Here is a 51,696-nt window from a genome sequence, read left to right as displayed (position 1 = left end):
ACGACGAAGGGATGAAGACGAAGCGTGAGACGGGTGGGGAATAGGAGGGGCTTAGTTTTCTTATGCGTCCGTATACACGAGGCGAGAATAAATGAAGGCGAACGAAAGCGGACAAAAAAGAAACTAAAATACTATAACAGAACGGGAGGAAAACTGAAAGGGAGGGTTGGGGGTGGTCGTCTATAGTGGGTCGATTCGGAATGCTATATGCTATACGGAGTATTATTTTGTTGGGAGGGAGACAAGAGAGCGCGGGGAACTCACGCTTCTATACAATATATATATATATGTGTGTGTGTGTGTGTGTGTGTGTTTGTGTGTGTGTGTGTGTGTGTGTGTATTGCGTGAGTGTTTGTGTTGGGGCTGTGCCGGGCAAGTGTGTGCTGTGTAGCCTATATGTGTGTGCTGTGTGTGTGTGTGTATACGCGTGCGTGTGTGTGATATATAGACACGGGACTGTCGCTGGTGAACTGGTCTTATTGCGCCCGCCACCTCTGAGAGGAGCGCACCTTGTTTTCCCGCGTGCGCTTCGCCCGTTTCGCGGTTTCGCTTCTTCTCCCCTCCGCCAAATCGCTTACATGATTGCTCACAGCAGTTATTCGCAATTATTCACACCGGACCGACCATCCAGCGGCGGATTCATGGCTTATTGCAGTTATTGGGCATTATTTTAATATCGCGCCGACATTCGTCATCGTCTTTTATTGCCATTCTCAGCCACTACAGCCGAGCAAACGCAACTGCTAAACGTGTAATAGACTAAAAGTAAAAAAGAATTGAACACAAGACAAACAACGACAAAGTGCTGCTAAAAACAACTATTTAACTGCCTCTCATTGGCCACCATTATTTTGTGTTAATCGCTCTGTGATCTTTGTGCGATTGTGCTGTCGTCGGATTTCAACCCCCAATTCAAACTCGTGTGCACATGCTAATTGGACCGTTTCCGTGTCAATCTTCCCCCGGCAAAATAAATCTATACAGCCTCCGCTTATCGCGGAACACCAAGGCCTCACGCTGGACAAGTTTCATCCGTTCATGACCGTAAGTTTCCTCTATCTGTGTTCGACATTATCTGCTGTTCCTTGTATAGTATAGCTTAGGCTAAATACGTATGGAGGACAGCAATGTCAGAGAGAGCGAACGGTAAACGGATGAGGGGGAGATTTCGAAATTCTGACTGCGTGGAGGGAATAAACAAGGTACGTGGATTAGGCAGGTGAGTTCGGATATAAGGAGAAACAATATATCCGAATATATCTGTTTGATTACAGTCCGACTACATAAATTGCTGTGTGCTGGTGATACCGCGGATCAAGAAGGGAAAACGATTTACAAAACTCGATCAGATATGTTAGATTTAAAATCGTTTCTTTTGTTTCACATCAGTTATCATCAGTTACGTTTATAGGACTTGATGGCAAAAAAAGGTAAAAGAAAATACAGAAAAAATCCAAATCTATGGTATATTTGAGGGTTCTGAGCATCTCAGAATAAAATCGTCAAAAATTGTGACTAAAAAGTGAGTTGCGGAGCTTACGGTTTTCGAAGCTATAATATAGGAAGGTCGCGGAAACTAAACGATGCAATCAAAAAGTTGTTATTACTTCCCTCTTTGAGATCTACGTGATTTTTTATATTTTGCATAGATTGTTTGGCCCTGATGTTTATATAATTGTTTGGCCATTGCCATTATACGTACCATGTACGTAGAATATATATACTATATAGTCTGTATTTATTTGTCAAATGTTTTCGAGTCTACGAACCAGACGGCTCCTCCTTCTTCCAACACCCGCCTTTGTCCCTCCCCCCTCCAATTTCCACCCAGGTTTCTTCTTCTTCTTCTCCTCTTCCTCCTCCTCCCTCCTCCTCCTCCTCCTTCCTCTCCCTCCTCCTTTTTTTCTTCTCTTTTTCTCCTTTCTCATTCCGTGTATATTTTTGCCTTACTCTTTATTACACACAATAGGGACGTGGCCAACTCTCCACCATAGTCCTTCCCTCCCAGCCCCCTCATTGAAACAAAGAAAAGATTACGTAAGCTACTACAGTACAAAAGCTTGCATGTATAAAATAGTCTCGGGTCGTCTCATCGACTCTTACATAAAACAAAAAAGAAAGAAAAAAAAGGTATTATATACGATTGAAAAAGAATTGGAAAACTCTACATGTGTATACAAATAGTCTAGCTCTAGCTCAATCAGCGATATAGAGTTGCTCGACATATTCGTCGAAATGGGTTACCTTTTGAATAGATTAGCGAAGCTAATAGGCTAAAGCGTCTCCATTAGCCTCTCTCTATATAGAAAAAAGGAAACGGCACATATAGCAGCATATAGCATTCTAGCAGTCTAATATGTATTAGAAAGAGGGTGTATGCTGCTGCTGCCGAAGAACGGGGCAGCAGGCAGCACACAGCAGAACAGCCCAGCAGAGCCAGGGTGCGCGAGGAAGGCCCGCCTCTCTCGGACGGAACAGTTGACGCATCGGTTATTCAGTTGCCTTGGCTCAGTGTTACGTCAGAGGTCCAACGAGTCGGCCACCCGCGCGTACCACAACATCAGATACGTGCGTATCGCCCGCTGTATAGATACCCACATAACCCTTGCGTAGTGTGGTGTGGCCCGTCAGATCGCCACCGAAACTTTGACAGAAAACAACCACGGGCGCGTATATAGGTGCGCTTTCGGTCGGAATCATCGTAATCCACTGGAACAACCGCCATCTATATAACCCGTGCGCTGCCGCGATTTCTTTTGAGGGGTTTTTCTTTCTCCCGTTTCTTGTGCGCAAGACTTTTTCCTTCGCGTACCCAGTACCCTCTTGATGGTGATTGACGTCCCGTCTTCGGCGTGCATCGTCTGACTTATTTGATTCGCCGCTTCAGTGACTTTCGTCGGTGTGTTTTTTTTATTCGATTCCCCATGAACATTTGAGGAAACTATAAAGCAGCAGACAAGCCAATCGTTTCTTATTTCGAGCCGAATCGTTATTTTTCTTGGCCGCTTGTTCTGCTACGCCCTGTGTCCAACTCTGTGTACAAGGACGGACCGCAAAGCTTTGATTTCTCGCAAGCTTCCCAACGGAACAAGGTAGGCAGACAGAACAAATCGCAAACCACTCTTCTGTGTTTAGATGTACAGTACATAAATATCTGCAAATCAGGTGTAGTTTGATTTCCTGCCAAGTACTTAATTCTTGAAGCCCAGTATACTATATCCTACAGCCTACTAGAAAAATGTTTTTTTGCTGAAAAGTGCTATTACATAAAATAGGACTAGTCTTTTATAAAGTATATATATATATAGTCGTTTAGTCTCGGCTTCTCTGAAACATTTCTGCTGTGCGATCTATTATAGGCTCATATGATGCGCTAGTAGTATACACGTTGGCCTTGTTTTAATATTTTGTACGTAGCAGTTATGTGCATATCTCTGTCTCTGTTACGCGATGCCATTGTTGTGTCAAGCCTTGGCGTCTCCCACCATATGATTACGTGATCGGTTAGAGAGAGTCAAAGAAATCATCAAGAATTGTCTAGTTATCTCTGCTGTGTGCTGTTACTGCTGTACCCATTAAATAGACTCGAATGTGTTTCGTCATCCATCGCCGCTGCTGTGCGCTAATCTGGGAAAGAGCGAGCGAGAGAAAGGAAGGATGTGTGAAGGCGAATCGTGAATTGCGATTGAAGAAGGAGAGCAATAGAAGTAGGCAATAGAGAACGAATCAGAGAGAAAGAGAGAAACGAATAATACATGTCGAAAAAGACGACCAAGAGAACGGTCAGATCGAACCCGTTTGCTTTCCATCAGCTTCATAATATACCGTCAAATACCCGCAGCTCTTGCGCTGGATTTTGAAATTGAGCAACTCATGGCGTCACGTCGCCAGTTATTATCACAGATATTGCGTCATGCTCGTCTTTGGTGTGTGTGTGTGTGTGTGTGTGTGTGAGTGTGTGTGTGTGTGTGTGTGTGCTTGCGTGTGCGAGAGCGGGAGTGAGCGGGAACTGACTGCCAAGGAATAAGAGAGTAGGCGGAGAGAAAAGCAAAGGGGAGAGAAGAAGGAGAAAAGAGAGAGAAAGAGAGAGAGAGAGACGAGAAAAAAAGAATAAAAAGGAAAAAGGGAAAAAAGAAAAAAGAAACAAGAAAGAAGAAAAAAAAAGGAGAATTCCACGGTGCCGAGTGCCCCCGCCGGTCGATGAGTAAAAAAGACGAGAGAGCGGGCGACACGTGCAGAGGTCGAATGAAGGGTGACTGCCTGCCTGCCTGCCTGCCTGCCTGTCTGCCTGCCTTTTTCTTTTTCCCATCTCTTCACATTTTATTTATTTATTTTTTTCCCCGTTTTCCCTCTTCCACTTTTTTCATCATCATCTTTGATTTGTTGATTTCATTGCGCGTGGGGTGGTTCGTTGTAGTAGCCCCCTGTTTTGCACATAGTATACTACCATACAATCGTTAATTATTTGAGACGTGTAATTCAGATCTTCCAATCGGATCGCTCGCGATCGCTCGAAATTGCGGCTCAGCAGATCGAATCCTCGAAATAAAATCAAGCGTCATTTGGCATTTGCATAGAATCCTCGCAGAGGAGAGCCATGCTTCATCAGGACTTTCAGGAAGCGATCAAAATGTAGCCTACATGTTAGTTTACAAAAAGAATTTTCAGATGAAGCCGAGTTGAGACAAACCAAACAAACAGACGAAGAGCCAGACGTGCGGAAGCAGATTCGGTTGTTTTGTCTCGTCGTCATATCCAACAAAACCCAAAAGCAGAATGAAGTATGCTGCAATAATAGTATTCATTTCTCGCCGTTTTCATCCCCACTCTCTCGTTTTTTTTTCCTCGGTTGACGTCAAAGTCTTATAGTCGCATGGAGAGGGTCGCGTATGTGCTGCGTGATACGATCGGATACGATCAAGAGAATTGAGAAAACCCCCAAAAAGCCAAAAATGAGAAGAAAGCTAGAGAAAAGCAAAACAAACAGAAAAACCCAAAAGAAGGAAAAACAAGCAAAACAAGTCTCGTCAAGTTACACAGTTCACAAGTTACAGGTTACAAGTTTTGGGACAAAATTCCAAACGAACAAAAGACAATACACCCTCGTTTAGTCCTCTCCCTAAAAGGGCTGTGCAGTGTGCTGGCTGTACTGATGGCTGGGCTATGTGCTGTGCGTGGTGCATCAGTGTCTATTCGGACTTTGGGAAAAGGGACAGCACGGCAAGCATTCAAGGAGAGCATAGCGACCGCAAAAGTACCCTCAAACTCAATAGTTCCTATTATATAGCTCCCATAGCTCAATAGATGTACACTACAGTCTGCACAGAGCACAGCACAGAGTCGAGTCTATATCAGTCGACGATGGGACGCTTACATAAGGATGCGGAATGTCTCCCCACCCCCGTACCGTACACAGTCTATACACGCGTAATAAAGGGGAAAACCAGGGGAGAAACAGGCTGTCTTCTGCTTGTCATACATTTGGATAATATCGAGTGTAGAAATCAGACATTTCCTCAGGATGTCGGAAACTCAGCATACTATACATGTATAGCTACAGACGAATCGTAAAAGAAATAGACCGCGTATATATATATACGCCAACCAAACTTTTCTTTTTTTTTTCTTACGTACAGAGTTGATAACAGACACACAAAATTGAAAATAACCTTTGGAAATGCATGTCTCAAAAATAAACAAGGAACAGAGTCTCAGCAGAGGGAAAGGAAAAGAAAAAAGAAAGAAACGAAACAATTCATAACAATTCCACCCACCCCCCTTCCTCTTTCGGCGGCCGATGAGGTAATCGGGACGGCGTAACCAATGGGAGCAGACCTTGCCGTATGACTTTGCCTCGTGTGCTGACTTTTTCGGGACGAGAGAGCAGTGGCAGCAGAGAGCAATTCTCAATTCCCTTATTCTCTCGTCGTCCTTCAAAACCCCCAACAAAAAAAACGCCCGTCTCTTTTTATTTCTATTTTTTTTCTATTTTTCTTCTCTTTTGAGTTTGAAGCGCCACGTCAAGTTACCAAATAATATAGAGACAGCACAGCAGAGAGAAACATTGAAGAAATATATAAAAGAGAACGAGAACAAGAGACGAACTGTAACGAAGTCGTTGTATAGGCGGAACGAGTCATCTAGCAATCCCGGTCTCGTTTTTTCTTCTTCTTCTTCTTCTTCTTTTTTTCGGGATTGGCGTCCTCTTTTCTCCCCCCCCCCCCCCCCCCCCATCAATGGCAGCCGAACAGATAGTATACAAGAAATAGCCCTCCTTTATAAAATCAAACGTCATTTTTGGAAAACACGTTTGATATTTATAGAAACGGACGCGTATAAAATAACGCGTCTATTTTAATAAACCGAATGTCTAACCATAAAATAGAATGAAAATAAGGGGGGGTGGAGGGAATTGCTAATATAAGCTGTAAGGAGAGGGCGAAATTCGGCTGAAATGATTTGATAGGAGAGAGAGAGAATGATGTAGCGAAAAAGAGTTGCAGCATTTAAGCGCGCGGGACGGCAAGAGTCATCGTGCGGCAATGACGGCACGAGTTTGGACCTTGGCGCTGCTATCGGTTCTAGTGTGGTGGTTGGGTTGTTGGGTTGTTGGGTTGGTTGGCGTGGCCTTCACAGCAGAGCTAGAGAGCCCGTGAGCCGAAAGCCGGGAGCCGAGAACGGAGCGCGCGTGTAGATCGTGTGTGTGTGTGTGTGTGTTTGTCTATACGGTTGAAGCAGGTCGTAGCCCTCCTTTCCTTCTCTGGCACGGAGTTTGTGTGTGTGTGTGTGTGTGTGTGTGTGGATGTGTGTTGCGTCGTATATTGCGTGATAGTAGGTTACACGTGGAGTGGGCGCGGGGTGGGACGGTTCGTCGGCGGGGTGGTGGGAGATCAACTCCGGGAACGGACGGCCCTTTTTCATTCTTTCTTTTTCTTTCCTTCCCTTTTCCTTCCTTCTCTCGCTATTCTCTCTCTATTCTCTCTCTATTCTCTCCCTTCTCATTCCCTTTTCCCGCCCCGGTCCGTGTGCACTGGATCACGTCTGCCATGTAAATAAAAGGGAGGCTGGGAATAAGAGAGAGAGAGAGAGAGAGACACGAGGACGAAAACTCTTGCTACTTAAAAGAGAGAGAGGAGAGAGAACGCGGTGGCTGCTGCTGTGCTAGCGGCATCATGCATCAGCAGCATAGTCTATATGATGTACACGGCACCGACGACGACGACGACGACGACCAACGACGCGCGCGGGTGCATGCATCAAACAACCTGTTTATTGCATCCAGCTATACATGGGAGCTATAGTATAGCAGCTATATACGTTGGTCTCTTTTAATACAGAATAACACTTGATATACAGCACATATAGGCATAGGAAATAATACATGGCTTGTATATAGACGCCTCGACCTGCGTCCGTATAGGCTTATAGACATAGGCCCTACAGTTAGATATTTGTTACAGATTTAGTTCAAGTCCGCTTTTGTGCGCTGTGCAAGTGTGCAGCCAATATAAATATTTGAGTTTAGATAGAGCCCTTTGACCTATAGAGCACGCTCGCCTATAAATCCCTCTATTATAGGTTACAAGGCCTACAGACGGATTAATCTTAATTATTATACCTATATTATGCGAGACTAAATCTATTTTTACTTGTTGACTCCAAGCTATTGAAGTTTCATTGAATTGCTTTGCTGTATTGATTATTTTGAACATTCACCGCGCTGCGACCAGGGACAAGTTAAAAGTAGCAGTTACTACGACAGAACAGCAACATGTATCTAGTATATAACCTTGCGAAATATTAACCTTACTTCCATGACGTCAATTTTTATCTCAATCGATATTAGGCTATATAGCTGCTGCTCGTTCTATTGAATTTCAATTGCATTCGAAAGTATTATGGTCTACGCCTACGTATATTATATGCGTGATTACGTAATAGCCTACTGTTGATGCTTTACAATAAACCAGACTTTTCGGTTCGACTCGACATATATATATAGCAAAAAGGAGTCTGGAGAATTAAAACGGATATATAATATACAAATGTGTTTCGAACGCGATTTTCCTAATGCAAGTTGCTCCCCAAAAAGTGCTTCCTTGTGACTCTAATAAATTCTCAGCCGGACCTTTGTCCTTTCATGGCTGCCCACAAATAAGTTCGAAATACACGTAAATATATGAATATCCTACGGACTCCATCAACAGCTATTTTAGTAACACAACACAGAGTACACACACACACAAGGCTAGACTTTTTCTCATTGTCTATACTCGAATATAGCGAGATGGTTTTTGGAATTATGTATACCTGCTGTAATAGCCTAACACTGATGGAAAGGCCGACATGCTTCCATAGGCCTACCAGCCGATCCCAGCAAAGCATCTATACCTACACTTGCTCACTAGTTTCATCTGTTGAAACGATTGAGACCTTGAGTTGAGGTGTCGTCATTTCGAGTGGTAGGTCTGGAGAATATGCGACTATATTACATAGTGACGTAATTAGGGCCATTATAATCTGATTACAGCAGCAACAGTGAAATGATATTTTAAAAAATCAATAAACCGCGTTCAATAACAAGACAACGAGCATTGGGCGAGCACGCATAATATTGATGGCTTTTATATCATGCACAGCAGCAGCACAATGTTGGACTTTTGGACGAACCCGCTGTTTGGTGTCGTCTCTCCAGCAACAGCGAAAAGCTCAGGCTTGTGGCGATTCTTCGTCGTCCAATGTCCCTATCCTTTGGATTTTATCTGGCGATTTCTTTTATTGGTTGATGATTCGCGTGACTCGCTGCTTGGAGGGGCGACAAAGACACGCGCGTGAGAGCCAGATGAGAGATGAGTTCATGAGGTGCTGGCGGAACCAGCAGGTAAATGTATAAGGAGTTGTGTCCAAAGAATAAAAACGCAAATGACTGTACGGTTGGCCCTTTTGCATCGCTCGTGGCCCGCTAAGGAGGGATTTGACCAGCTAGACGCTGACCAACATTATATAATCAGGACATACAGAAGAGCCACGTCACCTGATGTTGACGTTATCTATGTATTGATTAGACCCTTATCCGAATGAGTCCTCCTTTCGACGTGTTGCTTTTTATGGGTTTTATAGACGTAGGCCTTCACTTCGAATCGATTAGACTAGAGACAATAATATAAGTATGTAGCCTATATCAAGGTCTTGTCCATCATTGTAGACATGTGAAATGAATTACACGTGTTGTACCTTCTTATACGTATACGTATACGTCTGTACGACACTGATAAAAAGAAATTCATTATTATTTATTACATTTGTGAACAAAGTTATAATAGCTGCGATGATAAAGGCGATAGCTATCCGATTTATGCACGATAAGTTGTTGTTGTTTCAAAATCAATATTATGCGGATATTATTTGTTACGTAACATTATGAGCAGTTATAGTTGCTTATGATGTGTGTTCAGAAATTATGGTCTCGTATAGCGATTTCAATGAAAACACTCCCAGGGCTCAATGATGATTCCCGGTAATAGGTTACAACTTCAACATTTTTACTCATCTTTTTCATATTTGCATATAGAAGATTTTTCCACGTGTTTTTTTTTTTGTTTTTTTTTGTTTTTTTTTTTTGTTTTTTGTCTTTTTTTTATTATTATTTGACATTATAATAATCGGACATTCCATTCAACAATTAGGTCCGTTGTACCTAAATTGTCCGGACTCTTCTTTTTTCCTAGAATTTTTTTTGAAGGAAAGAAAGGAGGAGAAAAGAGAGAAAAGTCAAACATGAGACAACAGTCCGTGACCGTTACGCATATACGGTCGTTGTATAAGGTTTTTTTTTCGTTCAGTGATGGGAAAAAAAGAACTAAAATTACCGTTGTCTGCCATTCTATTCTATATGCTGTATATGACCACTCATGATTTTATATACGATTATATATTGCCTTGGTTTCGGTGTAGCCTATCATCTACCATTTTCGTTACACGACGGGTTTTTAGACTCAGCACTCTTGCAACCACTATCTATTTAACAACTGTTTTCTGGAGAATTACCAAAGACAATTCAAATTGCGAGGGAATGGAATGCCGCATAATGATGCGTGTGAAACTAAAACTTGAATCTGAACATCCAAAACACTATTCACTGTTTATTTAATATTAAATCTCTTAGACGGAATAGAGATAAAATGGTGAACATATAGGTTATAATAGCTTATAAGATTATTACAATCAAGTTGGGAAAAGATTGTGATTATAAAAAAAAAGAGTGAGAGATTGGCAACTTTAGATCAATTTTGGCTTAAGATTCAAATATACATATCATTCTTGAGCGATCAATTCAAATTCATCAATGATCATGCAGAAGCTAAAGCGGCCGATTGTATTTAGATTCCTTTCACGACACGTTTTTTTTTGCGATGCCTGGTTTCGTTTGTTTTTCTTTTCTTTGCTGGTAATTAGAAATCGTTGTGTGCTGGTTGCGTCATTCACTCTCAACTAACGACGGGCTACCATGACGATTACCGAAGTTGTAGCGCCTACAGTGTTAGTCTCCATAGAGGGAAAAACCCGTTGAATGCCTGGACTCTTTTGAACGCGGTTCTAATAGGTAGCGAGAATAAGGAGAGAAGACCATACGCCCGTGTTTGGGACGCTAGCCAAAGGGGGTGGCGCGTGTATTTCTGCAGCCATATTATACACAGCACGCTACTTATATACACACACGTAGCCGTAGCCTATAACGTGCTGCTGCTGCTGCTGCTGCCGTACTCTGCAGCAGTCGTCGCCAATGTTGGCCATACGCCATACCATCGCTATGGCATGATGAGAAATATTGAGGCTATTCGGTGCCTTGAGCCTAGCCAGCGAAAAAGGGTTGGTGTTTGGGGGTTGGGTGGGGTGGGGGGTTGGGTGGAGGCGGCAGCATGCAAGGAGGGCGATGTGACGGGCGAATTGAGTAGGTGGTGGTTGGCTATAGGCTACACACAGCAGCGGGCGGGGGTTGTGCGTGGGGCAGACACGAGGCAAGGGAGGGACGACGGGGAGGAAGCTGAAGTGACGAAAGAGTCCACACAATTCGACATCAGCTAGTGGATAGGCGCGCGTATACTACAGGGTATAGTAGATACCATTGCCCCCGTGAGAAGAAGGAGGCGAAAGAGGAAGAGATGGAGAAGAAGACAAAAAGGGGGGAGTCAATAGCAGCATATAGAGGAGGAGAGCGCATAAGGGAGGGTGGGTGGGCGGAGGAGGAGGAAGATAGGCGAAGGGATAGAAAATAAAACTCAAGGCTACTACCAAGTACTAACCAAGACCTTGCAGGCTTGCACGAACGCGCGTTCAGATATCTACACGTGGAGGACTCGTCTGGCCGGGTTTCGGTTATTAATGGCCTCTCTTGCTTTCCCTCTCTCTCTCTCTCTCTCTCTCTCTCTCTCTTTCTCTCCCCGCCTCTTTTCTCTTTTTGCTCTCCTTCTCTCCTTTCTCACACTTGGGCTTGTGTGCTGTGTGTTGCGGCCGTTGCTTTGCAGCCTGTTGGCATCTTCCAGTTCGGCTATCTTGCGGGATGGCAGCCGTCCAAACAGACAAAGAAAATACGCACAAAGTCACATAGGCACGTGCGCATCACATCTTCCGTTCTATTTATTATTGATTCCCATTCTTTAGCCCCTTCTCCCCCCCCCCTTGTCACTCTTTGCTCTTTCTAAAGCTATATACACATTTGCAGTTGAGCGAGTATATTATATTAGTACCTACATTATATCTGCCATTTATATATTTCTGCGCATCATTGCTGGCCGTTTCCTATTTTGGACTTGGAATACTTGACTTTAAATTTCTCGTCAGATTTTTTTTTTTTCGATTCATTCCGCCAGCATCATTCCAAGAGCACCGAGTATCCATATCGTATGGGGCAAGGTATGGGGGACGAACAAGGGGTCCGCAACTCAAATTTACTACAATAAAAAAGCAAAAAAAGCAAAAAAAAGTGAAAAAAGGAAAAAAAAAGGAAATTTACTTTACGTGCTAAAAGAAGGGCGCGCGCGAACGAACCCCCCCCTCCTCCCCATCCCCTCCCTACCCTTTTATTTTCGCTTGAAGGAAAGCCTATCTCAAAAGTAAAAAAGGAAAAATAAAGCAAGGAAAAAGTAAAAAAAATAAAAAGTAAATTTGAGTTGCGGACCCCTTGGGGACGAAATATTTTCAAACGCTAAAAAAATTAATGTTAAGGGACACGCGGAAAAGCGAATTGGTGGACTGGTGGGTTTGCGATGGCAAAGCCAGCATGCACGCGCTGCTGTTATTACTTATGAGCTACTGCACGCGCGCACCAATTTCACCGCGTCGTCAGGGGTTCTTTCCGGTCTGAAAGACAAAGTTCTCATAAAACTGTAGACGAGGTAAATAGCCGAGAGAGGGAACGAAGTACGGGATCTCAGTAGTATAGTCACCGATAGTCACTCACGGAAAGTGTTTGAAATCCACAAGGACGATCCGGATCTGCGTTGCGTCCGAATGGGAAGTAGTATTTAGCAAAGTGCGAAAAATTCAAAACATATTAACAATTTTACCAAAATAAATGAAACGCACAAAGAGTGCTGTTTTAATAGTCATCTCTTGGAACCAGTTATATAACAATGTCGTTTGGGTGACTTTGAGACGATTGAATGCCGCGTATACTTATGGAGATCGATATAGTAGAGGCAGTGCTACGTCAAGCGGTGCGGACTGCGGAGTTGACATGCGATAAAGTCCCGTTGTCTATACATGCAGTTGCTGTGTGATGCTAGTCCATGCACAAATACGAAATTGTATAGTCCCGCCGCGCTGACAGAAAAATAGTAAAGCAAAGGGATGGATTCGTCCGACAGATGGCCCATCAAAACGATAAGGAAGGCGGCCCTTGACGAATGACGTCACCGTTACGCAATCCCATCATCCTCTCCCCCCTTTCTGGTCGGACCCAAGTCAACGATCCAACCTTCTTGTCTCTGCACGCTATTAGACGTCTATAGATGGCGCACTCTGTCCTCGTGTGTAGAAGGTTTAGCGTGTTTTTGTAATTCAATTAGCCTCCTGCGTGATTTCGTAAGAACGAAAAAGAACTTCTCTCTCCCCGGCCCTCTCCTTCTATATATCCTTATCTACTTATTCTTCATCTCTTTCTTTCGCTTAAGGCAATATAAACTACACAAGTATGCTGTGTAATAACTCTACCTCGCCCGTTCACAATCTGATTACGCAACTTTTCAATCATAATCATTTTGCACCTCGTTTTTTTGTTTTGTTTTGTTCGAGCTCTCGGGACGATAATTTCTTTCATTCCATTCTTTTTTCGGCTTTTATTCATTTTTTTTTATTTCTTTGTTTTATATTCCTTGTTTAATTTTCAAATAATTATTGTTTGCATTTTCGCTTATTTGCTGTGCTATTTATCAAAAGATCGCACTTGATATTTGTTCGAGCGATTCCTTTATCACTTCACGGTAACTCTCTATCCGCCCATCTTTCCGGGACTAAAGATATTTCCAGTTATGACACAACTTGTAAAAATTACCGGCTGTCGGTTGTGTAAGCAATTTTTTTCTTTTTCTTTTCCTCGCGACTTTGTTCTTTGGCTTTCATTTGAACCGACATGCGTTGCGTCACTAGCCGACCGAATTTCGTGGCGGTGGAACAGCACGCACGCACAATGCCAAAACCGGAAGCGTTGATTACGCAAGTTCTCCTTGGGCTCTGGTTTCTCCCGCAGGATCTAAAGTGACGTGTTATTTTTCGGAAATGCTAAGGAGAACAGGTCATCGAAAATTTAAGATCCGGATTCTCTCATTTTTTTCACTAGTACCTAACACGTTTTATGACTGAAAAAGTGAAAAGGTAATCGAACGTTGCTCAATCATACTATACGAGGCACTCACCTACCAATCCACAATAGTCAAAACGCGTTTCTGAGCTTCTGGCTGATATAATATAGTTGCGAATCCGATGACGAGGTTTTCATTCAATTCTTTGAAGCAGACGGACGTGGTTTATTGCGTTTGCGATCGGTTCTAACCCAATTGTGTTTTTTCTCGTCGTTTTTTCACGCAGAGTCGCAATATGGTGACTGAGAGCCATTCGCACCATCATTCTCAGCACATTCAACAGCAGCAGCAACTGCAGCAGCAGCGCAGCAGCCGATACCTCCAGCATCAGACGTCGTCTCACCACCAAGGCGCCAACGAGGAGCGCGCCATGGTGATCCAACAGCACAGCATGTCCGGCGAACCGCAACGCACCAGCCCCTCTGGAAATTCTCAGCAGCACGTCAACAGCCTCTCGCATCACAACGCTGCCATGGAGGAGAGAGCCGCCGCCCTTCAGGCCGCCGCCGCCGTTGCAGCCGCCGTCTCCGGTTTCAGCTCGGCCAATCTGTCGGTCGGCATGGACCTCTCCGGACTGGTGCCCGTCGGCCTCATGAACCACTTGCAGCACAACAATGAGCAGCAGCAACAGCAGAACAACAACAACAGCAACAACAACAGCAACCAGCAAAGGAAGCAGCGCGAATTCATTCCGGACAACAAGAAAGACGACAGCTACTGGGACCGGCGAAGACGCAACAACGAGGCAGCTAAACGCTCCAGGGAGAAACGCCGCCTCAACGACATGGTACTGGAGAGTCGAGTGCTGGAGTTGACCAAGGAGAATCACATCCTTCGCGCCCAGCTGTCGGCCGTCCGCGAGAAATACGGAATCAACCCGGACGGTCTGGTTTCCATCGATCAGGTGCTGGCCACCTTGCCGTCGCCCGACCAGGTCCTCAGCCTGCCACGTCCCCGCTCTCGCCTCCTGTCCGGCATGAGCCCTTCGATGGGCTCCGGCCGCGGTGGCGGCTCTGTCTCGCCGGCCCCGAGCAATCGCAGCCTGTCGCCACCCATGTCGCAGCAGTCGCAACTGCTCTCGCACCAACCGCATCACCAGCAGCCGCACCAGCAACAGAGGCAGTCGGTTCTCATGTCGATGAACCGATCGCACAGATCTCCTAGTCCGCCCAACGTTGGATCTGGGCAAGGATCTGGCTCGCTGTCGATGCAGCAGCAGCAACACGCTTACGCCAGCAACGGACACCATCACCAGCAGCAGCAGCAGCAGCAGCACGGCTACCGTTACCAGTCGGTCGGCGAATCGGCCGCGGCCGGCGCCAACGTGTTCCAGCATCACCAGCATCATCAGCATCATCAGCACGCTCAGCCAATGAAAGCACAGCAGCGGGTAATGGAGAGGTCATTGCCGCCACTGCCTGCTCTGACTCCTGTCCCAGGGATTTCCCCCAATCATCACTTGGAAGCCGGAGCCTCGCCGGCCGAAGGCGCTCACCCACAGCACGGCCTGGCGGTCGTCGACAGGACGGGCTCTAGCGGAAATGTCGGGCCCGTCGCTGCTTTCTTCGACCTGTGCTCGTCGTCGAGCAGCAGCAGTTCAAGCAGTTCGAGTAGTCATCCAGGATCGAGTAGTGGCGAAGACGGAAGTCACTCGCCCATCGACCCGGCCGTGGCCGCCGGCCGCCTCTTGCCGCTCAAATTGCGACACAAAACCCACCTGGGCGATAGGGACGTCACGGCCGCAACGGCTTCTGCCGCCGCTGTTCTCCTGACGCTGAATGAGATCAAACACGAGCCGGAAGGCATCGATGACAGTCCCTCGGCGGTGGAGTCGACGGTGGAGAACGTGACGTCCGAGATGAACAACAACGTCAGCGATCATCACAGCCAAGTCCATCACCATGGCCTTCATCACCACCCAGAGCACCACCACCACCACCACCACCCGCAACCTCACCTACAATCACACCCGAACCCCCACCCGCACCAACAGCTTCACCAGCACCAAAGTGGCCGGCGTTCGACCGAGTCGAGCGACGACCGCGATTCGGGAATCTCATCCGGCGGCGATTGGTCGTTGCCGCGCAGCTCGTCGCGATTCAGCAGCAGCAGCAGTGGGAGCACAGCCAGCGTCACTGGCAACCACGGCAACAACCCCGCTCATTCGTACCAGCCACTGCAACAACAACAGCAGCAGCAACAACAACCTGCTTCGAAGCGGATGCGAATGAGCTCCAATTCACCCCCCATCCAGCACCACGCGCAACAGCAGCATCAGCAAGCTGTGCAGCGGCGCTTCGTGGGTTCACGAGTCAACCAACAGCAGCAGCAGCAGCAGCAGCAGCAGCTGATGGGCAACCAAGAGACGGAGGAGGAAGAAAACGATGCAGCTTCTGGAATCAATCACGAACGGTTGGTGATCGTTGGCGGCAACGAGTCGTCGGACGAGAACAACGATGAACTTCGTTCGCACATCGCCCGGCTCGCCTCCGAACTGGAGTCGCTCAAAACAATGATGCTCGGCACTGGATCGGCCTCCACCATGAGTTCGTCGTCGGCCATGAGGACCAACAAAACCAACAGCACCAGCAACTTTCGGCTCCATTGAACGCAAAATCCACCATCTCCTTGCAAATATATATGAGGGGGCAAAAGGACATGTCGACCTAGTCGGTTATACCTAAACAGTAAACAAGTTCTGTCCACCAAATGACGACACAAAAACGCAAACACGAAACACACACAAAAAATATGGAAACTGACATCATTGTCATTTTGCCATTGGGGGCCATACAAAATTACACTTAAAAAATTGGGCTCGCGTCAGGCAAGACTTAACGACTTTGGGCGTACCAGAAAAAAAAAATGGTTCGCTCAATAGGAGTGTTATCCCATTCGATCAGATTTCCATTACGTTAATACGTTATTTCTTATTTGCGTTACATATAGTTATACACTTCCCTCAAACTCTCAATCGACAAAAAAATAAAAATGATTGTACTATACGAAATGTATTATGAAAAAGCTCTCGGATTCAATCCGCCAAATTAAGATTTCATTTCGAAAAATAACAAAGAAACCAAAAACATTTCAAGACAAGAAAAAAAGCAAAAAATTTGGGAAATTGTTGCGAGAAATGAAAGAAAAAAAAACTAACAAACAAAACGAGCGATTTAAACTTCCCTGCCTGTCTATATAAAATAAACATTTGTTTAGCATTCGACCCTATATTATTCCCTCGGTTCAATCAATTTATCGTGATCGAATTCGTCGAATTGTTTTTTTTTGTTTCTTTTTTTTAAATTTAATTATTAAATCTCTATTCTTTTATACAAATTTCAAAATACCTTCTTCACATACACTTATTATGTATTCAGCGTGTACGTATAAATTGCCTCAATGTCACTGCTACAGTAGTCATTGCATTTTTTTGCGAATTGCTCAAATCGTTCGCTATATCATGGCAAGAAAACGACAATAGCAGAACCCGTGTTGGGGAAAGCTATACAAAAAATAAAGAGACAGAAAAAAAAAACATCATTTCTCCTTTCGAAATTCCCTGCTCCAAGATGAACCCGGGAAATTTTTTGAACGAATCGCTCTTGTTTGTATTATTAAAAACATCTTGCATGACGAACGCTTGCATTTTTTGCGCTTCGTATTGTACATGTATAGTTTCGGTTAGCAGATTTCTAAAGGTTTGTTTTGATGTCCCTCACCTCTTCATTTCCCTCCCTTAATCATCATTAGCCGCGGTTCAGTTTGCGTTTGTTTTGTTGCTGGAACTTTCATTGTTATTACTACACATACTACGTGATCTTCTTTATATTACCCCATCGACTGTTGGGCCATCGGTTGGCCGGGCGCAAACAGCCCCTTTTTTTGGTCTTGAGTTGATATAATTGATACATAGTATATATATATTATGTCACCATTTCGATGATGTTATTATTGCCCGTTTCGCCTTCAGTCTCCGGTCGTGCTGGACCAGCATGAAGTGTCATGTGCGTTACGTCTATCGTCCATCGTATCATTCGCCGTGAGGTAATGGTAACGGTGATGCTGACAAAGCAGACGATATATGATGTCGTGGATGTGCGTTAAATTGGTTGTCTTTCTTGTTTCGATTCCAATCCCTCCTCTCCTACCAGAAAATTTCTAAATGAAATCAATGCCGAGACTTGAGATATGTATAACTAATATACTTGTACTACACTGTGCACTCTGCATATCAGTGATGATGGCGGTGTGCACTTCGATGCTATTTACAACACTTTTGAATGTGACACACTATTCTTTTATTAGACGTTAATCCCTACATGTGTAACACACAGACTCAAAATCAGGCAAAATCGCGCTGAACCCACACCCATGCGTATGTTGTATGTAGGCCTATGATGGTCTCGATAATATGAAGAAAAAAACTTGTGTGATGACACTTAATGTGACTGAAAGTGATTTTTGTGCAAAATTGTGGTAATTTCATATGAGACAAAGAAAAAACAAACATATGATAATATGATAATGATAATAACAGATGGTTTGGCTTTATTGTAAACTATTAAGTCTAAATGTACAATAAACCGTATTACTTGGTTATCAACAAATGAAACTTTTTCAATTCATTACATTTAATTAACATTAGCAACATGATTTGGTTTTGGCGGTCAAGTAGGGCCTATATTTAAAAAAATTATAGCTGTAAAGTGTACACAAATTGTCACTTTGGTGGGTTTGAGCAGCACGAAAGTTTTAAGGTTTACTGAGTCTTTACTCTTTATAGTATATACTGTTGTATAATAAGTAGCACCTCAAATTCAACCCTCATGTCTCACTCACATTTGAAGTTTTAAATTTTTTCCTTTTCGCCATTTTCCAGCGCTATTTCTTAAAGCTATTGTGTCGTCGCCTGGCGGAGAATAATATCCAATATTTAGGTAAGTTTAACTTGGCTAGAGACAGCGCTATACGTGCTAAATGTATCATTAGTGCAACAACTTGTTAACGGCTAGAGATAGATTTTTTACCTATCAGATGAAAAGACGATCTTGAAATCATACGATCATAGATAATTATAAAATTTACCCTTAGGTTCCTGCAAAGGGTCCGCAACTCAAATTTACTTTTTATTTTTATTTTATTTTTTTTTTACTTTTTCCTTGCTTTATTTTTCCTTTTTTCCTTTTGAGATAGGCTTTCCTTCAAGCGAAAATAAAAGGGTAGGGAGGGGATGGGGAGGAGGGGGGGGGGGGTTCGTTCGCGCGCGCCCTTCTTTTAGCATGTAAAGCAAATTTCCTTTTTTTTCCCTTTTTTCACTTTTTTTTGCTTTTTTACCTTTTTTATTGTAGTAAATTTGAGTTGCGGACCCCTTTAAATAAAAAAAATCACAACTAAAATCACCTAAACTTTATAAAAAAAAAATAAAATTATTAAAATAAACAAAAGTTATTACACCATATAAAACAGTTGTTGAAGCATTTTTACAATTTGCACATCTTTCATGGTCGAAGTAATTTCGCATACAAAATCGATCACGTCACATTCACATAGCTGGACTATTTTGGTTTTTAAATTTTTGCTACAGTTTTAGTGTATGGGAATAAAAAATAGTATATTTATTTTTGCCTTTAAGTTGTGTCATCCATTCCGTCAGATTTTTGCTTTGGTTAACTTCCCTAAGATAGTACAGTCACTTTAGCATTTATACCTAGTACAAAATGTAATTAGGAAATGTAATTAGAAATTTTCTAAATGAACACTGTTTCTACTTACTTTTTAAGTAATTCCTAATAAAAGAGGACAAAATTAGCCCGTAGGATTCTATAGCAATTTGTAATTGAAAATATGTAAATGGGAAATGGGGATCTTATTATAAAGATTTAGTTATTTTAAATATTAATAATCATACTTTATGTATTAATAAACGTGTTTCAAATTTGAATTACTTTGATGAACATTTTCTATTTTTTAAGGAATTTAGTAGTTATACCATGGTGGAAGAGATGAATGGCGGAGCCACGGGATAGGGATTTGGCCTGTCAAACTGAAGCGTATGCTGAGGCAGGCCACTACGGCGCCACCGTCGTTTCTCCCGGTTTCAAGAGCTCATATAGAGTTGGCTAACGTCCGAAGTTGCCAGTTTGATGAAATTGTGAAAAAACGATTGGACACGAACCAGTATAACAGCGAGTATAACAGTTCTTGCATGGCGGCTTACGGAGTTTCGCCGGTGTCATTCTTAGTTTAATGTTTCCTATTTCAGTCGTCTTTAGTTTCCATTCATAATTGAATAACTACATTCCTTAGTTATTTTTATTTCCCCTCGATAGTCATTGTAGTTTATTTATTATTGGATGAAATTAGAAATGCATACAACTTCTCCGCTGACTAACAAAACACAATTGTTCGGATCTTTACGTGAAAGCACCCAAGATGAATTTAAAGCGTTTTTTTATTGATTACTAGCTGGAAGGAATAGTAGACACGATCGGACCACCACTGTGTGGTTTTTTAATAGATATCGAAACATTTTGTTTTGGAATCATTCGACTATTATGATGTCATATGCCATATCAGCAATACGTTTGGGGTCATTCCATCCAAAAACAAACAATTTAGTTGAGACTAACTGGGAAAAATCTGAATTTTTTACATGTTGTTTTGTTTTTCAAGACATAAGAAAAGGTTTGGAAAATTTTCAACTTTGTCCTTGAAGCCGGAAGCGAAATATAATGGTGCAAACTTCCCACTTGGTTTAATTTACGGAAGACCGTTTTTTTACTAAAACGCTTATAACTCATCACCCGTTTGAGTGTTAAAACGAATTCAAGGAATTTTTTATCATCTTCAAAACTGTTCAAGTGCGATCTTCATTTGACAAAACAAAGTCAGTTATTGAAATTTAAAGATTTTTTAAAAACTTACATCGCGGCTAAATACGACCAAAGCCGAGAATATAGATTACTCCACACATAGATCATTATTCGCTAAATAAGTGTGAAAAAGTCCCATTGTGTTACCATGCCTCGTTATTTTATTATGATTTTTCAAAGTTTAGATTTTTCGCCCATCGAGTCTGTGCGCGTTGATGCGCCAAGGTTGCGATTTCCCCTCACTAGTGTTGCCATATTCCAAAATCTTTTTCTTCCCTTGGACGGAAGAGGGAGAAAGAGAAAATGTAAAGATTTTGGGATATGGCAACACTGGTGACGGGGAATCGAGGGGAAATAAACGGAAAACTTATAATTCGTGTTTTCATATTCAATATCATTACTACAAATGAAACTGAAAAAATGTGATCTTATGACCACACATAGAGCTAATGCTGCTCTTTTTTTAAGAACTTTCCCACCCTATAATATTTCTTAGTTACCGAATAGCGTAGGCCTCCAAAGTAAGCCCATTGCCTACTAGGCGTCTCGGCCGTACAGATACTTACGCAACGAGATAAAAACCACATATCGCGTTGTTGAAAAATTCAAAAAAATCACATGAAACCTGTTATGTTCGATGAGAATGTGTAGGAAGAACAAATGTATTCTAAGTCTCAGGAACTGCATGTGCCTTGTACAAAGCGTAAACTAAAACTGAAGGGCTTCGATGAGCCGTCTCTCCTCGCTCTCACAGCCGGAAGCCGCTTGCGCGCTCCCATCTAGCGGGGAGATACATAACAACCCTTTTCCAAGCGGCGACATACCATAAATAACAAACGAACGGCGCCGCTTAACACACAAAATGGAATTAAAGGAAAAAAAACTGATTGCATAATACGAGAACGTAAGTTTAAAGTGAACAAAAGACTGATTACACACTACGATAGGCGTAAGATAGGGATAGACGTAAGATAGGCCTGTTGAGGCGGGGACTCTTCTATACGTCTACCATCAGCCGAGGCCGTCGAATCCTCCCGCTCCGTCGCGGTTGGGTCGGTATCGAAGCGGGTTCCGGTCTTGTCTGGCTAGCTGCTGTTTCCGGTACTCCGTCGTCGTTGCTGTTGGCTGGTGGCGTCGTTGCGTCTCCTTCGATGCCGGGAATCTTTTGCGCGTCCTTGTCGTCGGATAATAAAGGGCGGAGGTGGCGTCGGTTTCGCCACAATACACTTCCGCTTGCAAATTTTATTCGATACGACCGGTACTTCCCGATACTGACAATCTGTCCGGTTCTTTCCCATAGCAAAGAATGGGGATCTTGGATTTGGACGTGAGATCCGATGGGCAGTGGTGAAAGCGGACTTGCCCGTTCGTCGTAGCGTTTTTTTACCTCGTCATCCAAGGTATGTTGGCGGTCTCGTGCGTTCATGGTGTCCTTCCAGCGTGTAGCAAAAGAAGTGCGATGGGCTGGCAATATCGAACGAAGCTGGCTGCCGAACACCATCTCCGCCGGGGACATTCCGTTTTCACGTTGCGTATTACGGAATTCAAGAAGACCTTGCATGAATGCGTCGGATGTGAGGTCTCCTGCGGGTGCGATTTTCAAAACGAGCCGCTTCATAGCGTTTACTTCCGCCTCTGCATGACCGTTGCTCTGCGCGTAGTATGGAGATGAATTTTCCCACACTACCCCCCATTTCTGTAGCGCTTGCTGGAATGCTCCGGCTCCAAACTGAGGGCCGCCATCAGTGCGTATACGGATGGGCACCCCGAGGACGACCAAATTTTCTGTGATCGCCTGAATCAATTCTCTGGCTGAAGAGGCATGATACCATCGGTGGATCACCGGCCATCCGGATAGGCGGTCTGTATACACGAGAACATGCAGTCGCCGGGACTCGAACAAATCCACCGATACTTCCTCGAAGACGCACTCTGGTAAAGCGTCGCGTAGTAGGGGCTCTTGTTGCTGGGACGGCTGAAGTTCTTGACATACCTGGAAACTGTCTACAAACGCGACGATGTCGTTGCTCAATCCTGGCCAGTATATGGTTTGGCGGGCCCGCCACTTCATGCGGACGATTCCTTGGTGAGCCGCGTGTAAATTTTGAAGGATTTCACGTCGGGAACTTTGCCGGCAGCCCGTAGAGTGACAGACAGAGTGACAGAAGCCAGTGACTTCTTTATACTGGCTTCTTGGGAAGGCGGCTTCTTGACTTTACCCTCCTTTCGTACACCACGAAGCGCTAAATCTTACTCCATACGACATCTCTTCCTCGAGTGGGTCACACATTCCACCTCAATTAAACCACCGCTCAATTGTTGAAATATTCGGTAGCAAGGACAGGGGCATTCTGGTAGGATGCCCTACTTCACAGCCAACGTATGAACACGTTGAGGTTTCTTATATCGACACCGGTGGTCTGATCTTCATTTCAGACGAGTATACCATACGGTAACTTGAGACAGAACCTGCTGATCATAAGCATATATATATGCATATATAGGCATAGGGCACTCTCAGAGGGGCCGGTCCACTCCTATGACTCGATGATGATAGGCTTCGTTAACGGCGGTGGTACTCGATTCAGATCAGTCCAACTGAGTTTGGCGAATGCTGGCGATGTGTGAGTGTGACTTCTAGGTGGCTGTGGAATGGATCTGCTACTCACCCTGTTTGTCAGATCATACTTGAGGCAAGGTAGAAGAGGCGTCCCCGAGACCCGCGCATTGCTCGTTAGCCTGGATGGAACTGCTAAAGGCAACGAAGGCACTCCAGAAACAGGCGTAGTTTTTGTTGGTGCTGATAAACTTGCTAAAGTATGGGTAGGTTGATGGGTGGGTAGGGTTACTCAATGGATTGGAGTGAGCTCGTAATAATAATGGATGAAGAACATATCATACTGGGACGTATCATACTGGGGGAATAAGAAAAGCACAAATGACTACAGAATAGGGACAAAATTAGACGCAGCGATTCAATACCTCAATGACTAAATACAACACTTGGCTTCTGAGCGAGTGAAAGTCACACACATGTTAGGGCGCACCTTTCAATCAGCCCATCTTCTCCCTTCTCCCCTTGATTAAATACACCAAGTTGGGTTTCGACACTCTGTATTACAATTACACACGTCACTTGACTTCGATATCGTCCGTGTTCAGCTTCAAGTCCTGGAATGACGTCCCTTTCCCAAACTCGTCACCTTCAGCCCTTTTGACGACACACCCCTTTTACACAATCAAGACACAAGGGAAACTGCCAGGGGAGATAGATGGCTCTACGTACACACCGTACGCAAGGGGGCAGGTACTACCGTACCGTAACATTCGGCCTTTCCTGACTCGATCGGCCATACATGGACATCGAAACACCGGAGAAACATAAACCGAAAACAACAAAAACAAAAAAAAAATCAAAACAAATAATGCGGAATTGTTGCAAAAGGGAATGCGCACACAAAGGCCGGGATAATGTACGGACCGATTTTTCTTCTATTCAAATAACCGGTAGAGAAAATTGGTTTTAAATGGGAAAATTAACTTGACTGATTGGGCAAAACAAAAATGGAAACAAAGAAAGAAATAGGTTTTTACGGTTGGTTTTGGAGGGATAAAAAAAAATGTTCCAGTTACTATTATGAAGGAGAGGACGCAAAATAGAGATAGCTTCGTTTTTTTTTCTTCTTTTACGGGAGGAATGATACTATGAAGACGGACGATAGTGAAAAATGAAATGAAATAATTATACTCCTACCAGACCGACCCGTTATTCCGTCACGTAATCTTTAAGATAATCTGGACGCTTCCTCTGACGACCTCTCGATGATAGGCGTAACGGTGGTGGTTGCGGCTCCTCCGGAACGGAATCCGCTCGCGTATGCGTCGTCAATTTCCGTCGTCCTTTTCGTTGCGGAATTACGGTCTCGGGCTGTTGTTCTACCTCCGTATTCTCTTCATCATCTTCACTCTCGTCGAAGACAACTTCTCGTGGCCGAAATTTCCTGATTTGTGACACATGCGCATTAAATCGCCGGAACTTCCTCGCTGTTCTTCTTCCAAGGGGGGGGGGGTCTTCAACTAGATATGTTGTTTCACAGATGTTGTCACCTGATTTCACTTGTTTCACTACTTGAAAAGGCCCAGTAAATTTCCTGGTCTTTCCCTTCTTTTTCGCCTTTCGACGCACCAGAACAAACTCTCCGGGTTGAAGTGGCTGCATGAAACTCGTCGACGTAAATCCACGAGCGCTTTGGTCTTCGATTGTTTACTGATGAAACGCATATACACTTCTTTGCGCAATTCTTCCACGAGCGACTGGAACTCGACGAACGACTGTGGCCGGTCTGCTGGCCCTGATAAAGAATTTTCCAACGGCATTCTCGGCACTCGATCAAACAGAAGTTCGAATGGCATCTTCTCAGTAGTGCTTTGTTTAGCAGTATTGATTGCGTAGGCTGCTTCTCTTAGATGTTTGTCCCAGTCGTTGTGTTCCGTGTTTACATACGCCGCCAAAACTAAGGCAAGCGTCCGGTTGGCGCGTTCAACTAATCCTGATGTCTGCGGATGTTCTCCGGTTGCAAAAACATGCTTTATTCCCCAATCCTCCAGTGCGTCAGCTACTTCTTTTGCCGTATATGCCGTTCCTTGATCTGACACTTTACGGACGGGTGTACCAAATCGATGAACAATGTTGTTCTTCAGGAATCTCACAACATTTGCTGCCGTAGTGTCCGGCACTGCCTCGAGCTCAACATACTTGCTCAGAGCATTGATCGCGACAATGATGTGCTGATTACCGTCTTCTGTTAGCTTGAAAGGTGCCAGATGGCCTATTACGATGGATTCGAAGCAACTTGTAGGTGGCGCTATCGGTTGAAGAATGCCGAATGGGGTACCGGTCTGGTGCTTATGTAATTGACAGAAGAGACAGGAAAGAACATATTTACGTACATCGACAGTTACACGGGGCCACCAATATCTTTGCAACACTCTCAAAGACTTTTTCAGGATTGGGCCGTATACCTTCGGCGTCGATGACGTGGCCGAGATGAAAAACACTGTCCGTCGCGAACACACATTTCTTGGGATTGATAGTGAGACCGGCGTCACCAATGGCTGTTAGAACGAGATTAAGTCGCTCCAAAAATTCGTCGAAGTTGGAACCGAAAACAAGACAATCATCTAAATATACAAGACACATGGACCACTTAAGATGTCGCAAAACTCTATCCATTAAGCGCTGGAAGAATGCTGGACTATTATGAACTCCTTGCGGCATTCGTGTAAACTCATACAGACCGTCCGGTGTGATGAACGCGGTCTTCTCTCTTTTTTTCTGCCACCGGGATCTGGTAGTATCCGCTGAGGAGGTCGATACTGGCAAACCATTTCGCTCCAGCAATCGGTCGAGGACGTCATCAATACGTGGAAGTGGGTAAACGTCTCTTTTACTCACGTTATTGATTCTTCAGTAATCCACACAGAAGCGGAAATCTTGATCCTTTTTCTTCACAAGGACGACGCTAACAGCCCAAGGGCTTGTAGATGGTCGTGCCAGACCTTTAGGCACAAACTCTTCTACTTTTTGAGCGATGACCTTCCGTTCACTGTATGACGTTCGAATTGGGTTTGAGCGTTTCGGCTTCGCGTCTCCGGTGTCGATCGTATATCAACTAGTGATGTAAAGCCCAGCTTACCGTCAGAGGGGAAACATTTTAAATGTTTGGACACGACGTTCAATACTCTACGGCGCTGTTCTTCGTTGAGTCCGCTTCCTAATTGAATTTCTTCTTTTATCGCGTCCCACCGCTCCTTCCAATGTACAGCTGTACACATTATCGAACTCATTCGATGTTGTTTTTTCTTTCTCTTCATCTTTCAACGACTCCTGGTCTTCCACTAATTGAACTTGAGCATCATAGGCGCACTCAATCTTGGTCAGCCAGTCTCGTGCTTTAAGATGAAGTGTTCCGGTACTAAGATTGAGGACGGGTACACTTACTATTCCCTTCTCAATGCTGACTAGACAGGAGGGCACACAAAATTCTTTCCCAGGGAGGGAACAACGAATCGGACGCACTAACACAGTTTCCGTTTGTTTTGAGCCTACTTAACATGCTACGAACTTCAGTGAATCTACTGGGATTGTCGTGCGACGCAAAATTTTTGCCGGCTGTCCACTCCTTTTCTTGCACCTTCCTTCCTCTTGAAAGGAGGCTATTAGCTCGTCCGTGATGTCCCAAGGTTCCTCTTCATCCCCACACTGATAGATGTGTTCACTGACTTTCGATTCTACGACGGCCGGCTCTTCCCTACCAAGACAGGTTTTCTGATATCGAAAAACGATTAACACAGGGTTGTAGATCTTTTTACGCTGATCATTTTTAATATAGGGTTTAGGGTGTGCAAATGAGCGTAAGTGCCCGTAAAACGCGTTCAAAGTTTCGAGTTTTACGGAGATGACGCGCAGCCCAAGCCGGCCAGAAAAGGGGGTCGAGCGGTGGGTGGCGCGTACCCATGGGAGAGGGGACAGTGTAGGGGGGTATACTAGGGCCATACTATACGAGCCCATGTTTTCCCATCTGCTCCCATGTCACTGTGTCTAATGGTGGTCTAATGGTCAGCATTGTGGGCTAACATGTCGAAGGACCGAGGTTCGAATCTCGGCCAAGTCAAAGAAAAATTTGATAAAAAGTCGAAAAGAGAAAAATAAAAAAAATTAAATTTTGAAATTTTAAAATGGGAATAGCATCAGTCACTGCTATATCATGCAGTCACATGTTGCATTACATAAAGCTATGTTTGTGGGGAGCTACCATACGGCTCATGCTTTCCCTCATCTTAAACATGTCAATGGTAGCCTTATGGTCAGCGAACCGTGCTGCCATGCGAAAGGTCCGATGTTCAAAACTCGGTCGAACTAATTCGATTTTTGATAAATTAAATTTGAAACGCTTCCGGAGTTGATGGAAGTGGAAGATCGGTGGTAAACTGGTAACTGACGACGACGCCACGCCTCCCGCTCTTGTCGCGGTCGTAAGTTACCAGTTTACCACCGATCTTCCACTTCCATCAACTCTAGAAGCTTTTAAATTTAATTTATCAAAATCCGAATTAGTAAAAGCGACTTCGACTGACGACCGAGTTTTGATCCTCGGTCCTTTGGCATGGCAGCACGGGTCGTTAACCATAAGGCTACCGTTGACATGAATGTGTGAAGGGAAAGCACGAACTGTATGGTAGCTACCATATGGTACAAACATTAATTTATGTTTGTAACATGTGACCGCATGATATTTCAGTGACTGATGCTATTAAAATTTAAAATTTTCAAATCGAAATTTTTATTTTTGACTTGGCTGAGATTCGAACCTCGGTCCTTCGACATATTAGCTCGGGATGCTGACCATTAGACCACCAGTGATATGGAAGCCAAGGAGAAACATGGAATGGTATAGTATGGCCCAGGTATACCCCCCTTCACTGTCCCCTCTCCCATGGGTACGCGCCATCCCCCGCTCGACCCCCCTTTCTGGCCGGCTTGGGCTGCGCGTCAGCTCCATAAAACTAAAAACTTTGAACGCGTTTTACGGGCAGTTCCGCTCATTTGCACACCCTAAACCCTATATTAAAAATGATCAGCGTAAAAAGATCTACAACCCTGTATTAATCGTTTTTCGATATCAGAAAACCTGTCTTGGTAGGGAAGAGCCGTGTTGTCCCTGTGGTGAACGCTTCAGCTGTTTTCGGCTGTGAAACTGGCACCAATTTTTCTTCTTGTACAATTAGATCCGTCTTGCTGGCTATTATCCAGTCTACACCCAGTATGACAGAAAACGGAGGATGTTTTACTGTTGCTACTCGTTCAACCATGGTTTTTCTACCTTCCCACGTCACACACATATTCACAAATGAATCGATTTCAACGGTTCTGTTGTCCCAACCGCGAAAATTTACACTAGGTCCAACACACTTGTCCAACTTTTTTGCAAGGCTGCGCCGGATGGCGCAGCCCTCCACCGCCGTGTCCTCGTCCAGCTGTCTCACCCATACGAGGTCGGCCACTGACTCCTTCACTCTTGCCAATGACAATTTCTTCCAATCGGGAGGCCAAGTCATTCACCAACCGGTTTGCAACAGCTTCTAGTGCAGCTGATGGGTCGACTGGATCGGCCGATTTTTAGGGCGTCTCCCCTGCTGGTGCTGCCAAGCTAGTAGGCAGATTATTGCACGCCGTGTAGAATGCTGCGACGTTGGCTGGATTTGTACTCATAACGGCCGCCTGATGTTGCCATGAGCGTAGGCCTTCAGTGAGCGCTTGCACTTTTTGCTGGTCGGTCAACGCGACAGGAGCCATAGCCAACAGCTTTTCTTTGGCCATTGCGTATTGCATAACAGATTCACCTGGCTGTTGTACTCTGGCCACCATCGTGCTCGTCCAGTCGGTGAAAGAGATCTTTGTTGCGAACGCCGTCCTGAATGCTGCTGACCAGTTGTTCCATGCTGCGTGTGTATTGCCAACACGAACGGGCCAATCTGCTACGGTTGGGCCTAATCGTCGAACAGCGACCTGAATCCTCTGGCCATCGTCCCATCCTTCCGTCGTCGCCAATGCAACCACTCTGGCAACGAATTCATCTGGCGTTTCGTCTGGACCACCTGTAAATTTTGGAATAGACTCAATAATACAATTATCAATTTTTACACGAACTGCATCACCACCGCCTCCACCACCACCACCACCACATATTTACCCTTCCTACACACGCAACAAAGTGGGGTGAAACATCAATTAATAAGAGCACACAAAACATGTCAATAATGCATTACCTCTAATAAAGAGAGAAAGAGAGAGAAAGACGAGGAACAAGCACGACGGCTTGAAGTAGTTCATCTCAGGCCACACTTTCCTAGACATTTTTCTGTTAAATAATATGTTGGAAATTACAGATGTGTGAGAATTTGTTTTGGTTTGATTGTTTTGATCCCTGTATGTCTGTCGTGTCCCTCTTCAAGCGTGTAACGACCGAACCGATAGAGAGAGAAAGCAGATGGCCAAGCGAGTTAAGAAGGAGCATGGGCCAAAATAATTATAACCATAGTCATTAACATCGCTCTAGTGAACCAGTATTTTTATAATCTAGTATAAACCACTCCCCGCTTTGATACAAGAAGCAACGGTGACTGGTTTGCCGACTCACACGCCACCCAACATATGGCAGACAAGAGGGAATGGCTGACCAATTTCGTCAATGTGCCCGATGGATCTTTGGCCGTTTAGGGAATAGGTTACTCAAGCTATGCAGTAAAAGGCTCCGGAGACGTCCAAATACGAATCACCACAACTCACGGAGCAAAGAAATCAGACACAATCAAAGGAGTTCTCTACGTTCTTGGTCTCGGAAAAATCCTATTTTCGATCACCCCCGCTATGGATCTAGGATCGATTGTAACCTTAACAGGAACAAACGTTCACTTCTCATCTTCAAGTGGCAACTGTCAAATGTTTGGAGAGCGTGTTATGACGACCCTTTACCTCATTGCTATGGTTCCACGCAATGATATAGAAGCTAAACAGAGTGTAGCTCTCCCTTCATCCATAATATCCATCTCGCCGGGTCTTTCAACTTGGCATTGACGTCTAGTCCATCTCAGTTACAACACAAAATTAAGATGGCTTCCAGTGGAGCAGCCGAAGGACTAGCTGGATCTTTCCAACACTGTCGTTCCAACTTAACCGTGCACTTGATGTGGGTATGAAAAGCACCAACCCAGTAGGTTGCATTTGAGAGGCATACACAGGTTAGCTGATTCATCTTTTTTTAATTTACTTTCTTTTAATAAGTTTGGAAGAAAAGTTTATAAAATAAATTAAGGTTACAACGACCTCTGCGGCCCGATGGAGAGGACTTCGCCAAATTTCGTTCGATTTATAAACAATTATAGTGGACGGAGATTCATATATTTTATCAAATACCAGTCAGAGGCAGCTTCTAAGTTCATGAAGCTCATCAAGGTCATAAGGAATAAACCGGCATTCTTGTCCGCACATTGAGGACAGATGGAGGCGGAGAGGGGGAAGTTTTGGCAACGTTTTCGCGGAATAGTTAATACGAAAGGGGATCCGTGACAAATCCAGGCGTTTTCGGAAAGATGAATTAGGACTGTTACCGAAGGTACTCGCAGCTGCCTTCATGACAGCCCAGTCCAGTCTGAGTCGTGGGGGGAGGGGGAAGGAATTTGACACTGGAACCACTGACCTCATTAAGGACTGTAGACTTCTACTCTATGTATGGGCTGAGGTGGCCAACTTTAAAGTCTAATCTTTGAATCGGAACATCTGCAAGGCCTCTTTTCCGGTCACCTCCTTCGAGGCTTATCACAACAAACGGCCCAACCTTTCTGATTTGTGCGTGTTTGGGTTATTGCCTTCGGCCATATTCCTATGCAGCCTACGCTGCATCTGTGTTGGCTAGAGTGCAACACAGAAGACCTATCGTTTCTTGAGGCAGCTGTCGCGAGTTATCAAAATCATTAAAGACGGAACGTCCGATGAACATCATCGTCTTGTTGATGTGCACAAAGACACCATTTATAGCATCAACGGATCTAAATCACAACACTTCATCTTTGATCGAGCCGGCTTCTCTGAATCTAATGAAAGAAGTTGTTAACTCTCCAACAACAGACGAAGATCCAGGAACTCTTTTTGCAGAAGATGGCGTTGTTGCTGAAAAGCCTGCAAAGCCGGGTGCTTTAGATCAGAGAGAGAGCAAGTGTAGAATTATCCCGAGCCGGACGTAGATCAGCTTCAAAATTTTAAAATGGCAAATATCTAACGAAGCTCTTTATTTTTCACTTTTTGCGTCTCTGTAGGGTTATTTGTTCCCTATTTAGAGAGCGGCAAAGTAGCCAATTTTTGATAAGCCTCCTCAGCGTGTTCCCAAATTAAAGCAAGTTCTCCGTCGAAAATTCAATTTTTGGGAACTCGATGAAAATCGGCTTTTTACATAACCCCTTTTTAGACCGTGGTGACAAATATTTCTGATGTCTTTTCAGTAGGGTCTGGCGGTCGCAGGCCCGCAGACATAAGAGAAAAAAAATCAGCCAAAGTCCCCAGACTTAACCGATTTTCTAAAAATCCTACCTACAGAATTGAATCACTTTTCACAAAATGTCAATTGTCTCTTCTTTTATCGAGGGTTTATGTTGTCAAAGCTATGCATCAAAGCATCAAAGTCTACACGAGAACCTTTGATCGCGAACTGTCGGGACTCCTAAGTCTCACCAGTCCCCCCCAGGTGGAAGCAAATCATCAAATCCCCTGGATGCCGACGAGACAGAAAAGTCACCGGTCAGAGCTGACCAGCCAGGCAGTTGCGTGTTCAAAATAAATGGAATAAATAATAAAGCGTTAGTAGTTTTATTCCTCGTGGCCAGAGGTCCTTTCCGACACGCCGCTTAAAATTAATTCAGTTTCAATTCCGTTTGAGCGCTTCTCGATCTTGAGGGTCGACCCCTGATTGAGCCGGACCAGAAACGCCCTGGTTAGAGATGTCTGAAATTCAAAGATAAGAGATGTCAGAAATTCAAAGATCGGAGATGTCAGAAATTTAATGGGCTAAAGAGTGCCAAACGGATGAAAGAAAATCGTAGTGGTGGGTGGCATGAATTCCCATGGAATAAGTTTTCCCCATAAACAAATTATGTTTTGCTGAGAGAAGATTTACAAAAAAACCTTTTTTCCTTATGTAGAAGATTACATGTAGAAAATTATATTATTGTTTCGGAGTATTTTCAATTACTGTGCAGAATGAAATGTAACCATATGTAGCAATTTATTTCCATGGCAGTTTACAAATTAGATGATTTTAATCTTACGTGATCCAAGGAAGGATAATTTAAAAGGTTCAGTAAAATAAAGACATATGGCAGAAATGCCAAAGTTGGTAGACAGACGTTGTTGAAGTAAGATGACGTGATCAACAGTATCAAAAGCAGCAGTTTGATCAAGGAGAACAAGAATTACCGCGTCTTCATCATCGATAGAGGGGAAAATGTCATAATGAACTTCATAGAGAACTCACTAGAGCAGTTTCAGCGGAGTGAATGATAGGTGGATTTTACAGATGCAAAGAGTTACTTTCAAGATTTTTTTTTAAGTTGAAGAGTAGCTGCACGTTCAAAAAACTTAAAGAGGAAAGAAAGGAGAGAAATAGGATGGCAATTTTTGTCAGCCTGAGGATTGAAAACTCGATTTTTAAGTTGTGTAATAAAAGCAAGCTTTATATATTCTGGATACATGTCATGGGAGACAGAGCGAAAATGGTGTAAATTTCTTTGTGCAAGTGCGTAGGCATTGAATGGAAGGTGAAGTGTTGGACAAAAGGCAATGAAAGACATGATCTCTTACGGAGCGTACTCATTGAAAGCCGAAGTGGTAGACGGTGGCTCAGGAGACCACGGAGGAGCGTAAGCATCAAGACTGGATTGGAATATTTCAATCTTCTCTGTAATTTTTTTCACGAATCGGTCGACGAGTTTTGGAAGAAAATCACAACCAGCACAAAGCACGACTAGCTGAGGTAAATAAAAAACCCGCATGGGTTGTTTCAAGTGATTGAATTAGAACAGTGATCGCATGCTACTCATATTCTATTTTTTGAGACCGTAACATAGTATGCTTGGAGTGAACACACTCAAGCTTCTTTTTTTGAATGCATAAGGCCTTTACATAGTTTGCTAGTTGTCAACACACTCAAACTCACAGCATGAAGAAGAATGACAGGAGAAACAACGGAATAGGCTAACAGACCAAAATCTGATATCATGCTGAAGCCTGGCTGGAACTAAACCGCTTGGCGGCGCTGTGCGGTGGTAGGGCAGTTTTGCAAAGCAGTGGGAACTGGGAAGGGAAATAAAGATTCAAATATGCATTTCGAGAACATAAATTCACTTCTTCATAAAATAAATTCACTGAAGCTATGTTGAAAATTCAATAAAACTTTGCTACAGTAGCTAACTTCTACTAATGTTGTAAACACAAAAAGTAAAACTGCCCTACCACCGCTCAGCGCTGCCAAGCGGTTTAGTTCCAGCCGGCTTCAGCATGATATCAAACTCTTAGTACGTCGTTGTTTCTCCTGTCTTTCACTTCACGCTCACAGTCAAGATTATATATCCTGCATTTTTATACACTCTTAGCCTTGCTCTGCTTTTCTCAATAATTTTTTTCTTTCCCCTTTCTTCTCAGACTCAATTGACCGATGGAAGAAAAGAGATGAAAGAAAAGAGACGTAACAAGTAGAAACTATAACGAACCCAGTCAAAAGAAAAACATTTATGGTTTAGCAACTGGAAGAGAAATTAGGCTGGATTTTGACCCAGTATGCATCCTCTGCGGCTGATCTCACAGCCAACTGTCTGACAAGCTTATATACCTTCAAACATGATCCTGGAAAAAACTTGTGTCACATCAATGGAGTCCTGGCTTTTACCAACAAGCTACACAAAATTGGCAGCCCATTGCAGAACTGCACATCATCAACATCATTACATCTTCCCATCCTGAGCCTTAAGCCAGAGTACGGTCAAACACAGATAAATCGAAACCATCGTTTTATCCCGTTGACAACCGTTCAGATGGAGGAAAGTACCTCCATCAAGTAAAGAGAGCCAGGATCAACAAATTTCATGGAGGAAGAGGAAGTTTCAAAGAATCTTCTGGTCCTCCCAAACTCAGAGAAGATGGACAAGAATAAGAATGCTTGTTGTGTGAAATTGACACACTTAAAATAAGAGACTGCAGAAACATGACCAGAGCGAAAAAGGCAAGAGATGAGACAGCTATTATTGTTATAACAGGGAGAAGAAGAGTTGCTTTGGGAAGAAGAAAGGAATCCACATGCTCCACAAATCCACAAAAAGGTAAAGATAGATGAAGAATTGTACAGTGACCCTCCCAAAAGTGGAAAGAAATAGTGTCTCCTGTCAATCTTGCCATAAAAAAGAAGTTGTCAGTGGAATTATCTAATGTTGCTGCTTCTGCTTTCCAACGGCTTCATTTTTTTCTGAGGAGTTAGCTAAGCCAATGGGACACTGGCTACTTTAGTGCATCAAGAAGAATAACTGTTCATTGAATCAAAGACTTGCAATAATAAAGAGCCTTCAAAAAAAGAAGACAAAGACTTGTCTTTCCCTCTAAGATAAAACTGATGCCAACACCTATGTATATATCATCCCTTTAATCATAATTGCAGCACTAGAGCCTCTTGGAATAAAAATTCGAGTGACAGCTAGACTTGTAAAATATGGCTACTCTGCCTGAGAAAGTAATAATGACCAATACGGGTTGAAGAGGCGGAATTTCCAGATTTTATTGCTTGAGAAAGACAGTCACGAAAAATTACATTCTCGACTCTGAATCCTTTTACACGTGAATGATCTGTCGTCGTCTGCTCTTTCCAATTTCTCCCTGCGTTTTGCCCGCCAACTCGCCTCCTGGTTCCGGTTCACCACAGTACGGGCCGGCAGACGATGGAATTACTCGCGAGAACCTGAAAAAAATCAAAGTTTGACAACCGGGTGAGTTAGTTCAGAACGTTTAGTTTTCACGGTTGCCGTGTGGACACCAACTTCGTCGCCTCTGGGCAACACTTTCGTAACGCTCCCTATCAGTCAATCGCCCCTTCTGCTATTCATCAGACGCTCCCAAATACCACCAAAATGCGGCGCAGACGGTGGGGAGAATTTCCAAGTGATCCCGAGGTCGATAAATTCTGCTGCCACCGGCGTCGAATTGAGATTTTCAATCTCTTGCCTGAGTTCCGTTTCCTCGCCGTGATATTGGTGCCGTTGTCACTGTAAATTACCCTAGGGTGACCTCGCAAGGAGATGAAGCCATGATGAACGAATCGGCGTCCATCGTGTCCAACACTTTTAAATGTACGGCTCGGGAGGTACGTTATCAGTAGTCCCCACCGCTTCACTCATCGCCTTCCAATCACAATTTTAGAGGGTCCGAAGCAGTCGAGGTCCACATTAGTGAAGACGCGCAAGGAGTGCACGAGACGTTCCTTCGGCCAGCTAGCCATTCGTGGCGCCTGAGGCATAGAACGCAGCATCTTGCATTTGGTACACTGTGCAAGTGTACGCCGGATGGCCCTGCGCCATTGTGGGAGGTAAAACTGCTCACGAACAACATTCAACGTGTGTTCCACACCAGAATAGGGCAATTACCATTCAACGTGGAGTCACAGCGCAGCAGAGGAGCAGCTTCTCGTTTGAGAGTGTTAAGTTGAATGTTTCAGGTGTTGAGTTTAGACAAAGCGGATGACAACGGTCGGCAAGAACTTGTAGCAACGTGCAGCTGTTGCACGTTGACCACCTTTATTTCTTTAGTCTTAATGCTTTGCCGATCGAATGGTGGCGGAGTCTACGACACGTTGAATAGAACATCTGATCCTCAAATTCAGCGGCAATTTGGCCCAAAGTCTTTTGGAATGATTCATATTAGGCCGGATTGATTGATAATGGGCGACCGGGGTGAGAGGTGTGAAGCTGATATAAAACAATTTGTTAGTTCGAGTGAAACTCAACTGAGGAAAACAAAAGTCGAAGCTCCTGTTTCACGATTAGGGACAGGTTTGCGGCTAAAACTGCCGCTTTCAACTCCAGTCGAGGGATGGTTGTCGGCTTGAGGGGGGGGGGACAAGGCGACCTTTGGCCATGACGAAGCTGACATGAATTTATCGCCGTAGCGTACGCGTAAGTAGGCGAACGCTCCAAAGGCGACGGGCAAAGCATCGGCAAAAATCACTAACACAAAATCGGAGCCTACGAGGGAAAAGTCGGCGGGTCGGAAGCATCTTTTAACAGAAAGAAGCAATTTTTCGAAGCTGGTGGTCAATTGCTGCCACTTTTACAAAATTTCGATTGGCAAAGGCTGGTCCCACCCACCAGTGTAGCTTTCGCCAGTTTTTGCGTGTGTTGAAATACAGTTTTGCGCCGGGAATGGCTGAAAGACAAATGCCGAGAGGATCGAACATGAGAGAAATTACGGACAACAATTCTCGTTTGGTAGTAACCGTTGGCATCGATTTTATCTTGATGCCATAAGAGTCTAAGTTAAGATCCCACACCATACCGAAAAGATATTCCACATGTAGCGTGTCTTTATTCAAGTCACCGGTGTGTGAAGCTCGCTGAATTTCTGGGATGGTGGCCAAGACTTGCCGGAATGACGTTGCGAAGCTTGTCAGACTAAATCCGGCGGACGACTGCGAAACTTGTTTTGCGAATTTTATTGCTTCGTCGTTAGTTTCGAATAAGTCGCGAAGTGACCTGTGGAAATTGTACGATTGTGTTGACTGCATGCTGTACAGTAAATATTGCACCAGAGGAGGAACAAACAGCTCCTAATACTAGGTTGTGGATTAGAAGGTTGTGATCGGTGCGTTACTGCCAAAATTGCGGTAGACAAATCGCTTGTATAAGGACTAATGTTTTCGGCCACACCAACTCTGTGGTAAAACGTAGTGATGTCAGCGGTGAGTGCGACGAGAAACTGATGAGCGCGGAGAAGGACGCCGACTAGCAACGGGATGAGCGGCGGGCCACGCAAAACAAAGTGGTTAAGTGAAACACCTCTGTAAAGCACAGTGCAGTCGAAGACAACTCGAATTTTTGCGGGTTTGTACGGTGGAATGAAGTAAAATAAATTAGATGAGAGATACGGGTGTATTCTCGTCCAAATACTGAGACCAACTGGCGTATCTATGTTTTTGGGGGAGGGGGCGACATTACCAGGTCATCCCATTCGGGTTAACGACGTAGCAGGGAGGTAGGTACAAAATCATACCTTCCGGCTTGTTTATGTCCAACCAGCTGACGGTGACCACGGTTCCTGGCGATAAAAGATTCTCGACAATGGCTACGTGTTTTGCGGCGGTTTCGTGCATATGTGGCTCTAACATTCGGCGCTCGAGGCCACAGAAACGGGAAACTGCCTATCCTCTGTTTTTTGGGATGATTTTATCGATAGCTGTAAGATGCTCAACATCTGTTCGTCTCCGTTGGTCGCTGTGTTCGTGTTCGCGGCTTTTGCCATAACGCCAAAGGTTTCAGTTGATTGGAAACAGTCAACTACTTCTGATAGAAAGGTTTCTTGCCGGACGAAACCTAAGTTTACTCTGCTTTTGTTGCTCGGTCCGGCGACAAGACACAACGGTATTTTGCCCACTACAGCCCAGTTAAAGCACGTTTGCAAAGCGGTAGGGCCGGTTTCACCATCGGCAGTGGTAAGCGTTCGAAGAGCTGGTAACATGTTCATTCCCACAGGAATTTTCACTTTCGAAGAAAATATGGCAGGCAAGTCGATTTCGGCCAAATGTTTCCATCGTTTCTTGATGTCAGGCCAGTTTATTTTGCGTTAAGAAAGTATTATGTTGGGGAAAACAAACGCTTCGCGAACGTCGAATGATTTGAGTTTAAATGTCACGATGTTTGAATCCATTAACACTGAGTAGTTAAACGAGCCTAAGCAAATTTTGGCCGAAGGACCTTGTAGTTTTGGAAAATCCGCTAATTTTCGCGATATGAGAGTAGCTTCGCTGCCCTGGTCGAGAATCGCGTAGGTTGTTTGTGCTTAATTTTTACCTTCTACTTGTTGTAATCTACTCAGCCGACGAGCGGGTTCGACTGGTCAGATTGTTACGTTACTCGAATAAGGGAAACACGCGACAAATAAACTAGGGGATGCTTACACGAATATATTTTACTTACACGAAACACGATACACGCGAGTGAGCCAGGTGTCTAGCCAAAGCTCTCTCTCAACTTGCTTACGACAGTAAGTCTTACAGAGACACACACTTGTCTCAACTACTACACTAGATCTTCTGACTGCTCTTTCGTGTGCCGGCCGTCACATGACAGTCGCGCCCACTGGCGGTCACAATGACAATCACAAGGGCCCTCAGGGCACCCATACAGTACAGAAAGGGGTTCATAGATGGAGTAAGGAGACAGACGGGGCCGTCTGCAACATTCGGCCCTTCCTGACTCGATTTGGCAAATATATACAAGGGAAACAAACAATCAACAAAAGAATAAAACTTAGCATGACGAGCGCAAACTTTGGAACTTGTCAAATCGAAACTACACTTGGGACAACAACAAAAAAAATAAATAAATAAGAGGGGACTTAAACTAATCCTTTCCTTTCCCTGATTCTGTCCAACCCAAAAAAAAACTTAAGATGGGACGGGATAAAAGATAAAGAAAGTAAACTGGACAAAACGTACTCAACACAAACTAGCGAAAAATAGTCGTTGACAAGGGGAGGAGGGAGATATACACAAATCATGCAACGAAATTCTTCATCCAGCCCGGACGAACTACTTTTCTTCCGGCTCTCGTTGTCGTTGGAGGAGGTGGCGCCACGACTTCATTCGGCGGATCGATTGTTGAACTAGCGGGGGATGGTGTCACCACATCATCTTCTTCAGCGGCTTGCTGAACAAAGCTGTCATCTTGCTCGTCCGGCATCCGATCATCCGGTTCGTCTGGCCAATCGTCCCATTCAGGATCTTCTCTCGGGTGGAATTTACGTATTTGGACGACATGCGCGTTAAAACGACGAAACTTCTTCTTTTTTCGCCGGGCCGGCAGGTCTTCAACCAAATATGTAGTCGGGCACACCTTTTTAACGACTTGATAAGGACCAACGTACTTTGGTAATAACTTCTTAGTTTTGCCTTTCTTCTTTAACTTTCTACGAACGAGCACCAACTCTCCAGGGCAGAGATCCTTCACTACTCTGCGTCGAAGATCCACCAGGCGCTTCACTTTCTCTTGTTTTTTCACTATCTTCAATCGGGCCGCCTCTCTCAGCTCCTTGACTCGAGACAGAAAGACGTCGAATGATTCTGGTCGTTCTTCTGGCCACGGAAACTCGTTCTCTAGGGCAGTGAAGGGCAAGCGGCCATACACCAACTGGAACGGCGATATCTCGGTTGTACTTTGCCTTGCCGTGTTGATGGCGAAGATTGCTGCTGGCAAATGGCGATCCCAGTCATCATGGTCAGTATTGACATAGGCAGCTAGCGCAAGGGTCATCGTCCGGTTGACTCGCTCAACGAGTCCAGATGTTTGCGGATGCTCTGCGGTTGCAAAAACGTGCTGGGTCTTCCATTCGTTGACTTTTTCTTCCATCAGGTGGGAGGAGAAGGCAGTTCCTTGATCACTGATTATTCGCGTTGTTCCACCATGGCGAAAGTTGATTTGGTTTCTCACAAAATCCACAACCAATTCTGTTGACGTGTCGGCCACTGCGGCTGCTTCTACATACTTCGTTAGATAGTCGATAGCCATAATAATATGCTTCTTGCCTTCTGACGTTGCCTGAAATGGCCCGAGATGATCCATGCCGACGGTGTGAAATGGTCGATCTGGCGGTGGTATGGGCTGGAGTTGACCAGCGGGTAATCCGGGGATACATTTATGAAATTGGCAATAATTACAAGACATGACATATTTACGGACACTTGACCGAAACTTCGGCCACCAATAACGTTCAGACACTCTTGCAATTGTTTTGTCTATTCCCATATGGCTAGAGGAGGGGTCATCATGAGACAATTCTATTATCTTTCTCCTTAAAATTGACGGGACACAAAGCAAAAATTTACGCCCTTGGGTGGGATTTTTCCTATACAAAATTTTCCCGTGAATTTTAAACTGTTCTGCAATTTTACCCGGTACTTTTGAATTAAGACAGGTGATAATGGGACGCAATTGGCTATCCAGCTGCTGTTGGAATGCCAATTCTGTATTATTCATGCCCACAGGCCATCTACTGTCAAGTACACACACTACATGTCCGATCGCGGAGCCACTGGTTCCAATACCGGATTCATCAGGGTTTCGCGATAGGGCATCAGCCACCAAATTATTAACTCCTTTTATGTGGCGAATTTCAAAATCGTACTCTTGCAAAGCCAAAATCCATCTGGCGAACTTGCCAGTAACCTCTTTTTTAGACCATAGCCATCGAACAGCTGAGCTATCTGTACAGACAGAGAATCGTCTACCATACACATACGAACGTAATTTTTTTAATGCCCATACAATTGCCAAACACTCTAGTTCATTAGCATGATACTTGCTTTCCGCGTCTGTAAGTTTTCGGCTGATGAACGCGACTGGACGTGGTCCATCACCGGCATCTTGCATTAGGACGGCCCCAAGGCCCACCAGGCTGGCGTCTGTTTGTACAACTACATCGATGTTTTGGTCAAAGTGCGCCAGTACAGGGGAAGACACCAAGCGGCCAATTAACGCAGCTTTTGCCGACTCTTGGGCTTCCGTCCAGCTCCATACGGAATTCTTTTTCAGGAGCCTGTGCAGCGGATGTGCTATTGTAGCGAAATCTGGAACGAAACGACGATAAAAAGATGCGAGGCCTAAAAAAGCTCTCAACGTTTTAACGTTATTAATTTTAAAGTTAACTAAAGCACTAATTTTTTCAGAGTCTGGCCGGATTCCGTACTCGTCGATGGTGTGACCTAAATGAAAAATTCTGTTGGTCGCAAAAATACATTTAGACACGTTTAAAGTTAATCCGGCTTCCACCAAAGCCATTAGCACACACTCAAGTCTTTTCTGATGTTCGTCGAACGTCCTTCCAAAAACTAACACATCGTCTAAATACACGAGACACATTTGCCATTTCAGGCGAGCTAACACTCGATCCATCAGACGTTGAAAAGTGGACGGTGCATTATTCAGTCCAAACGGCAAACGAACAAACTCATACAATCCATCTGGAGTGACAAACGCTGTTTTACACGTATCAGCGGAGGCAACGGGTACCTGCCAATAGCCACTCATTAAATCTAAACTCGAAAAATATTTCGCACCAGCAAGACGATCAAAAACGTCATCCAATCGGGGTAAAGGGTAAACGTCTCTTTTCGTCACCGCGTTTAAACGTCTAAAGTCGATGCAGAACCTAAATTCACCCGATTTCTTTTTAACCAGCACTACCGGTGCTGCCCACGGACTAAATGACGGACGAATGATACCTTGTTTCAGCATATCGGCGACTTTTTCGATTATGATCCTTCGTTCCATAGCTGACACGCGATACGGGACGCAGCTGATTGGTTGAGCGTCGCCAGTGTCGATGAAATGCTCCGCCATGTTTGTAAATCCAAGTTCGCCATCTGATGAGGGGAAACACCGAAGATATTTGCTCAAGAGCTCGAAAACGGCACTCCTCTCTTCTTCCGACAAATTTTCGCCTACGCGGGCGTCCATCAGGGTCTTCAGCTTCTCATCGGATTCACCAGCATTTTCGACGAAGGAGCAGACGGGATTTTCTGGCTGTTCTTCTTGTCCGACGACGACCATGTTGCTATCGAAATCTGTATCTACATACGCTATAAAATCTTTACGACGTAACACAAGAGATGACATTTTCATATTTAATACAGGGATTTTAAGTTTTCCCGCTGACACTTTTAATACACAGGATGGAATAATCCATTCCATTCCAGGATGAGCACACATATTTGGTCTGACGATTACATTACCCGTGAACTTCTTAGAAATTTTAGCTTTTACAAAACAAAGAGACTCTGCTGGTATAACAGCTGATTCCACAACTTTTACTTCTGTGCCTATCACACGAGGGCACCTCTTTGTTTTATTTTCTGCCTCTAAAGAATCAATCAGCTCGTCAGACACAAAAAAATCGTTCTCATCATCCTCTTCACTACAAATATTTTGCTCTTCGATTCCAGCAAAACGAACTTTCTTAACTTTTGGTTGGTTTGAATCCTGAGATTTTAACACAATTTTACCATCTTCTACAATCAAATTCAATTTACTTTTCACAATCCAATCTACACCAAGAATCAATGCAAATGGACAATTTTTAACTACGGCTACTTCATTTAACTCAACCACTTTATTTTCCCATTTTACTTTTAAAGAACAAAAAGAATCAACCATAACTTTTTTATCATCCACCCCAGTTAGATTCAAAAAAGATTTTTCACGCTTAGGATCCAAAACATTATTTACTACACTAAGTCTTATAGCAGACATACTAGCGCCTGTATCTACCAGGCCAGTTACTTCACCAATACTTTCTATGAATACCTTAACCAGTGGAAGCTGGGGACGACAAGGAAGGTGTGCATAACCGGTGAGCATAGGCCTTGCTCCTAACTTCCGGTTGGTCCTTTTCCCGACTTTGTTGGGCAGTGACGGGCCATGTGTCCAATCGCGTCGCAGCTGTAACATTTCCGCTTACTTGGGTCAATCCATCCTCCTCCTCCGCGATCACCTCCGCTTCTTCCACCACGATCACCTCCGCCTCCTCCGCCACCGGTGCCACGACTCCCAATCGTCATCTTGTTGAGCTGTGCAGTCAGTTGGTTAACCAGCTGATTGCCAAATGTTGCTAGAGTGGCGTTCAAATCAGGAGCGCTAGGTGGCGCCACTGGTGGGGTTGTTGTCGGAGCTGCTGGTGGAGCTACTGGTGGCGCTACTGGTGGGGGGAAGACACGTGATGCTACACCAAGGGTCTCCAAAGCACGAATCCGCTGGATAAATTCCGCGACGTTGGCTGGACGGTTCGCTGTCATGGCGGCCACATGTTGCCAACTTGCCAGGCCATCTATAAGAAAAGCTACCATCTTTTCATCGTTAAGGGGGATAGGGGCAACACGTAACAATTTATGCTTATCTAAAGCGTACTCAATACCTGATTCATCGATTTTCTGTCGTCTTTCCTCTACCAACCTGAGCCATTCACCTACGTGTAAACGTGGTGAAAAATTCGTGATGAACGCTCCAGACCAGGCAGCCCAGGTTGCATGCGTATGGCCGATGTGAATATGCCAATCCAATGCTGTCTTCAACAGTCGCCTTGATGCTACCTGGATACGCTGTGCGTCTGTCCAATCTTCGGCCACGGCAACTCTGTCTACAAAATCTACAAAATCTTGCGGGAAATCCCTTAATTTACCTTCAAAAAACGGGATAGATTCGACGTCTGCAGCTGCTACACAAGGCGTTGCTGCTGCTGGGGCAGCCGCGGCGTCGTCTGCGAGTTGTTGTACCAATGCCACTGATTGAAGACGCTGCTGGTCTAGCGCATTCAAAAGCGCCGTCGATTGATTTTGGGCAGCCGTTCGATCTGCGGCCATTGCTGTCGCAAGATTCGTCAACGCATCTATTAGATTTTGTGGTACCGCCATGTCTGCTACCCTTGCAACTGCAGTTGCCGGAACTGGTAAATTAAATGTTAGCCTACTTGAGCCACCACGCACGGATGGTGACGGTACGAGTGTGGTTGGCGTTACTACTCTTGCACGTGTCACCGGTGTGACGGCGGTTTGGGTGTTTGAACGCGTCCTAATCTGAAATGGCACTGTAGATTCTCCACGTTTAGGCGGCATATAATTCAAACAACCAAAAAAAAAACTATCAATATGACCGACTTACGGAACGCAAAACAAAAAATATTAATAAAGAAACTTCAATCAAATTTAGGTGATATTAACGACACACAACGACGTGGTCGAACACACGAGGAAAAAAAAAACGTAAAGTACTAATAATTATCTACTACCATGAGCCAAAAGCCCATTCACACGAAGTACAAAAAAAGAAAATGGCGACTATCTCGCAGATTCCATAAGCCAAAAAAAAAGAAAAAGAATTGTTTCAATGCCTCGACGGGCCACGTGGTTTTACGCGCGAAATGTTATGGAGGGTGGGTGGGGGCGTTTTCAACACGAGAAAAAAAAATTGAAAGGGGGGGGACGTGACAAAAAAAAACTGATTCAACTAATAATCGATTACTAAAAAAAATTCTCGTGTGTCATACACAAGACACAAAAACCATAAATAATGAACTAAATCAATGAAAGAGACGAGGGGGCGTTATCAAAAAAAAAGAAAATGACTTGGATATTGCACGGGCAGTTCTCAAAAAAAAAAGAAAAGCAACAAAATTTTACCAACAAAAAAAAAAAAAGAGAACTGTTCGGTGGCCCGTGCCCGACTTCTGACACCAAATGTTGTAATCTACTCAGCCGACGAGCGGGTTCGACTGGTCAGATTGTTACGTTACTCGAATAAGGGAAACACGCGACAAATAAACTAGGGGATGCTTACACGAATATATTTTACTTACACGAAACACGATACACGCGAGTGAGCCAGGTGTCTAGCCAAAGCTCTCTCTCAACTTGCTTACGACAGTAAGTCTTACAGAGACACACACTTGTCTCAACTACTACACTAGATCTTCTGACTGCTCTTTCGTGTGCCGGCCGTCACATGACAGTCGCGCCCACTGGCGGTCACAATGACAATCACAAGGGCCCTCAGGGCACCCATACAGTACAGAAAGGGGTTCATAGATGGAGTAAGGAGACAGACGGGGCCGTCTGCAACATACTACAAGCTTGACAATAGCTTATAGTGTTGAATAACGTAACACACCTGCACCATATTGTTTCCAATTATTTATTCTCAACAGGTTATGGGCCCAGTTGACGTTCATATTAGTGAAATACAATATGGCTACAAGTCCCCTCAAGGATGTGGGACACCTCACCAAGTTTGATGGCACAAACTTTACTCGTTGGCAACAAGGATTGATGCTCATTCTGGAACAACATAAGTTGCTGCCAATAATTAACGGCACAGAAGTAAAACCAAGTGAGGTAAACATTATCATAATAAGTAAAGATGGTTTTACTCGGAAAAGCTTTCTTTCAGTTTCCAAACGTCAAAACATTAAGTGCAATCACATCCCATATACTCTATCAGAAAATAGTTTTATCGCTTTCAGCCCCATAACAAGACTCAAGTCTATTAAATTTCTAAATCTTTTTTTTGTTTCTTGAGTTGGGGCCCTATTAGAATTCACTTTTTGTTCCAAACCAAGCCCACCTTGTGGCCCAATCAAGACCAAGTTTTTTTTGCCGATCTTAAGGCACAATTGCTTAAAATAGAGCCCACTTGTACTCACAATTAAAAGCACACATTTATTGAGAATAACCACCATGTGTTTTCTCCCAATGCAAGTTATAGAGAACGGCCACCATGTGCTTTCTCACAAAGCAAAAGCAGATATCTACTGAGAAGTAGCCACCGTGTGTTTTTTCTCTCCTACTCTAGATAATCACAGACAACACTGTCAAAAACGCCAAAGCCATATCTAGTTGGTGCCGTAAGGACTGTACTGTTCGCAATTACATCTATGCGACCATCACTGATGAATTACGTGACACGCTGTGCACATCCACCACTGCAGCAGACATGTACCAGCGTGTTAGAAACCTACACGCCCGCTCAGCCTCAAATAACAAGCTCATATTGCTACGACAATTCACTGAGTATCGCTTTAAAACTGGTAACATAACTTAATAACTATTATCCTGTGGTATGTACTACAACAACATATCCTTCTTAGGGCACAATGCCACTATGCATGTGACTGCATTAGAGGTTTTATGGCATCGACTTCTTGACATAGGCGAACAGATCCCTGAGAGTCAAGTCATATCTAAAATACTTTCCACTCTGCCCTCGAGCTTTCGTCACTTCTATACAACGTGGAACAACTCTCCTGACACAGGAAAGACCGTTAAACTACTATGCTCTCTAAACTTCAGGAGGAAGAAGCCATTGCAGAACTCGATCAAAATGCAAACAATGTCGCAACGCGTGATGAGGCTTTTGCCAGCAGTAACTCTGGCGCACATCAAAACTCCAAACGGGCCTTCAATTCTAATCGCTACAATAGACCAGCACCCTACCATGTAGGGGAGACCGGGGCTGTGTGGGACATGGGGCTACATGGGACATCGCAGTTTTGAGCATGTTCCCGTAATTTTTTTTAAATAATTTTTTTACTATATTTGAGTATTTACCATGCCCCATGTTGGGTAAAAAAATTATTTAAAAAAAATTACGGGAACATGCTCAAAACTGCGATGTCCCATGTAGCCCCATGTCCCACACAGCCCCGGTCTCCCCTACCACGTGGAACTCAACAAGGTAGAAGAGGTGGCTACCAAGGTGGCAGAGGAAACGCACGTGGATTTCGAGGACATTTTCCTGGCTCAAGAGGAGGAGGTCACCAGAACAATAAACTCTGTAGCTACTGTGGACTCGGTCCACACAAAGTTGAAAATTGTAGAAACAGAATCGATGATGGAGCTCCCATACCAACAAATGGAAGCGCTAATCTGTCACAGGTACTACACTTAAGCTCATAATACTCTGAAAAAAAAAACTATAACTAACTCAACCATAGGTACAGCAAAACCTCAACCAAGAACAAAGAGACGATCACACCGATTACACGTATGCTTCATCAACCTACGGAGTAGATTTTGAAACCTATGGCTTCGTAGCCGACTCTGGAGCATCACAGCACATGACGGATAAGCGGTCCATCCTAATCAACTTCAAACCGTATGAAGAAGGTGCCCACACCGTCGTCGGGATTGGAAACACTCGACTCGCAGTTAAAGGAAAAGGAGACGTTGAAGCCGTCAATACTGCAGGTGTCCCCCTTCTTCTTACGGACTGCCTCCTGGTCCCTGGCTTGAGAATGAACCTATTCTCAATCAGTGCAGCTACAACCAAAGGTGTTGAAGCCGTTTTTATCCACGACACTATACACTTCTACCGAAACGGCAATCTGGAAATGGAAGGACAACGTGCGAGTGAGAAATTGTACTATCTCAACGTTGTAGTGAAAATTCAACAGGAGACTTCACTTGCTGCTGTCAGTCGCTCTCATCCCATCTCAATCTGGCATCAAAGACTCGGTCACACCAACCATAGGACGATCCTTAACATGGTAAACCAAAATGCTGTTGATGGCCTAAAACTGGATCGAGAACGCAACACTCAAAAGCTCTGCACCGACTGTATCAAAGGAAAAATGCATGTACAGCCTTTTCCGACCGGAAGAATTCGAGGAGAAAGAATTGGTGCCCTAATCCACTCTGACGTAAATGGTCCAATGGAAACAATGTCGCCGGGTTGATCTCGCTTCTTTGTAATATTCAAAGATGACTTTAGCAACTGGTGTGAAGTTCAATTTATGCAGACCAAATCCCAAGTTCCGGATCTTTTCCGAAATTTTGTTGCCAGCTTAAAAACACAACACAACGTAACCGTCCGTGTGTTGAGATCCGACAATGGAGGTGAATATATAGGACGTGAATTTCAAGAATGGCTCTCCAAAATGGGAATCCGGCACGAAACTAGTGCACCCTACACACCACAGCAGGTATATGAACATTTTTTTTTCTCATACCAACAAAAAAAACTCTTATTTCCTTTTATGTAGAACGGTGTCTCTGAACGAGCCAATCGAACTATAGTTGAAGCCGCTCGCAGCATGTTTTTAGCTCGCAATGTTTCAAAGGAACTTTGGGCTGAAGCCATTGGGTATGCAGTGTACATCCAAAACCGCACGCTCTCAAGCACCGGAAAAGTCCCACCCTATGAAGCTCTTCATGGTCGAAAACCCAACATCTCAAACCTTCGCATCTTCGGATCACCTGCGTTCGTTCACGTGCCTGATGCTCGTCGCCAGAAGCTGGACCCAAAAGCGATCGAAGGGATCTTTGTTGGCTGTTGCCCGTTTAAGAAAGCATACCGCATTGGGTCGAATCAAAGAGGAAAATTGAAGTCAGCCAATGTAGTTGTTGACGAATCAAACAACCTACCACTGCCCGATGCTCTACAATCAACTACCCAGTCTACCCCCTTCGATCTTTTCCTCCCGCCGAGAAATATGGGCGAAACTAATGAGCAGCCCGTGGAAACTGAAGTTCAAACCCAAGGCTCTGCTGAGGCCCCTATGGAAGCAGAGGAGATGCCTGATGAACAACAGTTGAATGAACGTGAACATGAACGTCCACCAGAGGTATTAATGAAATCAGAGAAGATCCAAACAACATTCTAAATTTCCGACAGGAAGCACAGGCTGACTTACCACTCGATCGCCCACTACCACGGTGCTCGGAACGCACTCCAGCCTACACTCAAGCTTTCCTGGACTGGAGAAGGTCTCTCTCAAAAGATGGCCCCAATCCCGATCTGAATTTTGGAATGGAAGCCCTGTCCATAGCAAACTCCATTGAGCCCTACGAACCTCATACTCTCAAGGAGGCAATGTCATCCGAACAAGCGGAGCTGTGGAAAGTGGCGACAGAAGACGAATACAAATCGCTGATGGACAACAATACATGGAAACTTGTCCAGCGCCCAGCAGGCCGGAACGTCATCAGAAGTAAATGGGTGTTCAAGTTCAAGCCATCCTATGAAGGAATGAATGAGAGGTTCAAGGCAAGACTAGTTGCTAAGGGCTTGACCCAAGTGTTCGGCATTGACTACAGGGAAACATTTGCTCCGGTGCTCAAATACGACTCCCTTCGCGCAATTCTTGCTGTCATTGCTTCTCGTGATCTAGAAATAACTCTCCTTGACGTCAAGACCGCGTTTCTCTATGGAAAACTCAACGAAGAAATCTTTATGGAACAACCGGAAGGCTTTGCAGTTGAAGGAAAAGAAGACTGGGTGTGTCTCCTGCAGCAATGTATCTACGGGCTAAAACAAGCGCCGAGGGTCTGGAATGACAAGTTTAACCAATTTCTCTTAAAATTCGGAACGCAAAACAAAAAATATTAATAAAGAAACTTCAATCAAATTTAGGTGATATTAACGACACACAACGACGTGGTCGAACACACGAGGAAAAAAAAAACGTAAAGTACTAATAATTATCTACTACCATGAGCCAAAAGCCCATTCACACGAAGTACAAAAAAAGAAAATGGCGACTATCTCGCAGATTCCATAAGCCAAAAAAAAAGAAAAAGAATTGTTTCAATGCCTCGACGGGCCACGTGGTTTTACGCGCGAAATGTTATGGAGGGTGGGTGGGGGCGTTTTCAACACGAGAAAAAAAAATTGAAAGGGGGGGGACGTGACAAAAAAAAACTGATTCAACTAATAATCGATTACTAAAAAAAATTCTCGTGTGTCATACACAAGACACAAAAACCATAAATAATGAACTAAATCAATGAAAGAGACGAGGGGGCGTTATCAAAAAAAAAGAAAATGACTTGGATATTGCACGGGCAGTTCTCAAAAAAAAAAGAAAAGCAACAAAATTTTACCAACAAAAAAAAAAAAAGAGAACTGTTCGGTGGCCCGTGCCCGACTTCTGACACCAAATGTTGTAATCTACTCAGCCGACGAGCGGGTTCGACTGGTCAGATTGTTACGTTACTCGAATAAGGGAAACACGCGACAAATAAACTAGGGGATGCTTACACGAATATATTTTACTTACACGAAACACGATACACGCGAGTGAGCCAGGTGTCTAGCCAAAGCTCTCTCTCAACTTGCTTACGACAGTAAGTCTTACAGAGACACACACTTGTCTCAACTACTACACTAGATCTTCTGACTGCTCTTTCGTGTGCCGGCCGTCACATGACAGTCGCGCCCACTGGCGGTCACAATGACAATCACAAGGGCCCTCAGGGCACCCATACAGTACAGAAAGGGGTTCATAGATGGAGTAAGGAGACAGACGGGGCCGTCTGCAACATACTACAAGCTTGACAATAGCTTATAGTGTTGAATAACGTAACACACCTGCACCATATTGTTTCCAATTATTTATTCTCAACAGGTTATGGGCCCAGTTGACGTTCATATTAGTGAAATACAATATGGCTACAAGTCCCCTCAAGGATGTGGGACACCTCACCAAGTTTGATGGCACAAACTTTACTCGTTGGCAACAAGGATTGATGCTCATTCTGGAACAACATAAGTTGCTGCCAATAATTAACGGCACAGAAGTAAAACCAAGTGAGGTAAACATTATCATAATAAGTAAAGATGGTTTTACTCGGAAAAGCTTTCTTTCAGTTTCCAAACGTCAAAACATTAAGTGCAATCACATCCCATATACTCTATCAGAAAATAGTTTTATCGCTTTCAGCCCCATAACAAGACTCAAGTCTATTAAATTTCTAAATCTTTTTTTTGTTTCTTGAGTTGGGGCCCTATTAGAATTCACTTTTTGTTCCAAACCAAGCCCACCTTGTGGCCCAATCAAGACCAAGTTTTTTTTGCCGATCTTAAGGCACAATTGCTTAAAATAGAGCCCACTTGTACTCACAATTAAAAGCACACATTTATTGAGAATAACCACCATGTGTTTTCTCCCAATGCAAGTTATAGAGAACGGCCACCATGTGCTTTCTCACAAAGCAAAAGCAGATATCTACTGAGAAGTAGCCACCGTGTGTTTTTTCTCTCCTACTCTAGATAATCACAGACAACACTGTCAAAAACGCCAAAGCCATATCTAGTTGGTGCCGTAAGGACTGTACTGTTCGCAATTACATCTATGCGACCATCACTGATGAATTACGTGACACGCTGTGCACATCCACCACTGCAGCAGACATGTACCAGCGTGTTAGAAACCTACACGCCCGCTCAGCCTCAAATAACAAGCTCATATTGCTACGACAATTCACTGAGTATCGCTTTAAAACTGGTAACATAACTTAATAACTATTATCCTGTGGTATGTACTACAACAACATATCCTTCTTAGGGCACAATGCCACTATGCATGTGACTGCATTAGAGGTTTTATGGCATCGACTTCTTGACATAGGCGAACAGATCCCTGAGAGTCAAGTCATATCTAAAATACTTTCCACTCTGCCCTCGAGCTTTCGTCACTTCTATACAACGTGGAACAACTCTCCTGACACAGGAAAGACCGTTAAACTACTATGCTCTCTAAACTTCAGGAGGAAGAAGCCATTGCAGAACTCGATCAAAATGCAAACAATGTCGCAACGCGTGATGAGGCTTTTGCCAGC

The 51,696-nt window shown here is 44.2% G+C and overlaps 2 protein-coding genes and 1 long non-coding RNA gene across 4 annotated transcripts; 2 read left to right on the top strand and 1 right to left on the bottom strand.

Annotated features, from left to right (window-relative positions):
- Positions 1–468: 468 nt before the first annotated feature.
- Positions 469–18,462, top strand: LOC124343037 (TPR-containing protein DDB_G0280363-like). 2 transcript variants are annotated; one of them, XM_046796144.1, is made up of 2 exons: positions 469–1,044; positions 14,086–18,462. In XM_046796144.1, exons 1-2 carry the CDS (start codon positions 1,039–1,041, stop codon positions 16,465–16,467), a joined length of 2,388 nt encoding a protein of 795 aa, XP_046652100.1. In that variant the 5' UTR covers positions 469–1,038; the 3' UTR covers positions 16,468–18,462. The 2 variants fall into 2 exon arrangements, with proteins under 2 accessions (XP_046652100.1, XP_046652101.1); XM_046796145.1 differs by lacking the exon at positions 469–1,044 and adding an exon at positions 2,502–3,092.
- Positions 18,463–21,728: 3,266 nt separating this feature from the next.
- On the bottom strand, positions 21,729–22,802 carry LOC124342066. The gene has a single exon (XM_046795036.1). The coding sequence runs from the start codon at positions 22,800–22,802 to the stop codon at positions 21,729–21,731; it is 1,074 nt and encodes a 357-aa protein (XP_046650992.1).
- A 6,562-nt stretch (positions 22,803–29,364) lies between these two features.
- On the top strand, positions 29,365–33,637 carry LOC124343109. Its single transcript, XR_006919168.1, has 3 exons — positions 29,365–29,378; positions 30,052–30,053; positions 33,501–33,637. It is a non-coding gene; the product is annotated as an uncharacterized LOC124343109 (long non-coding RNA).
- Positions 33,638–51,696: the final 18,059 nt, after the last annotated feature.

This window comes from Daphnia pulicaria, chromosome 6, assembly GCF_021234035.1.
Source record: "Daphnia pulicaria isolate SC F1-1A chromosome 6, SC_F0-13Bv2, whole genome shotgun sequence".
Lineage (NCBI taxonomy): Eukaryota > Metazoa > Arthropoda > Branchiopoda > Diplostraca > Daphniidae > Daphnia > Daphnia pulicaria.
The sequence above is the reverse complement of the archived record's forward strand: the minus strand, read 5'-3'. Positions and strand labels throughout refer to the sequence as shown.

Bases quoted from the DNA above. Each gene is read 5' to 3' on its own strand.
- LOC124342066 (XM_046795036.1), bottom strand. From the start codon at position 22,802: ATGAAGTGGCGGGCCCGCCAAACCATATACTGGCCAGGATTGAGCAAC.